Source organism: Bos grunniens, chromosome 9, assembly GCF_055505025.1.
Source record: "Bos grunniens cultivar Pamir isolate PY7600 chromosome 9, Bosgru_T2T1.0, whole genome shotgun sequence".
Classification (NCBI taxonomy): Eukaryota; Metazoa; Chordata; class Mammalia; order Artiodactyla; family Bovidae; genus Bos; species Bos grunniens.
In genome coordinates, this window is record NC_141173.1 from 69,322,804 (window position 1) to 69,394,892 (window position 72,089).

A 72,089-nucleotide genomic window follows, 5' to 3' on the forward strand; every position below is an offset into this window, starting at 1 on the left:
TTTAGGATTGACTGCTTGGATCTCCTTGCAGTCCAAGGGACTCTCAAGAGTTTTCTCCAGCTCCACAGTTCAGAAGCATCAATTCTTCAGCACTCCTAGGCATTAAGTCTTTCAAAAGTGGACATATTGCCTTAAGTTCAAGTCATACCCTAATTTGAAGGATTTTAAGAAAATGTGAAGCATAGTGTCTTTTAAAAACTATGCCCCCCTTGAAAGTGTTAACTTGGATTGGAATTTCTTAAAACTCGAAATAAACAGCTCTTTAAGTCATATTTTATTACAGAATTTCAATAAAGAATTTGTGTCAAAGTGTAAAGGTAGAAGGCATTAATATTCATTTGAATCTCAGTGACAAGATGATTTTTCTAATATTAATACCTACCTCTACTAAATCAAAACAATGGTTAATAGTTTCAGCCACCCCAGAGATCCATTCTGCTTAAATATTTGGCATGCTGTTAAGTGACTGGATGTTGAAATCCTACTTCCTTTTCCTTTTCTTTCATAGAAGGAGAATATGGACTGGGCACATCAAAAATCAGTGTCTCTAGGAAGTTGAGGGTTTGAGACAGTCTTCTTGGACACTCAATCCCAAACACATGGAAGGAAGCTATGAGAGCAGCCAAAGCTGTAATACAGTCATCCACCTTTGTGAGTCTCTCTTTTTCTAAATACAAAGAAAATTCACAGACATCCATGTTGAAAGGGTTCTTAACTTCTAACACAGGCGTGGACACTTGCACCTGAATAAAAAAGATTACAGTCACTACCCTGTGGTATGTAAAATAGCTCAATAATACAATGTGCCTCAATTTAACCATGATATTACAATAAACGCACTTGTTACAATTAGCATATTTGTAAATATGACAAAACATAACTTTAAAATAGGCCACCATCCTGCTTCAATATATCGTATTAAACATCAAACCAATGATCACTGATGTACTGCATACCTTGTCATTCACAATGACAAAAAGGCTGGAATCCTCCCCAAAAACATCTGGTAGGAGTAAACAAGTGGCTGTCATCTTCATATCTGTCAAAGCAAACATATTTACAGTCCAAGTAAATGTTGTAAGTAAAGCCAGTATTAAAAGGTGTGGTTTTTTGGTTGCTGTTACTTACCTTCTAAAGAACAAATAAGCTTTCTTAGATCTTAGTTCCCCTAATATTTTTTTTAAACAACATCCCCATGTAGTAAACATTCAAGATCTCCTGTTCTGCCCTCCATATTATAGCCAAGAGGAGGCAAGATTTCTGTACTCTCTGTCCATCTGCCAGAATGATTTCATTGTACTTAACCTGTGGTCTGTAAATTACCTTCTATATGAAATTAACAGGTTACTAGTTTCCTAAATATTATATCACGTATACTTTTAAAATCTATTCTTAAGCTCCTTCTACTTGAGAAATTATTTTTTCTTCCTCACGTATTTTTTCACTAAATTCTACAAAATATAGCTTTCCTAATTATCCTAAATTATACAGGTAACTGAGACCAGATCCCCCTATCCCCCAGGTTTACTAACGTTTCAACATGTCTTCGTCTGTATGCTGTTTCATCTTTTCTTGCAATGCAATATAGATTGGGTTGTCCACCAGTGACAGAGAAGCCAGTATATTTTCTGAATAGGATTCCAAAATGTGCCTTGTTTTCTTACAAATATCTGTTCTTGTAAGAAGCTGGAATTCTCTGAAGAGCTGAAAAAAGAAAAAGATCACAAGAGAAGCTAACCTATGGACTACAAGGAATTAAATTACTCTGTAGAATTACATTGAGTTTTGAATGCTAGTTTATATACTAGATATTGGATTAATTTTAGTGGAGAAGTAGACGTAAGACAGAGGAGGAGAAAAGAGTGGAAGCCTGAAATAAACAGAAAAAGATAAATAGTGGACATGACAAACATCTAAGCATGCAGAACTAAATCTAGATACAGACTCAAGCAAATGAGGGTAACAAAGTAATTGGGGGAAAGAGCAAACAAAAAAGAAATCCCTCCTCGATGAATGCAATGAATATTTTGGCTGTCTGTGTTACCCAGCCGAAATTCTAGGATCTTACACTTCCTTACTACATTGTTGTTTTGGCACTCCAGGAAGAAGCACAAGAAGAAATCTATCCGATTTTAGGAAGCAAACCTTGAAAAAAATCCCTAACCCTATTATCCTAAAGGGAAAAGAGCTTTAGAGACACTGTAACATCAGACAGAAATAAAGGATGAAAAACAATCTACGAGATTCGATTACGAGATGAAAGCAAAACCAGTTAACCTGTATGGAAACCTCTTTACTCAGAATCACTTTTTCCTGCGACCACCTAAATTCTTCTCTTGGGAGAATTCCAGCACCACTCCCTCCCAATTTTTTTTTTTTTTGACAGAGTGACATTATAAAACTCATCACCCACACTAAAAGGAATTATGTAGTCATTACTTTCCCTAAAACTCCATAAAAAACAGTTATATACTACCCACTGGGTCTCATTGCTTCTTGAATGTTTTGGTGGATCATAAATTGCCCAAAGATTAGGTCTGAAAGTTATCAGAAAACTGGAATGCACATCCTCATAAAGGCATAGCAACTCTGCTATCAGGCAACCCTCAGTGGGCACTAATCTGTATTAATACCCTAAAAAGAAACTCTCAGAAAGCAGGGAGATGTGAAGTGAAACACAAGGAGGGTAGAGAGTCCACTTTCTTGGGTGCAGAATCTAGGAATTTCTTTAACTTTTTTAAAAAAAGAGAATTTCAGGTTGACATTAAAGTTGCAGAAAGAGTAAATAGAGGTCACAAATGGCCTTCATGCAACTTTGCCCAAGGCTAACATTTCTGACTGATTTGAAAATAAGCTGTAGACAGGATGCCCTCTTAACCCTTAATTCTTCATTGCATATTATTATTCCTTGTACTTAAGAATTACAAGGACACTATCCTACAGAACAACAGCATAACCATAAAAATCAGGAAAATCTAATCCACAGACCCTATTTAAACTTTCCAGTTGCAATCATGCTCTTTACAAATCTCAGATTTAATCTAGGAACACATGAGATTTAGATATGTTTCTTTGGTCTTTCAGTCTGAAACAGCATCTCAGTTTTCCTTAAATTCCTTAACATACTTGAAAAGTAGAAGCCAATTACTTGGGAGAACACCCTTTCATTCCAGGTTCATATGATGTTTCTTCATGATTTACATATTTTTTAGCAAGAATGCTGGCACTTCTCCATCAGGAGGATGGTTGTTGGTCCCATTATTGAAGATAGTAACTGATTGCTCGGGTAAAATGGAATCTTCCAGGTTAATTCATATATATGTAATAATTATTAATTAAAATACAGTTGAATGTATTTTATGGGGCGATCCCTTGAGCTGGTGTAAATATCTTGTTCCTACTGTAATTTTCATCTGAAAGATTTAGCATTCACCAATGATTCTTGCCTCAATCAACCATCTACTGACTCATTTAGCATTTAAAAAGATCAGTATTTCACTGGTATTTCACACACAGTACTCTGCTAGGTACTTTGGGAACTACCACAATGTTTAGAACATGCTTAGCTCAGTTGGTAAAGAATCTGCCTGCATTGCAGGAGATCCCGGTTCAATCCCTGGGTCAGGAAGACCCACCAGAGAAGGGATAGGCTACCCATTCTTGGGCTTCCCCTGTGGCTCAGCTGGTAAAGAATCCATCTGCAATGCAGGAGACCTGGGTTCAATGCCTGGGTTGGGAAGATTCCCTGGAGAAGGGAAAGGCTACCCACTCCAGTATCCTGGCCTGGACAATTCCATGGTCTGTATAGTCCATGAGGTCACAAAGAATCAGACACGACTGAGCGGCTTTCACTTTCATTTTTTCACTTTCTAACATTTTAGACTATTGGTTTAAGAATTTTTGCTTTAAAAGTATATTTCATACATGTGTCAATCTGTCATACTCTTCTAACAGTTAGAGGCTACCAGATATTGCTGTTCCTAGCAACTGAAAGAGAATCAAGCGATAAATAAGGTATGGTTGCTGAAAATGAATTAACTAAAATAATCTATGTAAAGCACTAAGAACATGCCTGCTATGAAATAAACATTCACATGTTCTCTATAGACATTATTATTAAAATAAAACTTCAGACAAATTCTTATTTCAATTTTTTTTTTTTTTTTTTGGAGCGGGGTGTGAAGAGAAGAAAAACCTGTAAAACTTTTCATTTCATTTGGTTTCTTGCACCCATAGCATTCCTTCATGAAATGCGTTCTCAGATAAAACTCTGATGAATCTTTCATTATATACTACAGCCAAAATTACAGTAAAATTATAATAGGACCTTTAATGGCCACCTCAAATAAACTAAATGGAAGGATGTTTGATTTACCCATAAAAACTTCATATATTTTAAGACCACTTAAAGAATCTATCTGCAATGTGGGAGAACTGGGTTCAATCCCTGGATTGGGAAGATCCCCTGGAGAAGGGAATTGGCTCCCCACTCCAGTATTCTTGCCTGGAGAATTCCATGGACAGAGGAGCCTGGTAGGCTACAGTCCATGGGATCGCAAAGAGTCAGACATGACTGACTTTCACTTTCACTTTATGGAATAATTTGGGATGATAAAGGAAATAGATTGTAAGTAATGCTGCAGGCTAACAGCACCCTAACAAACTATCTTGATTGTCTAAATGCGTGCAAAGGGAAAATGTTTCCCACTGTCAAAGTCCCCAAAAGCAGGGGGGTGGTGCCTTGGGGCACCACTGGCAACTCTTCACATCTGATGACAGCCAGTGCGTGTTATCAGAATGAGTCCAGAAATTCTTACCAAATGCTCCTCATTGTAGCCCCTTGGACCCCACACATTCTACTGAGATTCACACCCATCATCTTGCTACACAGTCCTGTTACTGCTCCAAGAAGAAAGAGCGAAAAGTCCATTTGAACACACTAATCAGAGTATTATAGGTAAATACAGATACCTGATAAGGGCACTGCAGGAAAGGAAACATTTTAAGAATGTCCTTCAGAGGTGTTCTGCCGCCAATCAACTTTCTTCTTATTTCCAAAGTCTGGCTCATCCTCTTATCAATTTCTCTCCAATCCTTTTCTGTTTTCACATATTCTTGCTGGAACCAGTTAATATGTTCATCTACCTCAGGATCTAAACAAACAGCTTCCTCCTGCAAAATATTTTCAAAATATCATATGTTCCACGTTTCAGGTGGCAGTTTAACACTCCATGAAGACTTGAATTATGAGCTGTTGTTACATACTCAGTAATGCCCTCATATGTAGCATTATGTTTGACCTTGACTAACAAATGCTGACAATGCTGTGAACAAATCTTTGATGCTGTGAACAAATCAAATAGTTAATTACCAACTATGGAGTTATAATCTGTTCTCTTGACAGATTTAAGAGCTATTCATTTCCTACACACCCTTTTACATGGATATCTAGATTATCCAGAAGTGTAACATGTAATAAGAATGTCATTTTTCCTATGCATTTAAATTTTAGAATGCAAAATATTAAAAAGAGATAAAGTTTTTAATGAAGGTTTTGTTATTGTTTGTATTCTTCCTTTTTAAATGCCTATTTGGAGTTATAGTACCAGGCCATATAATCTAAATTCAAAACAAATACAGTGGCTATATTGTGATACTAAATCATGAAGTTGTCAATTATATTCCCTATACATTTGGGTACCTTGGATCAGGTGGGGTGGCTAAAAGGTACCCCACGTATTCTCATTAAAAATCTAAAGCAAAAAAAAAAAAAATCTAAGGCAGGCGGAACAAGACGGCAGAGGAATAGGTGGACGTGTAGTGCATCTCTCTCCACGGATACATCAGGAATACAACTTCAGACACAGAAGTGGATGCAGAACACCAGCTGAGAGCTGACAGGAGTACCTGACCAGTGGAAAAGAATATGCAGAACCATGCGAAACTTGGTAGGACAAAGGAACTAGGGGGAAAAACAGGAATGTTTCTAGGATGGACCTGCCCTTGGTGGGTGGAGGAACTGAAGCAGGGGTCCAATCCCCACATCCAGGCAATCGTCTGAGTCAGAGGAAAAACATCTAAGGTTGAGAGTGAAACAGCTGATCTGTGGCAGCCTAAATGGATTGAGAATTAAACAGTCCTTGCTGCAGCCATACATACCCCGGACAGGGAGGCAGGTTCCCTAGAAGGTGCAGCAGCTGGGAGCTGGAGTTTTGGGATTGTGGAGCGAGCAATCACAGGGTGAGGACTCTCAGCGAGGGAAAGCACTCTGACAGCAGTGACTCAAGAAAACATTTATTATTCTTATGTTTTGACCTGTTGTGTAGTAGACTCTTTTGGATTTTTTTTTTTACTTTTTTCTTTTTTTCCCCTTTGCCCCCTGCTCTGTTGTAGTTGTTGATTTTATTGGCACTATGAAATCTAATTAAGCTCTTGAGTTTTGTTTTTTGTTTTTTCTTTTCTCACATTTTTTATTGTTGTTATAATCCTCTGCCTCTATATTGGGCTTCTGCAGTTCTAAGGAGTTTTCCCTTTTTTCTCTTTTTCTTTTTTTAGTTTTAATTTTTTAAGCTTATTATTATTTTTTATACATGTATTCCTTTGTTTGCTTTTCCTACTGTTCTTTTCCCCTTTGCAATTAATCTTTAATGTATATAAATCTTCTTCATCTAAGTTTATTTAACTTTGCATATCTATTCTTTCTCTCTTTCCTTTCCTCTCAACATATTTGTTAGTTTTGTTTTCATTGCTTTATTCCCCACTTGGCACCTTGCTTCAGTTTTATTTTCCAGTTTGAGCTTTAGTTAGTGTTGTTCTTAACTGGTAGATATAATCTTTTATTTCCTTTGTTTGCTGGATCAATCTACTGTACTTTATTGGACTGTTTTGATTTTGCTTATTTTACAGTCATCAGGACAGTATGGTGCTGGCACAAAGACAGAAATATAGACCAATGGAACAAGATAGAAAGCCCAGAAATAAACCCTTGCACCTATGGGTACCTTATTTTTGACAAAGGAGGAAAGAATATACAATGGGGCAAAAACTGCCTCTTCAATAAATGGTGCTGGGAAAACTGGACAGCTACATGTAAAGAATGAAATTAGAACACTTCCTAACACCACACACAAAGATAAACTCAAAATGGATAAAACCGTAAATGTAAGACCAGAAACTATAAAACTCTTATTAGAGGAAAACATAGGCAGAACACTGGATGACATAAGTCAAAAAGATCCTCTATGACCCACCTCCTGGACTAATGGAAATAGAAGCAGAGTAAATAAGTGGGACCTGAATAAACTTAAAAGTTTTTGCACAGCAAAGGAAGGTATAAGCAAGGTGAAAAGACAACGCTCAGAATGGGAGAAAATAATACCAAATGAAACAACTGACAAAGAATTAATCTCCAAAATATACAAGCAGCTCATACCACTCCACACCAGAAAAACAAACAACCCAATCAAAAAGTGGGGAAAGTACCTAAACAGACATTTCTCCAAAGAAGACATACAGATGGGTAACAAACACATGAAAAGATGTTCAACATTGCTCATTATTAGAAAAATGCAAACCAAAACTACAATGAGGTATCACCTCACACCAGTCAGAATGGCCATCATCAAAAAGTGTACAAACAATAAATGCTTGAGAGGATGTGGAGAAAAGGCAACACTCTTGCACTGTGGTGGGAATGTAAATTGATATAGCCATTATGGAAGACGGTATGGAGATTCCTTAAAAAGCTAGGAATAAAACCACATATGATCCAGCAATCCCACTCCTAGGCATATACCCTGAGGAAACAAAAATTGAAAAAGACACATGTATCCCATTGTTCACTGCAGCACTATTTACAATAGCTAGAACATGGAAGCAACCTAGATGTCCATCAACAGATGAATGGATGAAGAAGTTGTGGTACATATACAAAATGGAATATTACACAGTCATAAAAAGCAATGCATTTGAGTCAGAGGTGGATGAAACTAGAACCTACTATATAGAGTGAAGTAAGTCAGAAAGAGAAAGATAAATTTTGTATTCTAATGCATATATACAGAATCAAGAAAAATGGTACTGAATTTAAGGGCCTAGATCTGATAGATAGAGTGCCTGATGAACTATGGAATGAGGTTCGTGACATTGTACAGGAGACAGGAATCAAGACCATTCCCATAGAAAAGAAATGCAAAAAAGAAAAATGGCTGTCTGGGGAGGCCTTACAAATAGCTGTGAAAAAAAGAGAAGCGAAAAGCAAAGGAGAAAAGGAAAGATATAAACATCTGAATGCAGAGTTCCAAAGAATAGCAAGAAGAGATAAGAAAGCCTTCTTCAGTGATCAATGCAAAGAAATAGAGGAAAACAACAGAATGGGAAAGACTAGGGATCTCTTCAAGAAAATCAGAGATACCAAAGGAACATTTCATGCAAAGATGAGCTCGATAAAGAACAGAAATGGTATGGACCTAAGAGAAGCAGAAGATATTAAGAAGAGATGGCAAGAATACACAGAAGAACTGTACAAAAAAGATCTTCACAACCCAGATAATCACGATGGTGTGATCACTGACCTAGAGCTAGACATCCTGGAATGTGAAGTCAAGTGGGCCTTAGAAAGCATCACTACGAACAAAGCTAGTGGAGGTGATGGAATTCCAGTTGAGCTATTACAAATCCTGAAAGATGATGCTGTGAAAGTGCTGCACTCAATATGCCAGCACATTTGGAAAACTCAGCAGTGGCCACAGGACTGGAAAAGGTCAGTTTTCATTCCAATCCCAAAGAAAGGCAATGCCAAAGAATGTTCAAACTACTGCACAATTGCATTCATCTCACACGCTAGTAAAGTAATGCTCAAAATTCTCCAAGCCAGTCTTCAGCAATATGTGAACAGTGAACTTCCTGATGTTCAAGCTGGTTTTAGAAAAGGCAGAGGAACCAGAGATCAAATTGCCAGCATCCACTGGATCATGGAAAAAGCAAGAGTTCCAGAAAAACATCTATTTCTGCTTTATTGACTATGCCAAAGCCTTTGACTGTGTGGATCACAATCAACTGTGGAAAATTCTTCAAGACATGGGAATACCAGACCACCTGACCTGCCTCTTGAGAAATTTGTATGCAGGTCAGGAAGCAAGAGTTCAAACTGGACATGGAACAACAGACTGGTTCCAAATAGGAAAAGGAGTACATTAAGGCTGTATATTGTCACCCTGCTTATTTAACTTATATGCAGAGTACATCATGAGAAACGGTGGACTGGAAGAAACACAAGCTGGAATCAAGATTGCCGGGAGAAATATCAATAACCTCAGATATGCAGATGACACCACCATTATGGCAGAAAGTGAAGAGGAACTCAAAAGCCTCTTGATGAAAGTGAAAGTGGAGAGTGAAAAAGTTGGCTTAAAGCTCAACACTCAGAAAACGAAGATCATGGCATCTGGTCCCATCACTTCATGGGAAATAGATGGGGAAATAGTGGAAACATTGTCAGACTATTTTTCTGGGCTCCAAAATCACTGCAGATGGTGACTGCAGCCATGAAATTAAAAGACGCTTACTCCTTGGAAGGAAAGTTATGACCAACCTAGGTAGCATATTAAAAAGCAGAGACATTACTTTGCCAACAGAGGTCCGTCTAGTCAAGGCTATGGTTTTTCCAGTGGTCATGTATGGATGTGAGAGTTGGTCTGTGAAGAAGGCTGAGCACCGAAGAATTGATGCTTTTGAACTGTGGTGCTGGAGAAGACTCTTGAGAGTCCCTTGGACTGCAAGGAGATCCAACCAGTCCATTCTGAAGGAGATCAGCCCTGGGATTTCTTTGGAAGGAATGATGCTAAAGCTGAAACTCCAGTACTTTGGCCACCTCATGCGAAGAGTTGACTCATTGGAAAAGACTCTGATGCTGGGAGGGATTGGGGGCAGGAGGAGAAGGGGATGACAGAGGATGAGATGGCTGGATGGCATCACTGACTCGATGGACTTGAGTCTGAGTGAGCTCCGGGAGTTGGTGAGGGACAGGGAGGCCTGGCATGCTGCGATTCATGGGGTCGCAAAGAGTTGGACACGACTGAGCAACTGATCTGATCTGAATGGAGAAACAGATATAGAGAATAGACTTATGGACATGGGGAGAGGGGAGGAGAGGGTGAGACGTATGGATAGAGTAACATGCAAACTTACATTACAATATGTAAGATAGATAGCCAATGGGAATTTGCTGAATGGCTCAGGAAACTCAAACAGGGGCTCTGTTTCAACCTAGAGGGGTGGGATAGGGAGGGATGTGGGAGGGAGGATCAAAAGGGAGTGGATATATGTATACCTATGGCTGATTCATGTTGCGATTTGACAGAAAACAACAAAATTCTGTAAAGCAATTATCCTTCAATTAAAAAATAAATAACAACAACAACAAAAATCTAAGGCGATCAGGGAATTCCCTGGGAGTCCAGTGGTGAGGACTCTTTCACTGTTGAGGCCCTAAGTTTAATCTCTGATTGGGGAAATATGATCCTGCAAGCCTCACAGCTCAGCCAGAAAAACAAACAAACAAACAAAAAACCCTAAGGCAATCAACAGGTTTTGGGGAGACAACAAAAAAACTCTTGAAAAATTAGCTGAGAGGACACTTGGCTGAACTACACTTGAATCAGCAAGTTGACATCCTGTCATCTGACCAGAATGTGAACAGATGTTACCTATAAAAGATGGGAAAAATTAGGACTTTTACAAGTATATTAGGAAAGTGTCAGGTAGATCCACTATCTGTGAACATAAGATGATTAGCAAGACATAGAACAAGTGAACAAATTTCTAGAAAAAAATGTAACATACCAGCAGATCGAAAAGAAATTCCTACAACCTTATATAAATTTAGTTAGAAAATAAAAGTCTTTCCACAAAGAAGATACCAAGACCTGAAAGTTTCACAGTTAAATTTTGCTAAACTTTCCAAACAGAGCGTGTACCAAATTTACATAAATTCTTTCAAGGAGTCAAAGAAAAAAAAAAGAATTCTATGAAGTATTCCAGTCCATTCTACGAAGGCCTCTGTGAAGCCTCTGTGATTCCTAAACCTGAAAGAACTGTATGAGAGAAGATAATTACGGGCCAATCTCATTTCTGGACAAAGTTGCACATACTAGGAACAAGGAAAAACTAACTTGGATTTACCCCAGAAATGCAACAAGGGTTTGACATTAGTAACTGGTCATGCTTCCTGCTAACTACGGTGTATACTGGAGAGTGTCGTTTAACCCTCTAATTCCTCTAAGGTAGTCGTCCACTCTAGAGTCACTGGCCACATTGGCTATAGACAACTTGAATTGTGGCTAGACCAAATTAATACATGTGCTGGAAACACTGGATTTCAAAGACTCAGTATGCAAAACAAGAATGTAAAACATCTCATTAACAAATTTTCATAATGATTACATGCCGAAATGATAATATTGGGTTAAGTAAAATATAGTTTTAATATTATAATTCCACCCGCTCTGTTTCACTTTTCTTGAATGTGACTACTAGAAAATGTTACATTATATCTTTGGTGCATATTATATTTCTATTGGAGAGTGCTATGTTCGATGGTAGGGTTTTCTTCATACCAAATTCCAATCATCCCTGTTTTTACTTCTATTGTCATCAAAGTGACTTTGAAAACGATGCTTCCTTGTGTAACTTGAGCAGTTTTCCTTAACACACAGTCATGTGTCTTAGTCAGCAGGGAAAGGGCTTTGACTTTGCCCCATGTTTCCAAGTGCACAGCTGACTTGTAAACCTTCACAGTATTAGCAAATGTGCCACCTGCTGATGGCAGTAATTGCATTATATCCAGAATGCAATTAACTGTCAACGTTTTTCTTCAACTTTTGCTATCTTGTTCAGTTTTGCACCATGAGAGAAACAACTGTGGAAAAGGCTATAAAAATGATTAGAATATTATACAATAAATTATCATCTGTCAGGTACAGTAAGAAGCAAACAGTAAATGCCCTAAAAGAAATTCAAAGGAACCTCATAGATGTCCTTAGCATTTGACTATCCAAGCAGTTTTTTCATGGCTTTCAAATCCATTTGATTTCTAAGCCAAGGAAAGCTAACACAGAGAACTACTAATGACTTTCAAAGTCATGGGGTACTTATATTCCCAAATAAATAGAAAACTAAAATGTTTTAAGAGAAATAAATTACAGTAGTCCCCTCCTTATCTGCAGGGCATATGTTCAAAGAACCCCACAGGAAGCCTGAAACTAGAGATGGTATTGAACACTAGGTACAGACTGTTTTTTCCTTAACAGACCTATGATAAAATTTAATTATAAATTAGGCACACTTAACTTTCACTTTTCACTTTCATGCACCAGAGAAGGAAATGGCAACCCACTCCAGTATTCTTGCCTGGAGAATCCCAGGGACAGGGGATCCTGGTGGGCTGCCGTCTACAGGGTCGCACAGAGTCGGACACAACTGAAGTGACTTAGCAGCAGCAGTAACTAATAACAATAACTAAAAATAAAATAGAAAAATTATAATGATATACTGTAATAAAATTTATGTGAATGTGGTCTTTCTCTCAATTTAAAACCTATGCATTCTTTATTTCTAGAATTTTCTGTTTAATATTTTCAGAACATAGTCCACCATAGGTAAGTGAAATCTCAGACAACTCAGACAATGAACCTGTATAAATATGGTGCTTGTAATTTAACACCTAGCAGTTAGTTAGCTAGCTAGCTTCTTTATCTATTTAACCAATGTTTGGAGGACTTTGTATGCAAGGGCACCCCAGAATCATTTATTAAATCCTTGTGTTACTGTCCTAGATACGGCATAAGTTTTTTTAAAAAGCACCAATTAACCTCTCTATGGAAACTTCTGTGACATTCCCAGTATATTTTGATATTGCAAGTCAGAATTGGACAAAATATTAGTTTTGTATTTTTCATACTCTGAGAAAAGTCCTTAGAACTCCATCACTTGATGAAGCTTGCCAGGAGCAGAAGAATTACTGAGATGTGGATCCAAAGCCTGACATGCTGAGCTTGGAGCTGCTGGTATTATTCAGGATAGGCAAGATGCTGCTGCTCTACCTAACAACCCCCAGATGTTAGAGCAACAGAAATTTATCTCTCATGGGACAGACCCATCTCTTCATCCTCTTCCTCTGAAAAATCTGGCTTTACCATCTAGAAAGTCAGTCACCACTGCCAAAGAAAGGGAGAAGATGGAGCACCGCATACTGGATCTTCAACACCCTTGACATTCCTTCTCACGTTTCATTGGTCAGGGTCAGTCCCATGGGCACATCTCACTTCAAGGGAGTGGAGAAGTACAGTCCTGCTGGTGGTCTGGAGGAGCCGAGCTGAGTACTTGGTGAGCAGAAATCATATCCACACTCATCTTCCTCTGGGTTTCTTATTATGTGACACCATAGCTCTCCTTATCATTTTAGCCAATTTCAGGCAGTGTTGTCTGTTATCTATGGCCAAAACCATGATAACTGAATGCTGCTGCTGCTGCTGCTGCTGCTAAGTCGCTCAGTCATGTCCGACTCTGTGTGACCCCATGGACTGCAGCCCACCAGGCTCCTCCGTCTATGGGATTTTCCAGGCAAGAACACTGGAGTGGGGTGCCATTGCCTTCTCCGAACTGAGTGCTAGAACACCCAAATCTCAAACCAGAAAAAAATCCCCTATATAAATTCTATATCCAGCAAAACATCCTTCAGATATGAAGGAGAGATTTAAGACATTCTCAGATAAATAAAAAGTGAGAGAATTGGTCACTAGCAGATCTGCCCTACCAGAAATTCTAAAGGTGGTCTTTCAAGCTAAAATGAAATAACATGGACTATAACTGAAATCAACATGAAAAAATAGAGTACTGGTAAAGGTCACGACATAGGTAAACATAAAAGACAGTTTAAAATAGTTCTCTGGTTGTAACTCTCCCATCTTGTTGGTTGTAACAACTGCATGAAACAATAGTTATAAATTCTGTGTTGAGGGACATACAATGTATAAAATTTAACTAACAGCACAAAAGGGAAGAAGAGTATTGTTATACAGGGGCAAAGTTTTTATATGCTATTACAATTAAAAGGGTATGAATCCAAACTAGATTATTATAAATCAAGGTATTAGTTGTAATCTCCAGGGCAACCACTAAAGAAAGAACTAAAAATGTTTATTTACTAAGAGAAACAAAAAGGGGAATTACATTAATATACTAGAAAATATCTACTTTAACACAATGGAAGGCAGTAATTGAGGAATAAGGGATAAAGTAAGAAGAGATGACATATATTAATAGAAAACAAATAGTAGACATAATTCCTACCTTATCAGTAATCATATTAGGTAATTGACAGAATGGATCTAAAAAATGTATCCAACTATATACTGTCTACTAGAGACGTACTTTAGATTCAAAGTCATAAGTAGGTTGAACGTAAAAAGATGGGAAGAGATATATTATGCTGCTGAGTCACTTCGGTCGTGTCCGACCCTGTGTGACCCCATAGACGGCAGTCCACCAGGATGCCCCGTCCCTGGGATTCTCTAGGCAAGAACACTAGAGTGGGTTGCCATTTCCTTCTCCAATGCATGAAAGTGAAAAGTGAAAGTGAAGCCGCTCAGTCGTGTCCCACCCTCAGCGACCCCCATGGACCGCAGCCCTCCAGGCTCCTCCGTCCATGGGACTTTCCAGGCAAGAGTACTGGAGTGGGGTGCCATTATATTATGCTAGCAGTAACCAAAAGAGAGAGAGAATAGCTATACTAATATGAGACAAAATAAACAACACAAAAATTGATCCTAGAGACAAAGGAGGATATTTTAAATGGGAAGAGAGCCAATCCATTAAGAAGATACAATAATTATCAACTTACACACATTTAACAATGGCCCAAATGTCATGTGGCAAAAACTGACAGAAGGAAGCAAGAGACAATGATAGTAGTTGGAGATTTTAATGTCACTTTCAATAATGAATAGAAACACTAAACATGTGATAAACTAGCAGTTGGAAGACCGGAGTGACTGTTATTCCTGGAGAAGACAACAGGGATTGTAGGAATTTGGAGCTGGATAAGGGCTTCTTGGGAGGCAACAGTGGTAAAGAATCTGCCTGACGATGCAGGAGACATAAGAGATGCAGTTTCAGTCCCTGGGTCAGAAGATCCCCTGGAGGAGGGAATGGCAACCCACTCCAGTACTCTTGCCTGGAAAATCCAACGGACAGAGGAGCCTGGCAGGCTACCGTCCATAGGGTCATACAGAGTTGAACATGACTGAAGTGACTTAGCATGAACAGAAATCATGCATAAAACGAAAACCTCCAAGAAAATATCATCAAAAGGACTTCTGAAGAAACAGGATTAAGTTACTTAAAATTCTAAAAAAATTAAAGTATAGATTAAATTAGCTGATAAAGATAAAATAATCTGTGCATTTAAAGATCACAATAGTAGCCTCCAAACTGAGAGGTCATTGCAACTAGGAAAAAAAATAGAGAGAAAAGCAAAAGCCTTTGTGGGAAATTCAAAGTCCTTCCTGTACTGCTTTAAGAAAAAAAATTAAATTTTCACCAGATAAATTCAGAGTTCATTTACTCCATAAAGACAGAAGAGAATCTTTTCAAAGTGGATGAAAATATCAGGTACAGATATGAAGAACTGGACACATGAAAGATTCAAGCCAAGTTTTTTCAGAAAAACTTGAAGGAAGCAATGACTATTATCAAAGTCAGCTTATATCCCATGACTAACAAGTTTATGGTAATAAGTTGAAGGTTTTACTGGCTGTAAGAAATCTCGATAATTTAAGAAAAGAAAATGTGTACTTTAGCCAAAAAAAGCATTTCGAAAGTATATTTAGATCCTGGTGTTTCAAATGAGGCATTTGGCAGAAACCCAAGAGGACCACCAATGAATCCTCTGGATGAAGAGATTCCCAGGAAAGGATGTGCATCAGGCTGTGTCAGCGTGAAATGAAGGATTCCTCCATACACCACCTTCATCTTGTCACAGCAGGCTCTTCATGAGAGCAAGACAGAACTTAGCCTAGTGCTCCTTGCTCTGGCAGATGCTCAAAACCTTCCTTTGGTCCTATATCCACTTGCCCTCCCACCTCACTACCCCTAGTCCAGGCTCTAGTTCTCTGTAAGAAGTCAAGTGCTACAAAGGAGTCCCAGGGGCAAATTCTTGAGAAAAGGACCCACTATCCTTCTCCATATTCCAGAAAATGGGGGTGACCTGCCCCAGAAATGTCTATACACTAAGTGCTAAGTGATACTGAGTAATAAACATTAAGTATGGTTTTTCCTGTGGTCATGTATGGATGTGAGAGTTGGACTATGAAGAAAGCTGAGTGCCGAAGAATTGATGCTTTTGAACTGTGGTGTTGGAGAAGACTCTTGAGAGTCCCATGGACTGCAAGGAGATCCAACCAGTCCATTCTGAAGGAGATCAGCCCTGGAATTTCTTTGGAAGGAATGATGCTAAAGCTGAAACTCCAGTACTTTGGCCACCTCATGCGAAGAGTTGACTCATTGGAAAAGACTCTGATGCTGGGAGGGATTGGGGGCAGGAGGAGAAGGGGACGACAGAGGATGAGATGGCTGGATGGCATCACTGACTCGATGGACTTGAGTCTGAGTGAACTCCAGGAGTTGGTGATGGACAGGGAGGCCTGGTGTGCTGCGATTCATGGGGTCACAAAGAGTCAGTCAGACATGACTGAGCAACTGAACTGAACTGAACTGAATCAAATGAATTATGGCAATGGCATTAAGAATAGACTGATAGACCAATGGAATAAGAGTGAGTGCCCAGAACACACTCAAGTCTTTTAGGGGGAAGTTAACATACAATTAAATTGCCACCATAAGCCAGTGAAAAAAATAAGTGGTTGTAAGGGCAATAATTCTATGGAGATCCTTACCTAATGGCATATACAAAAATAGACTCCAGATGACTCAAAGATTTAATCATAAAAGTGCAAACTATAAACTTCATAAAAGAAAGAGTAGGAGAATATCTTTGTGACTTAGAGTATGGGAAGTACTGCTTCCTACAAATTAAGAAGAAAAAGATGCCAACCCATTAAAAACGGGGCAATGGAACTAAAGAGGTAATTTTCTAAAAGAAGGAATTCAAAACTCTAACAAACACATGGAGACATGCTCAGACTCATTAGTTATCCAGGGAAATGCAAATCACAAGACTGAGATTACAGTCTATACCTGTTAGTCTTGGCAAAACTCACAAGGCTGGCTAACGCCAAGCACCGGCAGGAAGACCAAGATATGCAGTACTATGGGGCTGAGACTGACAAAACCATTCTAGAAAGCAATTAGTCAAATTAAGTACCCATGCTGGCCCCATCAGTTCCACTTCTGGGTGGACAAGCCAAAGAAATAACACACAGCTTCATCCAAAACCAGCCAGGTATAATAGTGTTCTCTGTAGTACCATTCATGGTGGGAAGGAAGGGGCTTGAAGCAAGGACTTGTAAAAATTGCTGCAAACATGGGGTAGAAATACACATGGTAACATAAACGAGACTTCAAAAGTGTCAGTGAAAAAGTGAAATACAAATGAGGTATAGAATTGCATTTGTGTGTGTGCTCAGTCATGTCTGATTCTCTGCGACCCCATGGACTATAGCCCATCAGGCTCCTCTGTCCATGGAATTTTTCAGGCAAGAATACTGGAGTGGATTGCCATTTCCTCCTCCTGGGGATCTTCCCCATCCAGGGATTTAGTCCCCATCTCTTGTATCTCCTGCATTGGCAGGCAGGTTCTTTATCGCTGCACCACTTGGGAAGCCCAGAATATCATCTACATTGAGTCAAATATATATAAACCCAAAATTATGGTACACATTTTAGAACACCTCACAAATAAAAAGTACTCTTGCCTGGAGAATGCCAGGGATGAGGGAGCCTGGTGGGCTGCCGTCTATGGGGTCACACAGAGTCGGACATGACTGAAGCAACTTAGCACAAACAAAAAGATACAGATGAAACACATTAGAAGGGCTGCCCAAGAGCAGAGGTGGGGAAAAGGGCATAGAAGAATGAGCACATGGGAATTCCTTGGTGGTCCAGTGGTTAGGACTCCGTGTGCTCACTGCTAAGGGCCCAGGTTCAATCACTGGCTGGGGAACTAAGATCCCACAGCCATGTAGCATAACAAAAAATAAAATAAAAATTAAAAATAAAAGGACTCTCATACTTAAAAAAAATGAATGAGCACAAAAAGAAATGAGTAGAACAAGAGAAGCCTGGCACAGAACAATGATGATAATGTGCCATGAGGTGAGTTTGAGTCACTCGACTTTAACACCTCAGGTTTTTCACAAGAAAATAATACAGTACAAAGTTAATTCCACTACACTGCATACATACAGTTCCTATAAGCTTTTAATACCAATATGTCTTCATCATTTAAACAAGATAATATTGTCAGCAACTTAAGAAATTACTCAGTTAAAACACAGACAGAAATAGACTCACAAACATAGAAAACAAACTCAAGGTTATCAAAGGGGCAAAGGGGTGAAGGAGGGATAAATGAGGAGTTTAAGATTAACAAATACATACTACTGTATATAAAAGGCACAACAACTCAGGACCTACTATATACACAGGGAACTATATTCAATAGCTTGTAACAACCTATAATGGAAAAGAATCTGAAAAAGAATATATATGTGTGTGTGTGTGTGTGTGTGTGTGTATGTATAACTGAATCACTGCTAAAACCTGAACCACTGTAAATCAACTATGAAAGTGAAAGTGGCTTAGTTGTGTCTGACCTTTTGTAACTCCATGGATTGTAATTCTCCAGGGCAGAATACTAGAGTGAGTAACCTTCCCCTTCTCCAGGGAAGATCCCAACCCAGGGATCGAACCCAGGTCTCCTGCATTGCAGGCAGATTCTTTACCAGATGAGCCACAAGGGAAGCCCAAGAATATCAGAGAGGGTAGCCTATCCCTTCTCCAGCAGATCTTCCTGACCCAGGAATTGAACTGGGGTCTCCTGCATTGCAGGTGGACTCTCTACCAACTGAGCTATCAAGGAAGCCCTAAATCAACTATACTTCAATAAAAAAATATATTGCTCAGTTAATTCTACTGTTTTGAGAATCTGCTTGTGTCTCTGTTTATAAGTACTCTAAAAAGTATAATAAAAGGCAATTAAGCAAGTGAAACAGATTTATCAATTCACAGGGCTACAAGTTGCTTGGACCTAAAGCTAAAACTCAGATGCCTAAGAAGCAGTGTTGCTTATGCTTATGCTGCATTTGATTGAATGTACAACCAGCAGTGACATGGGGTCATGAGGTTGGCAAAGGATTTTTAAACATCACATTTAAATCCAGTATTTTTGGAGGATTGATCTAGAAACACAGCCTGGGATTCTGACAAGTATAGCTCTGCGTACCATGGTTATAATTCCTTTTAGTAGCAGAATGTCAGGAACCAAGGCATTTTTAAGACTCACAGGTGGATGCTTGATGCTGCTGAAGCTTTGGGTTTTATAAGGGCTTCCCCAGTGGCTCATCTGGTAAAGAATCTGCCTGCCAATGCAGGAGATGCAAGAGATGTGTTGGATCCGTGGGTTGGGAGATCCCCTAGAGGAGGAACTGGAAGCCCACTCCAATATTCTTGTCTGGAGAATCCTGTGGACAGAGGAGCCTGGCAAGCTACAGTTTGTGGAGTTGGACATGACTGAGTATGTGTGCATGTGACACACACACACAGAGCATAGTTTAAGCAGTGCCACGCTGACCTCAGAGATTAAGGGAGGAGGAGGGTTGCGGACAAAAGATCTGTGACCTCAGACTCACACAAATTCTGCAGCTGCTTGGTCATCTTCAGAAGCCCACATGAGGGGAGTAAGAAATGCACTGTCCTTCACTGAGGCAGCTACCATCAATATTTTGGTAAATTCCTTCTAACAACAGAAACAAAACAAGTGAAAAACTCTTCTCCTCCCTTATTTATTCCCAAAACTTTTCTCCAGTTTAGCAAAACCCACTTCCCTGCTTTTGAGGGGATGGCCTGCCTCCTGGCTTGTTGCCTACATCAGCATTTCCCATCTCTCTAGCACAAGGGGTAACTTTTTTTCTAGATTATGGAAATGCTGTGCCCAGTCAAGAAGTTTTAAAACATGGGAAAGTTGCCCAAGTATATCTTAATCCAACTATCTTCAGAAATCATAAAGACATATAAAAGAGCTATAAGAATTGAAAATGCAGACTGGAAATAATTTAGGCAACTCATCTGAAGTCTAAAATCCCATGAGATAAGTGGTATATTCACTGAACTTGTCCCTCCACTCTTCTTGGTGTTTTTCCATTTGCTTAGTCACTATGTTGGGTACAAAATACAGAAATACATTGTTTCTGTAATATCCTAGTGTAAAATTTTTTTCATTCTTTGAAGCACTTGGCTTTACAGAACATTAGGTCATAAACAGAGACATTACAATGTTTAAAGAACCAGCAATGTGTAGCTCCATTTGTAAGAGTGAGAAAAGTAAATTCTTACCAATTAGATTTGCTTGGCAAGAAAAATGTTGCCTCTTTTTGCCCCAGCTGGCAGGAAGGTCAAAACTAAATTCTGTTGCAACTTAACTCATCTTGGGCCCTGATACATTCAATCCCTCTTCTTTTTGTAGCAAAGACCCCTGCATGGGCCTTGCTGCTGCTGCTGCTAAGTCGCTTCAGTTGTTTCCGACTCTGTGCGACCCCATAGACGGCAGCCCACCAGGCTCCCCTGTCCCTGGGATTCTCCAGGCAAGAACACTGAAATGGGTTGCCGTTTCCTTCTCCAATGCATGAAAGTGAAAAGTGAAAGTGAAGTCGCTCAGTCGTGTCCGACTCTTAGCGACCCCATGGACTGCAGCCCATCAGGCTCCTCCATCCATGGGATGGGCCTTAGTAGGATTCAATTTAAGACGCAGGCATGTCTAGGAGACTCCAAGATAGGACCCACAAAGGGCACAGTTACAAGATGAACTGAGGTGGTTATGAGAAAGAATAAAAAGATGACTGTACAGGCTGGGTCAATGATGGCTCAACACAAGACAGGAGCTGCCATTCAGCCTGTGTCTGTCAGGGTGACCTCTGACCCCATGGGCTTACCCTTGCTGGGGACAATGACTGCTTTTCCAGTTTTACCATTCATCCCACTCCAGTGAATTTTGGTGGAACACGCATCAAAGGGAAAGAAATAAAACTGAATTTTTAAAATATTAATTCATTTATAAAGGAACTCCGTTTGTAGTATGAGGAAAATCACATATTTTGAGAATACTTATGCATAATGTAATTATGTTCCTTTACAAAGTGGCTCTTTATTTTAAGAATATAAAATATATTTTCAAACAAATCTAATTATATCTTATGATTTTAGTTTAAAATTGGAATATTGCAGTTGAAGTTTCTATAAAATCACATCTCTTAATTTATGTACCTTTCATCTGTCTTGTCTTTTCATCAAAGAGCAGATATAAAATTGTATTACCTTAACTGGACTGTCATTTTGAAAACACTTTGAAAGTTACATAATAAGATATTTAAAAATACATCTTGATCTAACATTTTTCTTATGTATAATGCTAAAATGAATAGTTTACAAAATATGTTTAAAAAAATACTCCCGTCCCCTGAGACTTATAAGTAGTGACAATAAAATTGAGATAATCTGATAGGCTGCCCTATTAATATTAAATAATTATACTAGCTGAAAAAGAAAACAGAATATTTATACCGAGTACATTCACTAGCATAAATGTGCTTATAGTGAAAAGTTAGATTTACATATTCATGTTGTGCTGCGTGAGTGCTAGGTTGCTTCAGTCATGTCTGACTCTTTGCGACCCTGTAGACTGTAGCCTGCCAGGCTTCTCTGTCCATGGGATTCTCCAGGCAAGACTACTGGAGTGGGTTGCCATGCTGTCCTCCAAGAGATCTGCCCGACCCAGGGATCAAACCTGCGGCTCTTGTAGCTCCTGCACTGTAGGTGGATTCTTTACCACTGAGCCACCAGGGAAGCCCACTCATTCCTATTGGATTGAGGGAAAAACAGTATTTCGGGGGACATGAGATTTAGCTTCTTGAACTTGATAGTTAGGACATCCTTCCCAAGGAGCTCAGTCTATTTTATTAGCAGGGGACATTTTTGTTTCTGAGAGCATCTGGGGGCCATGAAGTAGATAATATCTACAGAACCTCAGGTAATTAGGACCCACATCAACATTATGGTACAGCAAACCCACTGTAGAGTAGGGAATCTCCAGACCCTGCCAGGGGCCCTTGGCCTGAAGTTCCTCACGGCCGCCTCTGTACAAAGCAAGAACACTGTGGAGTTTTGTACCCATGTCTGTGGATTATCTTCCTCCCCAAACCTTGAAACCAGAGGCTACTTGACCCCTACAATATGAGTATTAAAAACTTTCTGTAGTAATAAGAACAGTAAGAGCATAGGACACATTTTAGGATGGGAGGTAAAGAAATTATCCAAAGATCCAGAACTTAAGAGTTTCTCCAGGTCTTTTGAAGATTGTGAAAGAATAAACGAGATGTTCAATAAACCCTCTGCTCAGGTTTTTGGAAACCCTCTTCTGGAAATATTCTCATTCACAAAAGCAAAACAGATTTTCTTGGTTTCTGACCCACATGTTAAATTTTCAAAAGGATATTTTGTTTTGCTTTAATTATTTTAGTATTTGTTATTTCTTAATCAGTCAACCAATAAGTTGTCAGAACAATTAAAGATTCAATCTTACTTTTATCTGGACAGTTTTAATTTCAAATCTTATATCAGCAAGAGATTTCCTTGTCTGGCCTCTTCGGTGTCCAAATTTACACTTATTTCTCATCACTTGTTCATCATCTTCTATGGGTCTTCGAACATATTTAAAGCGATCTTTGAGAGCTCGTTTCCATAAAAACTGTGTAAAATTATAAAACAGGGCAGTTAATATTCAAAGAGGTTTGCATAAGCCTATATAAACAATAAAATGGTTGTCTTTCACCTTTAGGCTTGAAAATATCTTCATTTTCAAATTACAGACTGAGAAAAGTCTGTAATTTTCAAAAGCCAGACTGAGAAACCATGATCCAGTTAAAAGGTGTGTGGGTGTTCACTGTAACAGTCTTTCAACTTCTGTTGTAGATTTGAAATTTTTTGAAATAAAAAATTGTGACTATCAAAATCTTGTAACAATCTATAATAGAAAATAATCTGAAAAATTATATATTTATATATATACATATATATATCATCGAATAATTTTGCTGTACACCTAAAACTAACACTGTATTATAAATCAATTATATTTAAATTTTTAAAAGTTAAGAATAAAACTAGTCCTAAAAACAACCAAATGCTTCCTCACTTGTGTGCTCTCTCTCTCACATTAAAATTCTAAGAAATTTTCTACATCTTTCACGGTTACATCAGAAACACAACCTCACATACACTTGTGGGGAGAGTTTGAGTAAACACCTACCATGCCCCAAAGTTTCCCCTTCCACTGTATGTGTACAAACCTGGATCATAATGTGCTAAGCAGTTTTGCAGGTCTCTTAACAGTGAACCATCTTTAGTTAACATCACTGGGAGAAGATGTGGGTAAAAAGCACACAAGACCAAAGTCAGCATTATTCATAACTTTCTGTTTGTCTCATTTGACAACCACAAAACTAAAGGTCAAAATGTAATTAGGTAGATATGTATTTGCTTATATATATGCAAAGATTCTCTGGGAGGAATCTTTAATAATACTGGTTACTTCTGGGAAGGAAACTTGGATGATTGGAGGATAGAGGTGGGAGGGAGATGTTTCCATTATCCTTTCATAGCTTTTGAACCCCATGAAAGTATAACTTATTGAAACAGCAAATTTAGATTCTTTCTTTAAAACACAACTAACTCTATAAACAGTACCACAAATTTTTGGCAAATATTATATCTTAAGTATAGAAGGAATTCATGTCATGTCTGGTAATTATCAATACTAGGACCCCAGATTTGTTTGTATTTTTTTTTTTTTTGAGAAAATTTAGTTGACTTTATCGTGTGCTTTTGTACACAACAGAATATTTTAGAAAGGATATCATACTAGAAGCAACGGTAGCTGAAGACCAGTCTGACTTCAAAGTTACTGGTTCTAGATATATCTTTTCTGAGTCTGGGTGGTGAAAAATAATCTTTAAGGCCCTCTCGCAGTCAGAAAATTCTATGATTCTATCCATATATAATGAACTTTTTCCAAGAAAGAAAGAGAGAAAGAAAGAAAAAAGCAAAGCAAGGGCGGGAAGAAAGAAAACAGAGGCCTTAAATGTTATGTTCACAGATAGTGACATTTATTATTTGTTATTCAGATTGGAACTAATTGCTTAAATTCCACATCTTCAAGAAAGTACAGCAAAAAATTTTTCTCACAGATGTCTGTGAAAATAAAGTACAAAGGACATGCATCTTATTTAGATACAACTACCAACGTATGCATGTCACCTAGAGATATAAGAACTAATAGACATTATAGCTTTAGGTATAAAAGCTATAATTCTCCACAATTGTCCCTTAAGTCATACAGTTCCAGTGTCACAATGCACTCAAATTTTTTTAACCACATTGACTTTTTTAAGTGTGCAGTTCAGTAGAGTTAAGTATGTTTACATTGTTGGGCAATGCAGATCCCTGGCTTTTAAAGCCAAGGGACTTGCAGATCCAGAGAGCAAAGCTTATACCGAAACCTCTAGAACAGTGTTTCTCAACACTGGTTTCACATTAGAATCATCTGGGGTACTTTTAAAGATGCAAAGCCTTCTTCTTCAGATCAACTAAATCGGCATCTCCGGGGATCCTGATGTGCAGCCAGAGTTGAGAACTGCTGCCCCAGAACACCACCAGGATCTTTTTTTGTCAGAACAGCAGAACCGTGAGAGAATCAGGTGAGGCTGTGGGTCAAGACCTCAAGACTATACAACTACTGCATGGGTCTAAACAAAGGCAAGAACCACTCTAGTGATGTGAAAGCAGAGATGTAGGTACAGTCACAGCCTCTCTTTCTAGTATGGCATCTCTCGAAGATCCTTCCTAGAGACTCACGGTTAAACACGAGCTTCCAGATAGCTTTGAGAGAGAGATTCTGATCATCTTTCTAGAGGATAACATAGAGAGAGAAAGAAGACCAAGGAGGAAGATGGGGAGGGATGAACAGGTGGAGCACAGAGGATTTTTAGCACAGTGAAAATACTATATATGATACAATAATCATGGCTACATCTGTCTAAACACACATAGACTGTACAATGCCAAGAGTGAACCTTAATGTAACCTATAGACTTTGGGTGATTATGATGCATCAGTGTAGGTTCATCAGTTGTAATGAATTACCTCTCTGTGGGGGATGTTGATAACGAGGGATGTTAGGGATGTGTAGGGGCAAGGGGTATTTGGGAAATCTCTGTATCTTCCTCTCAATTTTGCTGTGAACTTAAAACTGCTCTTAAAAAAAATAAACTTTTTTTTTTAAAGAAGACATAGGAACACATAGAAATCATCAAAAAGAACAGAGCAGAGAGAGAAAGACCAAAACTAACAACAAAATGGGAACTGAGAGCAAGAGACAGAAGAGATGGTCAAGGGAATGGAATTAGAGAGAGACCAGACAGAAAATGACAGAGAAGGAGAAACAGATAGACCTAGATAAACAGGGAGAGAGAGAGACTGAGGAAAAGGGAATGAGGCCTGAAATTAGCGGACAGCACAAGGCTCTTATTTTAAGGAGGGTTGAGAGTAACCGAATGGTGCCGTGTGGTCACTTACAAAGCCACAGCCGTCCTCATCCAGGAAAGGGTGGGCCTGCAGTAGGGCATTGACCACGTCGTTATACTGCTGGGTGCTGGGGTACCTGTTCAGCGTGACAGGGAGGACATTTTTCAGTTCAAGAAGCCCGTGTTCCTCCCTATGAGTCCAAATTACATTCACTTTTCTTCCAATCTTTCTATGTGATAATGTAAACACTCAAATAAGGGCTTTCCTGATGGCTCAGTGGTAAAGAATCCGTCTGTAATGCAGGAGATACAGGAGACCTGGGTTCGGTCCCTGGGTTGGGAAGATCCCCTGGAGGAGGAAATGGCAACCCACCCCAGTATTCTCGCCTGGAGAATCCCACAGACAGAGGAGCCTGGTGGGCTACAGTCCATGGGGTAACAGAAGAGTCAGACACGACTGAACAGAGCACACACATTCAAATATTGGCCAATGCTGGACTTATTATCAATCTGTCATGCAAAATCTGAAGAGAGTGGGTTCCAAATGATTTCAAGTCTATTCTGAAAACACGCCCTCTCGCAAGGCAGCAAGTCTGCCCTGTTATTACTCACAGTGAGCCTTCCAGATACTTGGTCATGTCCGCCTGGAGGAACTCAATGATCCTTATCCTCATGCTGTGATCAGGACACTTCTGTTCTGCTAGCATGCACTTGACATCATAAGGAAACTCTGGTAAGACGTAGGACTTAGTCCATTGTAAGGCTTTATTCCTTGCTAGAATGTGTCTCACATTCCTTCTGTGAAATAAAAAACACAAAGAGTGAAATTCTATTTCAAATATATGTAACTTATTAATTCTCTATACCCTGAGAGAATGGCTGGATGGCATCACTGACTCAATGGACATGAGTTTGAGTAAAGTCCAGGAGTTGGTGATGGACAGGGAGGCCTGGTGTGCTGCAGTCCATGGGGTTGCAGAGTCAGACACAATTGAATGACTGAACTGAACTGAAGTGATACACTGAGAACTGATGATAGAAACCACATTCTTGAGATCTATATATATGAACGTCGTCAACCCATCTTCCATCCAGTCATCTATGTGCAAATGTTTAAAGGTTCATCAAGTATCTCTTGTTTTCTTTCCCTTTGCACACACACAAATACTTGTCATTCTGGAAAAAATATCATAACAACATAGGCTATAGAAGACAGTCTGAAGTTGGGAAGAATGTCAATCCATGTATCTTGAGGAGGCAATAGGTAATGCATAGTTTAAAACTGAACAAGATATCTAACTAAAAGAGAGTAAACTGCAATTCAGCAAAGCAAATAAGGCATGTGATAAAGTCTTACTTAGCATCTGATTCAGAAAATTCTTCTAATTAATTGGCTGCAAATAAAATTAATTTATTAATTCTAATTAATGTGTTATTTATTTCACTACAATAAATAATATGGTAGAGAAGTGCAAGAGTCACTTAATGAGTCACTTAGTTGTTCTTGGCTATTTTAATAAGGTAAACTTGGTCTCTAAATTTAAAATAAGTATTAGATATTCTGATCCTCTCAAATGAAGTTTCTACAAAAGGCTACGGAAAGTGATAGCTACAGAAAGCAGATGAGTGGTTGCCTGGGGCTTGGGGTGGGAGAGGAGACTGACTGAAAAAAGGACACCAGGGAATTTTTTAGGGTGATGAAAGCGTTCCAAAGTGGACTGTGACAATGGCTGCACACCAGCATAAATTTACTAAAATTAACTGAGCTGTATACTTTAAGTAGGTGAATTTTAGGTTATGAAAGTTAAATCTCAGTAAGTTTGTTTATAAAATTAAATATCAGAACCACTTTAAAACCTTAAGATCAGTGATTGATCCAGTGTGTAAAAACTAAAATTTTCAAGCAAGTTACCAGAGGGAAGTGGTAGCATTCAGTCCATTTCACTAATAGGACTGATTGGGAAGGAAGTGAAGTAATAGAAGCAAGTCAAGCGGAAGACAAAGAAAGATTTCCTAAATTAACCTAAGTAGGTTAATCTTCTGGCACAAGCATGGACTACTTAGTAGCCCAAACAAAATTCAGATGAGCTTTGAAAGATCAGGTTTCCTTTAGAATTTTAGGTCATATTTTGTAAGAGACCAAGAGATATAACAAAACATGAGGAATAAAGGAAATTGGAGAAAGAATTCTGCTCTCTTTTCATGATAAGATCTTTCTCCTTTTTTCCCCTTTGGCAATAACTATATTGGTGGTGAAAACAGGTCCCAGCTAAAACAAGCACACTGATAATTCAACACTTGATTCAGTACAGCAACAGGCAATTCCCAGAAGAAATTTGTGCCTCAGCCCAAACTATTTTCCAATATGTTCCCCTTTTATTTCATTCATTCATTCAAGCAAATATTTATTGGGAAGGTACTAGGGGGCAATTACTCGTCTACAATCCCTATTTCCTTTCTTATTCTCTTATTTCTTTCTCCCATGATCTCTCCTGTATCTACTTAGATCAAGATTCTAAAGTAATGGCAAGTTTCATTGGCTGTATTTTGTGCCTTCCCAAGATTTTGAAAGGTGCTGTAACTGTGCAGGCATTAAATTTGGTTTCAGTACAACATTTTAACATCTATCTCCTTTTCCTATGAATTTCAAGTCTATTTAACTGCATGACCCCTTTAGACTTTTGAGGTTGCTAGTCTTATACAGTATCTCATCAATGGATAACTTCTACATTCCAATGCTATAAAATAGGTCTTGAGGCAATTTTTATCTTCTTGCTCTATATATGTCTTTTCTCTTCAACATCAGGGTAAGAACTATATATATATATCATGTTCTTATTTCTGTCAAATGCCTAGAATGTGACTAGACACATATAGGCTCAATCAACGCCAGACAGTCCATCTTGCTCCTAATTAGACAAAATCAGAGGCAACAAATTTTCCTTTTCTTTACATTAAAACAACTTAACAAGATATTTGGAAGTGAACAGAATACAAAGTATGCTAACACAAGTCAAAACTAATATTATACAGAATACTAGAATCAGAAATTAAAAACACACTCTAATTGACTGCAGATAACTGCGGGCACAATCATCACCCATTCATAAAAATATTAAAATTCAACATTTGCATTGTATTTTAAAAATCTTTACTCTGAGGTTATGATTATTCATATCATTATTGAGGTAGAGTTGAGCAGAACACTGTAGAAGTCAGCTCAAAGTAAGAACATGGAGCAGAAAACAATCCCAAACTAAGAGGATGCTGATATTTCTGTTTCCATTTCAGAGTCAGTGCCCTTTAACAAGATAATATCAGAAAACAAAGATCTTTAATTCAATGGGTCACAACCCTGGGTTCATGTTAATGGCTAGGACTGATTCCCAGTCTAATTGAATCAGAGTCTACTGCACTAAACACTCAGTGTCTATGTAGACTTTATATTTGTCATAAAATGAAACTAACAATAAACTCAAGCTGACGCATTTGATGACTATCAGTATTATTATTGCCATATGCGCCACTTTAAAAAGTCGTGAGGGACTTTCCTGTTGGTCCGGTGGCTAAGACTCTGTGCTCCCAGTGTGTGGGGGCCAAGTTCGATCCCTGGACAAGAAACTAGATTCCACATGCCTCAATCAAGAGTTCACACGCTGCAACCAAAAGATCCACATGACGTAAGGGAGATCAAAGATCCTGCAGACCTCAACTAAGACCTGATGCAGCCAAATAAATAATAAATGTTTTTAAAAAATTATGAGATAGAGGTTCTCAGGAAGAAGCTCACTGACTGTAAAACTTTAACTTTAATAAGAATGAAAAATCATCTAATTATTTTTACTCCTAAGAAACAGACAATATGGGCCTCACCTAGGATAAGGGAGATGGCCCTATGCAGAAAAGGGCCAGTGGAGTTTCAGCCTGTTAAGGAAAAATCTCAACATACAGAAAACAGAAGTTGAGCCTTGGTAGGGAGCAGGAGAGACATACATGTGGGCAACGACTGCTTGTTTTATCGCCACGGTATATAACTTTTTCAATAATTAGGACAGCTCATAATATAGTCCAATTTTGCATGCCATTTTATTATCAGCTAGTATCCAATGTTTTTTTCTCAGATCCAGCCAAGATTCAAGCCTTCTAAATCTCCAGGACACACTTTGCATGTGTCAACCGTTGTTTCTCTCACCCCAAATGCCCTGAGTTTCCTTTATTCTTCTAGGTTCATCTTAGGTCTTCTCCCCAGGTAGATTCTCTTCCCCTCTCTCCTGACTCTCTGGTGGTCTTCCTTGTCTAAATCCCCCACATGGCCTGGTCCAGTACTGGCCCCATGGGTACTCACCTGTATCTTGCTTTCTTACCTGTTTTGATTTCCCTAATGCCATTGTCAAACGAAACAGTTGTTCTACAGTTCTATAACCGTTCTTTAACAGGTCTAGAACTATAACTGCTACATAGTTATTTAGGAACAGTTCTATAACAAAAATGTTATATCAAGTTTCAGGAACATTTGAGAGAGATGTAAAAATATTAAATATAACATTCTATGACAGATAAACAAAGACAGTCATAAATTGCTTAAACTTGTATTTTCACACATGAAATTGACATCTTTTGAACCTTTTCAAAAGGTTCAAACAACCCACCCATGATAAAGGAACCATTGAACAGGAAGGCATCAAGCTGACATGCTAGTGGAGAGAAGTGTGATATCACTAAGTCCTCAAGTTTGAGATATGAAAATGTGTGGGACCCAGATGCAAGAGAGGCAGATCTGGCGATTGGAGTACAGTCCTCTGTTTACACAAAAGATACCTAAGAATTAGACTATGCAAACTTCATAATAATAAACCACCACTGAGAAAACCCTCCCAAAGAAGTTTTCTCACCAGGCTTTAGCTACATCCCATGTGGGTTCTTTATAGAACCAAGGGCAGAGTTCATGTCACACTCAACTGAATTCTGGTTGACTTTTGGCATCACAGTCATGAATCAGGTCTGCTACTTCTGCTAATGCTAAGTGGCTTCAGTCATGTCCGACTCTGTGCGACCCCACAGATGGCAGCCCACCAGGCTCCCCCATCCCTGGGATTCTCCAGGCAAGAACACTGGAGTGGGTTGCCATTTCCTTCTCCAATGCATGAAAGTGAAAAGTGAAAGGGAAGTCGCTCTGTCGTGTCCGACTCTTTGCAACCCCATGGACTGCAGCCTACCAGGCTCCTTCGTCCATAGGATTTTCCAGGCAAGAGTACTGGAGTGGGGTGCCATCGTGTCTACTTTCCTAAAATTTGGGCCACAAATGACACTTTTCTCTAGGGGCCCCCAGCTTGGAGATAATCTGTTACCCTGAGGGACTGTGATGCTTTTCTAGTCCTGCAAAATGGTATTGCTTTCCGGTCCTTGAGGAAGAAGAGCATGAGACAAGTGGAAGTCTTTGCTGCGAAGAACAGCCATTCTCACTACCAGGCTTGGTCTTCATGTGCAAAGAACCACCTCTGTCAGTAGTAGCATTCCCAGCATCGAAGGAAAAAGCAGTGACAAATACTGTGCTCTCCAGGGACTTAATGGAAAGACTGTGTTCCACAAACCTACATTCATTTTATTCTTTTCCACACAGAAACTTGCAGACTCTCTACACTGAAAATGGTATATATCAGGGTGCCCAGTTTTCTATTATCAACTCTGAAACGAAATGCCGTGTAACCACATCTAAAAAGCTTCAATGTTTGGGGAACACAGAAGAAGAGAATGGAGTCAAGTAAGAGAAGGTATAGACATCTGTTTAAAGAACTTGCTGTCACCTAACTGTAGGACATGAAAGGACCTTATAATACACATCTTCAAAACAGGGATTGAAGTTCACCAAACTACAAAGTTCAACAGAAATGTTGCTTCTGTGTTATTAGGCCATACTCTGTGAATCACCTTCTTTACTTTACCTAGGCAAGACTTTCCACTGCTAAGAAAACAAAGTAAACAAGCAGTTTTTGAAAAGCCCAATAGAGAGATGCATGTCAATGAGCTAGGTGAGATGCCATCTCTGAAAATATAGAACGATGTCACAGCAAGACATGCACGGACTATGAAGAAAATGCTGTTTTCCTTCAGCTGCAGCCACGAGTAATTCAGAAAATGTTTGCACTGCAACCACCAGTAATTCAGAAAATGTTTGCTCCACATTCTCATCATTTGATATGTGCTTTTAATTTGTGTTTTATAGCTCTGGGCTATCACAGCTGCCATTTAATCTATGAAATTTCCAGAGGAATTTAGTTTCTGAAAGGCATGAGTGAACATGTAATCAAGCAGAAAGTAGAGGTAGAGATGTGGCTGGCATCAGGCACTGTGCTGTAACACAGACAGACAGACACCTCTTAAATCCTCCCTGTCCTTGGTTGCCAGTGAGAGATTCAAGGAGCCAGGAACTTTTGGGGTTTTGACTAATCAAGAAAAGAAGCATAAAATAAATACATCTTTTATTTCTCCCTGTTCTCCAATTCTTCTTGGTATTGACAGATGGTCAAAGACCCAGAAATGTGACCTTACCCTCAATATTTACACTTATTAGCATGATAGTCACAAAAACAGATCTCATAGAGCTATCATAGTCCCTCTTTTTCTTTTTTATTTCTCATTCATAAAAAGGAAAAAGTAATGAGACATTACCTATGCAGTTGTTGCAAAATGTTCAGTACTACAATTTTGTAGTTCATAATTATCAAAATCAGGTGGTTCAGGGCAGTTTTTTATTAATCCACCTGTATACTACTAGGCTTTTGAACCCTGACCTCATGTAAACAGTTTATATCCTCAGAGCATCTGCTAAATAGGGATGAGCCTGGAAAAATTCACTTTTCAAATCTGGCCCACAGTGCTGGTTTTATGTGACTTTTGGGGCCCAAAAAAGAGACTGACTTAGTCTTGTCCCAACTGTGTGCCATCTAGGCTGTGACTTGCCAGTTCCTCAACCATACAGCTTCATACAAATAAAAGTTTCCTAGTTCTAAGGATTCAAGCAATTTGATTTATACCAAAGTACCATTAAACCGGGTGGCTTAAGGGGCTTCCCAGGTGGCACAGTGGTAAAGAATCTGCCTGACAATGCAGGAGACGTGGGAGATGCAGTTTCGATCCCTGGTTTGAGAAGATGCCCAGGAGTAGCAAATTGCAACCCACTCTGGTAATCTTGCCTGGAAAATTTCATGGACAGAGGAGCCTGTCCATGGAAAATTTCAGGAAAATGTCCAGGAAACTTTCATGGACAGGTTACAGTTCAAGGGGTCGCAAAGAGCCAGATACATGTCAGATGTGTAGTTGATCTGACTGAGCAACTACACATACACACACGGGGGGCTTCAAGCACAAACATTAATTTCTCATGGTTAGAGAAGTTGGATGTTCCAGATCAGGGTGCCAGCAAAGCTGGGTTCTTGGCAAATGTGCTTTTCCTGGTTTACAGAAGACCGTCTTCCTACTGTGTCCTTACATGCCAGAAAGAGAGCAAGTTAGCTCTCTGATCTCTTTCCTTTTTATTAAAAAATACTATTTTTTTGGCCATGACCCACAGCATGTAGGATTTTAGTTCCCTGACCAGGGATTGAACCTACACCCCCTTGCAGTGGAACCATACAGTCCTAACCAGTGCACCACCAGGGAAGTCCTGTTGGCCCCTTAGCCTCTAATAAGAACACTAATTCCATCCATACGGAGTCCATCCTCAGGGCCTAATTACTTCCCCAAAGCCCCTCCCTCCAAATACCATCATATTGGGATTAGGGTTTCAACATAATGAATTTTGGAGAGGCACAAGCCTCTATTAATCTATTGTACATCCAGAAACGCCTTGCTGCTGCTGCAAAGGCTGGTCATAAGACAACACTAGCATCACTTAGGGCACCTGTTAGTGGTGCTGGCTCTCAGGTCCCACTCCTGACTTACTAAATTAGAACTTGCATTTTAATAAGATTCCTGGATGATTTTTAATTATCTTGGAGCTTGAGAAGCACTGGTGTAGGGCCCTGATCTATTTCATTTAAGTCCTCCAGGAAATTCTAATGTGCAGTCACAGTTACAGAGCACTGTCCTGTCCACTGGCACAGCACAGGGGCTTCTCGCCTCCTTAACACCACCCCTCTTCATTTCCAGCAAGTCCATTTTCTCTGCCTCTCACATTCCAAAAACACATATTCCAAATAGAATGTCCTATTCCATTTCAGGTGCCTGTACCTTTGCACATGGTATTTGCTTTTCTGGAAATGTTCTTTTCTTCTCTTGCTGCATTTTTCTTCAGATGAAATTCAAATTATGTTTCAAATCCACCCCCCCAACCCCGCTGCCTTCAGTTTTTGAGAAGACTTCCCCGGGGGCCTTCTCCATACTTACTTCTCTAAAAGTCTCATTTATCTTTCTTTCTGTGCTGTTTCCATACCCTGTGCATTTCTATTTCTGTGTCTCTTTCTCAATATTGCGGTTATTAACTTCTGTGTCTTTCTTGTCAGAATCTGCGTTCCCCTAGGCAAGGACAAAATCGCCCCACTTTACCCACTGTCTATATCATATCTAGTTCATGGTTTATATTCAGTAGCTTTTGGACTGAACAAAAGGGAAGAAGAGACTAGAAATCAAGTTTACTTTAATCTCTCTGAAGACATCCTATTAGTTAATAAGAATGAGCAGGAGTCAGAGAGTTATTTATCAGTCACAACAGCCCAGTTTTCCCTGCAATTCCTGTTTGGCTGCGTCCAGATAGCCTCCACTGAAGGAAAGTTCTGTTCTAACTTGATGAGCCAATGTTCTTCATTTCATTTCATTTGGGTCTCTGCTCAAGCAACATCCAGTCAGAAGTTGAAAGACTGTCCTGAAAACCCTCCTGAAGCTAACACACACATGCACTTACACACACTATTTCCTCTATTTGCCCCTTTTTTCTTTGCCTTATTGGCCTCATAGCACTTCAACATATTTACAGTGTAATATCACAGGCATTTATTATTTCCTCACTATGAGAACTCTGTGGGGGGAGGCTTGGTCTGCTCTGCTCCCCACTGTATCCTCTGTGCCTCCCAGGGCCTGGCATCCAGTAAGCACTAGGGAAATGTTTACTATGGAATGAATGAATGGACTCTGACTCAGGTGAAAAATCATTAAGTCAGTAGTTCCTAAGGTGGGTCCTGTGGTGTTAATAGATGTTACACAGAGAAAGAATTCTGGGCCAGACAGAGGAAAATGCTTTATAGCATTTACTAGGTCACTGTACAGACTTTTGAGAGTCCTTTGGACTGCAAGGAGATCCAACCAGTCCATCCTAAAGGAGATGAGTCCTGGGTGTTCATTGGAAGGACGGATGCTGAAGCTAAAACTCCAGTACTTTGGCCACCTCACGCGAAGAGTTGACTCATTGGAAAAGACCCTGATGCTGGGAGGGATTGGGGGCAGGAGAAGAAGGGGATGACAGAGGATGAGATGGCTGGATGGCATCACCGACTCGATGGACGTGAGTTTGGATAAACTCTGGGAGTTGGTGATGGACAGGGAGGCATGGCGTGCTGCCACTCATGGGATCGCAAAGAGTCGGACACGACTGAGCGACTGAACTGAACTGAACTGTACACTGGGAATGTCCAGTCAGGGACTAGACTTGGAAGGTAATACGTCCAAAACACACAAAACTTAGGCATGGGTGTTCTATACACCTGTAGGGTAGGAGATGAGGGATGTAGCACTGCACTCTAGTTTCACTGACCTGGGATTCAGCATCTAAATGTGACAATGTATCACTTGGGTGGACTTGCTGTACTTTGAACCTCCCCTTATTATGTGATGGATAAGATACACACACAAGGGTGCTGCTCCTTATTTTAGCTGTGTATGTGGCATTGCCTACAAACAGTATGTCAAGTGTGGACCTACTGACATTTGCCCTCTTGAGCATAGGTGGGTAAGATCATTCTACAGTATTTTATAGTAGTAGCCAGACCCAGAAAAAAAGTCATCATTAAAATAATTTTAAAACATGCGTGAAATTGTGACTAATTTATAATTACACCCAAAGGCTGAAGCAAACCATCTGCACACAAATATATTTAAAGTTCAGGGCAACTGTTTTTAAAGTGGCATTTAGGAAACCTCTACCTGTTTATCTGATTTCATGCCTTATTAGGTACCAAAAGGGAAACCAACAGTTTCGAACAGTGTAGAGGAAAAATAAAGAACGGCATTGTAAAAGAAAAAATATCTTTCTAAAGGATCGCCAACACATGCTGAGGACAGGACCTTATAAGCTTTCCATCAAGAAAGGGCATTTAAGCAATTCAGTAAAGAGCATGGGATCACCTATCACCAAAGAAAGCTGCTTCATGTCACAGCAGCATGTGTTTCCTTGGGACTTGGAATTCATCCACTGGGACACACACATCGTGTCAAGAGTCAAAGTCATGTGAATGTCCTGCCTCTAGAGCCTTCTTTTACTTCTTGTCTGCAAATGATCTGGATGGAAAACACATGTTCCTTTTAGGGACCATAGGGGAAATTATCACAAGCATAATGACAGCCACCTTGTATGGGATTATAACAGCTGCCAGGTACCTTCACTGTTATCGTACCTGCAGGTGGGGATTCCCATCACACAATGTGCGGAGACCCACCGGACAACAAGTAACAGTCCGGATTCCCACCCCAGGTGTGTGAGATCCCACCCCAGGTGGCACTTCATCCACCATCCTTTCCCACCTCATTAAAGCACATGGCTTCGTGAAAGCCTTGTAGCCAAACATCAGCTTGCTAGCCTGTTATGTATGAGTGGCCCATAAACTCCTGGGGTTTAATTCTGTTCAAAAAATGAGCACATTTAGCAGGAATTGTATAAAAAATGTCTAAAGAGAAATTGATGCTATTCAAATATTTATGCTGTCTTGTAAAGGTGTGTTCAGTCTTTCATTAGACCATACATCCTCATCTCAAATAAAAACTCCTATTTAGTCTCTGTTTGCCAGGTACTATGCCAAATGCTCTGCTCACAAGGGGAAAAGTGTATGGATTTTGCCCAGGTAGCACTTCTATGGAGGGAATACAGACTTTAAAGTGATTAGTTCCATTATCTAGTCTTATAAGTAAAGAAAGGGGTGTGTAAAGGATGCTACACAGTAGAAAAAGGGCTCCTTGCCTGAGCTGGAATATAAGTGGCAGGCCAGGGGGCGGTTTCCTTCAGAAAGAGGGATTTTTGAGCAGAATCTTCAATAATGAGCAGGTAGAAAAGGGAAGAGAAGAACACAGTCCGACACAGGAACTGTGCAATAGGCTCTTAAATCAACACCTGTTGAATGAATAGCACCCTGGGCAGAAGGGCAGGAGATAGGTGATTTTTAGAAAATATTTGTTTATCTGGCTGTGCCAGGTCTTAGTTCTTAATTCTGGCATGCAGGATTCTTGATACTTGTTGCCACATGAGGATTTCTTTTTGTGGTTGTGGCATATGAGCTCTGTTGCAGCATGTCGAATCCAGTTCTCCAACCAGGGATCGGATTTTAACTCACATGGCTGGATGATGGAGCCCCTCTCTGAGATAGGATGTGGGAGGGGAGAAAATCTTTTATCCCTCCCCATTTCATAGCCCTGAATAAATGGCAGAACCAAAGCAAAACTATCTAAAACAGGTACCTCTGCTTTGTCCTCATCTGCCCACACATAGCTGACTGCCCAGGAGGGGACATCTGCCCTGCACTAGAACCCCCTAGTTCCTCTTCCCCAGATACTGAAAGGCTGAGTCTGTTACCTGGGATGATCTGAGCTCTTTTCATGGGGAATGTCCTGGAGGCAGTGCTATGGTGAGCCTGCCATAGGCCAGCCAGTCTGAATGGGACAGAGTGTACGTGAATAGTAGGATAAATCCATCCTCAAAGGAAGAAGCAAGGGCATGAGGCAGATGAGGGAAGCAAAAGAGAGATGGAGATGGCCATCAGTGGCTCCATGAGAGTGAGGGACAGCTTGACCCCTGGCTTTCCAGCACCAGTGTCTCTACCCCTGTCACTGGGTTCTAGCGAGTTTGTATTTCTTACACTTAAATATACACTAAAGCAAGAAACATAAGTTCAGTTTTTGGACATGTTTAACTGTGATGCTTGTAATGAGCAGCTGGTTGGCACACAGATTAGAAGACATTTTATGATTAGAAGAAAGATATGAGACTCTGGTTTCCAAACTCTCCTATTTTTCTCCATTTCTAACACAATTCCTTTTTTTTCCTCCTCCATGCCAGACACTGTAAAGGATGAGAAATACCCTGAAGCACTGGTTGTGTTTTTGATCAGCCATGTGAAAAAACAGGCATAACAATCTGACTCAGCCAGCATTGCAGGACCATATAAGAGTGGAACATCATCAGAGAGCTTAGGAAAAAGAAAGGACCCAGAGAACCTGTATAAAAGGGCATCCTCGTCTCCCACTGGTAGCAAGAAGGAACAGGAAAGAGGTCCTCAGCAAAGTGAGCTTACTACCTGGAGCCGTGCTGAGTAGACTGTGGTACTCTGAGCGCTTTCCAGGGCTTCCCGTGCTTAGCACTGAGCAGGTGTTATCTATCTTTAGATAATGGTCCTCACAGGAGCCCTGTGACAGAAGTATTTGTGGTTATTATTCCCATTTTTCGGTTTGAATACTGATTCACAGTGGTGTCTGGGTTGGATCGCTGGGGCTGATTGTTGCTCTTCCTGTCTCTACTGAACAGTCAGAGAAGGGACTGGCAACTTTTGGCAGCTTCATGAAGGGGTAGTTGAAGACTCCCGACAGACTCCACACACCTGGAACCACATCAAAGGATGGCACTGGGAATCAACAAGCACCCATGAACAGAAAGGAGGTGAATGAAGCCACCATTAAAACATATTTACATCTTCTGAATCACAGTTCAGACCAGGAAGACCCCGGGGACCAAGCCCTACCTAGGATATTGTCTCTACCTCCTCGTTCATCACCCCCAAGTGGGAGCCAATGGCGTGAAGGAAAGTGGATTCTACCACTTAAAGAGCTGGAGCCTTTGAGCCCAGGGATGAGAGTGCAAGGTTGCAGGTGGTGGAGAGAGAAAGAGAGCAGAGAGGATGCCCAGAGACAAAGCCCATTTGCAAGAGCTCCTGATCACAGGCGCCAGGTTTCCCTGCGCTCACTCACGGGGCTGCTGGCGCTGGGCGGCAGGGGCTCAGGCTGCTGCCTTTGGTCCCCTGAACTCCCATGCTGATGGCAGTATATCCAGTGCTGAGGTGAGAAGAGCCCATCTGGGAAACTAGATAGAAGCCCCTGACTTCTCTAAATCTCAGTTTAACTCAGTTCACAACAAAGAGAGAATAATACTGACCTGACAGGACTGCTGCGTGGGCTAAATGAGATGATAATGGAAACTGAAACTATAAAGGATGACATTCTGGTTTGATTATCGCCGGATTATACGGTGCCAGCTGACATCTCTCCTTTCCATGACAGTACACTTAAAGAAAAGCATTTGCTCAGCAGCTGCTGAAAAGAATAGGTATCAGGGTGATGCCTGAACTGCACAGGGCAGGTGGCTGGGAAATGCTAGGTTGACTACCATGACTCTTGGACTGTATCTTACCTAAAGTCCCCCTCAGGACTTTAGTGCCACATTCCTGGGTCTGTTTCTCTAGATATATAGTTTTCCTCTGTTCCAGTGTAGCCCATATGTTGAAATTCTATAGCTCATAAAACCCAGTGTAGGGATATAAGGAAATGTTTAACAAAGCAGTGCTTCCATCAGGAATGGTCAAGACTGTTAATTCAAAAAAAAAAAAAAAGACTCCGCAAAAAGCTAATTCTATAAGACACTATTTGCAGAACAAATTCCATCTTTGTGGCTACTGCCAATCACTCTGGACAGTTTATGACAGAAAAATCATCTTTTTCCTTAACAACATGTCCTTGAAAGATGCATAATATCATCTCAAAACTTAACTTGTTCAATGCAAAGATAAAAAAAATGACCTTCATCTCTTACCAAATATCTTCATCACTTGATTTACAAAAATCCCTTCCAGAAAAACAAATAGTTTCCACTTAGAAATACATTTAAACATGAAACCTCATAAAAATAAAGACAAATATTATCAATTGGCTTTAAGATGTTTAGAAGTTGTCCATCCCACCTCTGTTTCAGTACTCTGTGGTCAATTAATCCGTTATCAAGGTTGTCAGCTGGATAGAAAGATGGCATCTGCTCCCCACCACTGGCTGGACTCGAGGGCTGTTCATCCCTGTCACCAAGAAAGAAAAGGTGGGTCTAGGGTATTCAACTGTTGCTTTCATAGTGACTCTGAAGGTATAAATCAGCCCAGAGTAAACACTATGATCTGTGTCCGTTCCAAGCTCCACGTTAGAGTCATGACTAAGAGGATTGAAAGAAAAACCCTCTGGGGCCATCTCACTCACTACCAGTTTATACATGCTGGGAGGTGGATGATGCCAGTTCACTGTGCTGTTCTCACTCCTCTATCACATTTAAAGATGGTATTATTGATAATCCTTTCCTTTATGAAACAATGGTAATAACAGAATATACCTTTGTTGATTAACATTATTATTTGGCAAAAAAAATGAAACTCTGTATCAGATCCTTTCTCTCTTCCCTGCCATCTAGGGGAACCTTTTATTATTTGTGGAATTTCATGATCTTTGAACCACTCTTCACTAACTCCCTCATCTTCTAAGTGATACAACTGAAAGGAAGGCAACTTGCTTACCTCCACAAGCTACTCAGTAACAGCACCCATTACCTCAGTTTTCCAACTTTCCAACTTCCTGTCCAGTGATTTTTCTACCGGCTTCAAAAAGAGCAACACAAAAGCAACTGGATATACTCCTTCCTGTTATATATTCCTGTCATCTGCCTAAGTCTGAGTTGGAGGCCAAGTATCCTGCCCATATGTGGCCTGTAAATTTTTTTTCAAAGTAACATACCAGGCAACTGTTAGCCACCAAATGAAATTTACACTCAAGTTGGAACCCATCTGTAGACTCTGATCTAGGCTGCCACTTTATAAACTCTTCAGAGTCCTAAGCATCATTTATTCTACCCACTTCATTTTACAGTTGAAACTAAGAAAAGTCAAGCAAATCTCCAAGGTTAGATGAGTAGCTAATATCAGAACAGAGATTCGTAATCCAGTTTTAATACCTAGCTTCCAGGTTCTTTTTACTACACCAAATTTCCTATCTTTATTAAGAACTTATTAAAATTATTTAACTAAATAAATAGCACATTCTTATACATTTTTTTCTATTACTATGACTCCCACATGACAATATATTTGTCAAGTGCCTACATATTTGACAATAAGCAAAAATAGCCAAAAAACATTTTTACTAACTATAACCTATAAACCTACTTGAAATTGTGATTTTGCACCAGAATAATTGAATCTGAATGTAAAACAGCACAAACCTTAGAGTCAACTATTTACTGGGTAGAATGAAGAGTCCCCACTCAGCCCCTGGAAAACCAATGTTCTAAGTCATGGTTACATTTCAAAATGGCTTTATAAACCACATTAATAATGCTTAATATTTAACAAAAGACTATATTTTAGTGTGGGAGAAGGAGGAGATATTTTCTCAAAGATTATGATACTCTGAACATCAGTGTGATTAACTTTGGAAGTAAGTATGTATTATTTTTCACAACCTAGAGATGAAGCAAAAGGAGTGTCAACATTTAATGCAATCAATCCAAGTCAGTGGTAGGACCAGGAATGATGCCCAGACTTCCTGGCAGTCCAGTTAGTCCTCATTTACTAGAGGACATTATAAACTGCTTTGCAGTGGAAAAAAAGGCTGTCAGTTTTCTTCCAAGCTGTGTCTAAGGTAACATCAAGATTCCAGTCAGCTGAGGGGAACTTCCAGCTCAAGAGTACAACTCATCCAAGAATGCTGGGAAACTACTTTGAGCTCTAGATGAGGTTTACGCCCTCCCTGTGCTGCAAAGGAGTAAAGGCATACAATGGGAACTGCATCAAAAGTCACGTATCTTTTACACAGATGTGTCAAAACAGCATTTAGAAGAAATCCCTCGAATAAATCAAATAGTAGACTCTCCAGACCAAATGTGGGCCATTCCTTCAAGCTGACTTATCCCCCTCCTTGTCCCAAATATCCAAATTCTCTAGAAACCAAATTACCTAAGTGAGAGCTCTCTAACATTGCATTGCTTATAAAAAAACAAGACAGAAACTTAAGAGTTTTACAGATATTCTGGAAAAAAAAAAACTAAAGTAAAAACATGGAATGGATTTCATCAAACACCATAACCTTATTTTAAAAATTAATGAATAATCAGAATGTAGTAATTATTTAAACTTAGAAATCTGGCAAAAAGTTTCAAATATCAAAAATCCAAATCAGAATGATTTGGGACATAGCCTGAATGATCCTGGGACATAGATTATAAAGTGAAATTTTTAATTTTATAATTTTTGTTATCATTCCTTTTTATGGCAGAAGTCAATGATTTAAAAAAAAAATAACCTCAAAACCATCACAAATTTTTCTACAAGACTTCTCTGGGATGCTACCACAGCATTGAGTGCTCCAAGAACACTCTTGAAATCCAGTGCAGCAAAAATCTTTAGCAAATCATATTATGAAGGCCTCTAGAAGAGAATATAAATTAGTTACTCTAAGGAATCCTGGGCAAATAAGTAAATACACACATAAATAGCCTTGGGGAAAGCAAAGAAGCAGAAAAAGATGCCTTCCTCAAGTCTTAACTTTAAGACCTAAGCTCAGGAGTTCATTTCTGCTTGTGTTATATTTTAACTGCTTGTTACAGAGATTTCTATACAGGAACTTCAGGCTTATAGGTCTTCCCTAATAAATGGAGTTGGAGTTTAAAAACCTGGTGCATTAAAAGAAAAGATATCTTGATTTATAAAACTTTGCAAAAACTGTTACTGTACACACAAGCTGAAAATGGTCACAATTTTCAACAAAGTTTAAACTCCATATGCCATGCTACAGCCATCTTAGGGAAAGCACAGAATCAAAAATAAGGCCATTCATGAACACTTACTCTGCTTGTGTGACCGGGGCTGTTTCTCCAGGGGACTTCAGCTCTTGACTCTTCTGCTTATATTTTTTAATTAAATCCATTAGAACAGCCTGGTGCCCAATTTTCTTTACCAATTGCTGAACCATCCGATCATTAAGTGCTAGGAGAGCAGCCCCACTTACTTCTTCCTCTGGGAAAAAAGAGAAAAAATCTCTACCTGTCTGCTGGGTAAAATACTGTAAAACACGGCACCCTGAGCAGGCAGAATTATTTCTCATGTTAAAAGGAGCATCTAAACTTGTGCTCTGCAGTTATAAAATTATCTGTGTTTTTGCAAAAATAGAACACTAATATTGCATAATTCCAAATGCACGTCTGCTCCTAAGAAAGTACTGCAACATGGAGTCACAATAAAATTTTTTACATTCACATTAATGCCTCCCCTCTTCTGATTCTACCATTGTTTTCATAAGGAAAAAAAAAATCTTTTTGGAAAAGTATTCTTAATGTACCTCCCAGGCAATAATCAATACTTGTAAATCCAACACTGTACAGAGCTGCCTAAAAATGCACATCCTGGACAAAAGCAATATTAAATGTATATATCAAATGTGTATTTTAAGTAACTCAAGATTTATTTTGAGTTCTTTTTGAAATAATTAGATTTTCTCATGGATACTAGGTCAAATGCAAACTCTGCTACAGTCGGTAAAGAAATGAAAGTTTCCTAGTGTAGCAACTCCACATCAATGTTCACATGCATTAGGAAAAAAGAAATCAATGACAGAGGACACTCAATATCTCGACTGCTCAATTAACATTTTTTGAAAGTATAAACAACTCACCTTGAAACCTATGTACTAGCTCTCCTAAGTTTTTCTCCACCAGCCAACTGCAGACCTGATCAACTGACCAAGTTTCCATGGCTGTATCCTGTAAATACACCTGTAGAATAAAAAGAGGAGTCTTCAGTTTTTCTTTCTGACTGTTGTTCTTCTGTTTAATTTTAGCAATCAGCAGTCTAAGCCTTTCCTTTGCAGACTCTTTGAGACTCTCAATACTAAGCTTCTTTAAAATTATTGTTTTCTGAATACACATCTAAAAGTTGCTAATAAAACAAATACCCATTTTGAAAATGAGACCAGTTTGAACCTATTTCTTAGTCTCATTTCTCAAATTTCTTCACCTTCTCCTACTTTTTTTCCACAGGCATCCCTTAGGTTTACTAACAGACAGCTAGAGACATACAATGGTACTCAATCCTGTACCATTAACACCCAGGTTTCTTCACAAAGAAAAGAAAGGTGTGAAATTCACCACTCTAGGCTTATCAGGAAGTGGTTGACATTTACAAAAGGGGTGGGCAGGGGAGGAAGGGAGGAAGGATGGAAGGATCAGATAAAAGCCTGACAGAGATACTTAGTAAACCCAGCCTGATTAACCCCTTGCAGCTCCCAATCCAGGAGAGAGAGTTGTAACTGCTTCTGATTGCTTCCTTTTAGCAAGAGGACCAAGTAGGAGCCAAATTCTCCACAGTCTGAATGTTTCCTTTCTTTCAATAATATTCTTACATATTCCACTCAGTTCTAGAACTTTATTGAAGACCATTATGATTCATAAAATAACTAGTACGATCTAGCACATTGATTGAAAACCTAACAAAAATTAGTTGGTAGATTCAAAATGGGAAAATGATTCAATATGTCAATAATTCTAAGTGAAAGAGGTATATTATTTGTAAGATATATTATTTAACTATTCAGTTATACTGTCACTATTCTTTTCTAACCATTTGAAAACTTAAAACCAGTTTACCTATTGCAATAATTTTTCTAATCTCCCTTAGGCAGCCCATCCTGTTTTTGTTTTTTAATAGTTCAATCCAAATGACTTAATGGACTGGAGAGAAACTGAAAAAACTTAAAACATTTAAATCTTTTTAACATTATTTTCGATTTCATTTTTCAAACCAAACGATATAGATTTCTTTGTACAGTAAGACACTGACTCTCCTATGAAAACAGAGGGAAAAGCTAATCTTACAGAAATGAAATCCCAAGGAAAGATAAAAAGAGTCATTAAATCATGTATTTAAATTTTATTGCTAGAAGTTCTCCAAATAAACATTATTGTATTTTTCATTTTTGTGTATTTGAATAAGTTACAATTTCCAGCAGTTAGAATGGTGGCAAGGGAGAATCTGATTCCCTTTCATTCTTGACAATCTGAAAAGATAACAGACTTCAAAAATAATTTTCTAAAAAACAAGGACACTTCAAAGGAATAAACCACGTTCCCATAAGTATTCATGAATACTGAGTTAAAAAATTGAAAACAAGGGTTAAATGTAGAAGAACGTCTTTCCAAATTACAGCAGTGGATTTAATTTGCTACGACACCAGTAGCCACAGAACTCCTCCCCTAGGCTAAGCAGCAATAGCAGGGTGTGAAAAGTCATTATTTGCGAGACTCTGGTGTAAATTAAAAATCACACCTTCCTGTCACACTTCTGGCTTCCTTGTGAAGAGTAGGACTTAGAAAAAAAAATAGAAAAGAAAGAAACAAGACAATTCTCTAAACTTCAAGATTAAAAGATATGCAGAAGATACTGCCCTGCAGCCATCGATGGATAAAAGGAAATTTGAAAATAGAATGAATCCTTGAAAACCCCCCTATATTTTTAAATTTCTAGATTCTGCAAAATCTATTTCTGGGAAAAACAGAACAGTTATCAGATTATAACCTCATACAAAATAATAAGATTAAAATTAGTATAGTATAACATTTGTTTTTCTGAACGTTTCATAAAATACACTATCACTGCCTAGACAATGTAACATCTTTAAGTACAAACCTTACAACTTCCTCTCACATAAATAATGGATATATTATTTATGATCTTATGCATCATAAAGGAATAAAAGATATGTCAAAGGAGAAAAGACATATCCAGCAGCTTTATTGCACGTCCAGTATTTTCAGAAACATCTGAATATTTTGAAACGTGAGGGCAAGTATGATCATTACTTATTATAAGACACAATAGTAAAAAAAATTAATAATAGTATTCTGTTGGGATACTCCTGCCAAATAATTATCATTATTTGATTACATTATATTTCAATTAAATAAATTGGTATTAAATATTAAGGAATCTCATCTAACTAAAGCCAGGAAGAAGTAAGACTTTAGCTAAAGCAATCTAAATGTGGGCAAGTGTTATTTAATAAACTTGTTAAAACTCCAGAGGAAAATAATACTGCAAACCATGGATGTGGTTTATAATCTTCAAGAGCAATATAACATATAACAATATCAGCCACAAATAAACACTTTTTAAGAAAATGCAAAAACATTTGTCTCTTTCCCTTCTGTTTGCATTTTTACTTTTATTTTCCCAGAGTTAAAAAACTGAGAAAACAAAAAGATTGTTAAAAGCTTTGATGGCAGCATCTGCCCTCTCTTGAATCAAGGCATCATCCTGCTCTGGGAAAGGACATCTCCTGCCATGGTTAGACTTGAAAGAACCAACCATTTAGCAAAAATTGGGTCCTGATAGTGAAAAAGAAGGAAAACCAAGAGACAAAAATTAAGGATGTGGCTGTCATATGGAGCAATGTCCAGGCAGTTCTGTTGGGCAGCAACCTTGCTTTGACACAAGCAATGATATCACTGAACTCCACTGGAGCATAATATCTCATCTGCTTTGGACTGCCATCTATTCCAACCATCACCAGACCAGGAGGAATGAAAACTGGAATAGTCAATTAGAAAACCTTGCATACCTTAGTAATCAAAACATTTACTGCCTAGATAGCTCAGAGCTAAGTAACTAAAGATAGACCAAAGAAATTAGGTGCCCTACCAAGAAGATAAGACATGTACATAACCAGAACATAGAGTCAGTTTTGATGGATGCAATAAATAGAGGGCTTCCCAGGTGGCTCAGTGGTAAAGTATCCACCTGCTAATGCAGGAGATGCAGGTTCAATCCCTGGGTCAGGAAGATTGCCTGGAGAAGGAAATGGCAACCCACTCCAATATTTTTGCCTGGAAAATTCCATGTACTGAGGACCCTAGTGGGCTACAGTCCATGGGGTCGCATAGAGTTGGACATGACTGAGCACCTTCGCATGGTATAAATAACACTAGGGGCTGAATTTTCCCATTCCCCTGGAAAGGAATGCATCTTGATTTAGAATCTGAATGAAAGATACACTTTAGATAGTGAAGAAGCCTGAAGAAATGAGATCAATCAAATGAACTAAAAATAACATGGCAGAAATAAGCAAGTTATGTTTTGGGACCTGAAAGTGACCACTCTTCCTAGAATGGTGAATATATTGTAGGGAGTAACAATGGAGAGAGTTGGAAAGATCACTGGAGAATTAGAACACTGAATTCTGAGTTTATAGATATAAGCTTTGGGAAAAAAGTCATTGTGTTTTAGAAAAATTGTTTACATAGCTGAGCCAGATGAATTACAGGAAAAGGTGTTCTTTAAGTAAATTGCATATGAGAATGAATGCTTTAACTTTTACTAAACATTCATAAAGGCTTCCTTGGTGGCTCAGATAGAGAATCTGCCTGCAATGTGGGAGACCTTGGTTTGATCCCTGGGTTGGGAAGATCTCCTGGAGGAGGGCATGGCAACTCACTCCAGTATTCTTGCCTGGAGAATCCCCATGGACTAATTTTTCTTCATTTTAGAAAGATAGATATTTATGTTTATATTTATCTTTCCAAAAATTATGGGAATAAAGCTTTTAATTTTTTTCATATGTCTTGAGCAAAAGAGGAGTGAGATGTACAAAGCTAGCCAATACCAAGCAAGTGAAACACACCAAAAGGAACTGTCAGTATATATTAAGTTATTGCCTATAGAATCTGGAACTGCATCACCTTAGGTCAAACAATGAACAAGGAGGGAGCACAGCTGCACCCATCAGAAGACAATTGGATTAACGATTTACTGAGCATGGCCCCGTCCACTAGAGCAAGACCCAGTTTTTCCCACATCCAGTTTCTCCCATCAATTGATGGTTTTGAACTGTGGTGTTGGAGAAGACTCTTGAGAGTCCCTTGGACTACAAGGAGATCCAACCAGTCCATCCTAAAGGACATCAGTCCTGGGTGTTCATTGGTAGGACTGATGTTCAAGCTGAAACTCCAATACTTCGGCCACCTGATGCGAAGAGCTGACTCATTTGAAAAGACCCTGATGCTAGGAAAGATTGAGGGCAGAAGGAGAAGGGGATGACAGAGGATGAGATGGCTGGATGGCATCACCGACTCAATGCACATGGGTTTGGGTGGACTCTGGGAGTTGGTGATGGACAGGGAGGCCTGGCATGCTGCAGTTCATGGGGTAGCAAAGAGTCCGACATGACTGAGTAACTGAACTGAACTGAAGTCCCTCCCATCAGGAAGCTTGCACAAGACTCTTACTCTCATCCATCACAGGGCAAACAGAAGAAGCAAGAACTACAATCCCACAGCTTCCAGAATGAAAACCACAATCACAGTAAGCTAACCAAAATGATCACATGGATTACAGCCTTGTCATGGCAAAGGGGCTTGCATAACTCAACGAAGTTATGAGCAATGCCATGCAGGGCCACTCAAGGTGGAGGGGGTCATGGTGGAGAGTTCTGACAAAACATGATCCACTGGAGAAGAGAATAGCAAACCACTCCAGTATTCTTGCCTTGAGAACCCCAAACGTTAAGCAAAGCCAGATGAGATTGCCATTTCAAAAATATATATTTATTTATTTGGCTGTACCAGGTCTAGTTGAAGCATGTGGGATCTTTAGTTGCAGCACGTGGAATCTAATTCCCTGAACAGGGATCAAACCCAGGACCACAGCACTAGGAGCATGGAATCTTAGCCACTGGACAACCAAGGAAGTCCCCAAAATGTCAATTTTGTACATACAAGAACCTAAAATCAATAATTCCTTATAGTGGAACTTATAGGTTGAATCTTGATTTTGTGAAAACTATTAGTAAGTGTTGGTTGATTCCTTTTGTTCAGCAAGACTTATCAGAGGTCTCTGTGATTCATACCACCTCTGAACTTTGAGAGAGAGAAGTGGTGAGCACAATAATAGTCACTTTAAGGAAAAAAGTTTCTTTTTACACTTATAAGGAAACTAAACAGCAATCTATCTGGGAGAGTTAATTAAATTAATGAACAAAAATAGCAATGAGCCAGAGTTAGAGGTCTTTGGGGATGTCTGGGTGACAAACACCCAGTCTTTTGGCTTTTGAGTCAGACTTCTGGGGCATCCTTGCCTCTGGTTAGCTGACTGTCAAAGCTGATGATCAACAACATGAACTACATTCTCTGGATTCTTGCCAGAGATGGTAGCTGTGAGCTGTGTTGTCAACTTCTGTCAAAATCTGAATCTGTAACTGAGAAGATTTGATAGATGTCAACCCTTCCAGAATTAATCTATAAATTCCAATTAATATTTAAATGTGTTTGTGTTTTAACTTACTATGGTTCTGGTACTGGATAAATACATAAAAGAGATAGAAATGCTTGGCAAAGGGACATGTACTACCAAATATTCAAAAGTAGTTTTAAATTATAATAAGTATAAAAGCATGGTATTACTGAAACAGAATAGAAACCTGGAAACAGAAATATATGGAAGTATTAAAAAGATGTTACACTGTTGGTGGGAATGCAAACTAGTACAGCCACTATGGAGAACAGTGTGGAGATTCCTTAAAAAACTGGAAATAGAACTACCTTATGATCCAGCAATCCCACTGCTGGGCATACACACTGAGGAAACCAGAAGGGAAAGAGACACGTGTACCCCAATGTTCATCGCAGCACTGTTTATAATAGCCAGGACATGGAAGCAACCTAGACGTCCATCAGCAGATGAATGGATAAGAAAGCTGTGGTACATATACACAATGGAGTATTACTCAGCCATTAAAAAGAATACATTTGAATCAGTTCTAATGAGGTGGATGAAACTGGAGCCTATTATACAGAGTGAAGTAAGCCAGAAAGAAAAACACCAATACAGTATACTAATGCATATATATGGAATTTAGAAAGATGCTAACAATAACCCTGTGTACGAGACAGCAAAAGAGACACTGATGTACAGAACAGTCTTATGGACTCTGTGGGAGAGGGAGAGGGTGGGAAGATTTGGGAGAATGGCATTGAAGCATATATAATATCATGTGTGAAACGAGTTGCCAGTCCAGGTTCGATGCACGATACTGGATGCTTGGGGCTGGTGCACTGGGACGACCCAGAGGGATGGTATGGGGAGGGAGGAGGGAGGAGGGTTCAGGATGGGGAACATGTATACCTGTGGTGGATTCATTTCGATATTTGGCAAAACTAACACAATACTGTAAAGTTTAAAAATAAAATAAAATTTTTAAAAAAAAGATGTTTTTTTCAAATTGGTGGTGAAAGAAGTGACCATTCCACAAATTTTGTTAGGACACTACCTCGTATCACCTACAAAATAAATTCCTCAGATAGATAAATAATTATTTCAATCATATTTTCTGATCACAATGTAGTAAGATTAGATGTCAACCATCTAATAGTTTTATAGTTTTTTTTAAAAAAAACTATTAAAAATACAAACTAAACAACATGCTTCTGAATAACCAACAGATCACAGAAGAAATCAAAAAGGAAATCAAGATATGCATAGAAACAAATGCAAAAGAAAGCATGACAACCCCAAACCTATGGGATTCAGTAAAAGCAGTGCTAAGAGGGAGGTTCATAGCAATACAAGCCTACCTCAAGAAACAAGAGAAACATCAAATAAACAACCTAACTTTATACCTAAAGCATCTAGAAAAAGAAGAAAAGAAGAACCCCAAAGTTAGTAGAAGGAAAGACATCATAAAAATCAGAGCAGAAATAAATGAAAAATAAATGAAGGGGACTATAGCAAAAATCAACAAAAGTAAAAGCTGGTTCTTTGAGAAGATAAATAAAATAGACAAACTGTTAGCTAGACTCATCAATAAAAAAAAGAAGAATCAAATCAATAAAATTAGAAATGAAAATGGAGAAATCACAACAGACAACACAGAAATACAAAAGATCATAAGAGACTACTATGAGCAATTATATGCCAATAAAATGGACAATTTGGAAGAAATGGACAAATTGTTAGAAAAGCATAACCTTCCAAAACTGAACCAGGAAGAAATAAAAAATCTTAACAGACCCATCACAAGCACAGAAATCGAAGCTGTAATAAAAAATCTTCCAACAAAAAAAAACCCAGGACCAGATGGCTTCACAGGTGAATTCTACCAAAAATTTAGAGATGAGCTAACACTTATCCTACTCGAACTCTTTCAGAAAATTTCAGAAGAAGGTAAACTCCCAAACTCATTCTATGAGGCCACCATCACCCTAATACCAAAACCAAAGATGCCACAAAAAAAGAAAACTACAAGCCAATATCACTGATGAACATAGAAGCAAAAATCCTCAACAAAATTCTAGTGAACAGAATCCAACAACATATTAAAAAGATCATACATCATGACCAAGTGGGCTTTATCCCAGGGATGCAAGGATTCTTCAATATTTACAAATCAATCTATGTGATACACCATATTAACAAATTGAAAGATAAAAACCAATAGATGCAGAGAAAGCCTTTGACAAAATTCAACACCCATTTGTGATAAAAATTCTCCAGAAAGCAGGCATAGAAGGAACATATCTCAACATAATAAAAGCCATATACGACAAACCCACAGCAAACATTTTCCTCAATGGTGAAAAATTGAAAGCACGGCCTCTAAAATCAGGAACAAGACAAAGGTGCCCAGTCTCACCACTACTAGTCAACATAGTTTTGGAAGTCCTAGCCACAGCAGTCAGAGAACAACAAGAAATAAAAGGGATCCAGGTTGGAAAAGGAGAAGTAAAACTCTCACTGTTTGCAGATGACATGATCCTCTACATAGAAAACCGTAAAGACACCACCAGAAAATTACCTGAGCTAATCAATGAATATAGTAAAATTGCAGGATATACAGTTAATACACAGAAATGCCTTTCATTACTATACAGTACAATGAAAAAACAGAAAGACAAATTAAGGAAAAATCTCATTCATTATTGCAATGAAAAGAATAAAATATTTAGGAATAAATTTACCTAAAGAAATTAAAACCTATACATAGAAAACTATAAAATTCTGATGAAAGAAATGAAAGATGACACAAATAGATGGAGAAATATACCATGTTCGTTGACTGGAAGAATCAATACAGTGAAAATGAGTATACTACCCAAAGCAATCTATAGATTCAAAGCAATCCCTATCAAGCAACCAATGGTATTTTTCACAGAATTAGAAAAAATAATTTCACAATTTGTATGGAAACACAAAAACCTCTAATAGCCAAAGCAATCTTGAGAAAGAAGAACGGAACTGAAGGAATCAACCTGCTTGACTTCAGACCATACTACAAATCTACAGTCCTCAATACAGAGTGGTACTGGCACAAAGACTGACATATAGATCAATGGAACAAAATAGAGAGCCCAGAGATAAATCTACATACTCTATCTTTGACAAAGGAGGCAAAAACATAAAATGGAGAAAAGACAATCTCTTTAAAACGTGGTGCTGGGAAAACTGGTCAACCACTTGTAAAAGAATGAAACTAGAACACTTTCTAACACCATACACAAAAATAAACTCAAAATGGATTAAAGACCTAAATGTAATACCAGAAACTATAAAACTTTTAGAGGAAAACATAAGCAGAACACTCTGACATAAATCACAGCAAGATCCTCTATGACCCACCTTCCAGAGTAATGGAAATAAAAACAAAAATAAACAAATGGGGCCTAATTAAACTTAAAAGCAAACTATAAGCAAGGTGAAAAGGTAGCTTTCAGAATGGGAGAAAATAATAGCAAATGAAACAATTGACAAAGAATTATCTCCAAAATATACAAGCGCTCCTGCAGCTCAACACCAGGAAAATAAATGACCTAATCAAAAAGTCGGATACTGGATGCTTGGGGCTAGTGCACTGGGACGACCCAGAGGGATGGTATGGGGAGGGAGGAGGGAGGAGGGTTCAGGATGGGGAACACATGTATACCTGTGGCGGATTCATTTTGATATTTGGCAAAACTAATACAATTTTGTAAAGTTTAAAAATAAAATAAAATTGTAGTTGGAAAAAACAAACAAACAAACAAACAAAAAAGTCGGAGAAGGCATTGGCAAGCCACTCTAGTACTCTTGCCTAGAAAATCCCATGGATGGAGGAGCCTGGTAGGCTGAGTCCATGGGGTCGCTACAAGTCGGACGCAACTGAGTGACTTCACTTTCACTTTTCACTTTCACACAATGGAGAAGGCAATGGCAACCCACTCCAGTGTTCTTGCCTGGAGAATCCCAGGGACAGGGGAGCCTGGTGGGCTGCCGTCTATGGGGTCGCACAGAGTCGGACACGACTGAAGCGACTTAGCAGCAGCAATCAAAAAGTGGGCCAAAGAACTAAACAGACATTTCTCCAAAGAAGACGTACAGATGGCTAACAAACACATGAAAAGATGCTCAAAGTCACTCATTATCAGAGAAATGCAAATCAAAACCACAAGGAGGTACCATTTCACTCTGTTCAGAATAGCTGCCATCAATAAGTCTATAAACAACAAATGCTGGAGAGGGTGTGGAGAAAAGGGAACCCTCTTACACTGTTGGTGGGAAGGCAAACTAGTACAGCCGTTATGGAGAACAGTGTGAAGAGTTCTTAAAAACCTGGAAATAGAACTGCCACACGACCCAGCAATCCCACTGCTGGGTGTACACATCAAGGAAACCAGAATTGAAAGAGACACGTGTACCCCAACGTTCATTGCAGCGTTGTTCACAATAGCTAGGACATGGCAGCAGCCTAGATGTCCACCGGCAGATGAATAGATAAGAAAGTTGTGGTACACATACACAATGGAATATTACTCAGCTACAAAAAGAACACATTTGAGTCAGTTCTAATGAGGTAGATGAAACTGGAACCTATTATACAGAGTGAAGTAAATCAGAAAGAGAAACAGCAATACAGTATATTAATGCACATATATGGAATCTAGAAAGATGGTTAACGATGACCAGATATGCAAGACAGCAAAAGAAACTCAGATGTAAAGGACAGACTTTTGGACTCTGTGGAAGAAGGAGAGGGTGGGATGATTAGAGAAAATAGCATTGAAACATGTATATTACCATATGTAAAGTAGATGACCAGTTCAAGTTCGATGCATGAAGCAGGGCACTCAAAGCTGTGCTCTGGGACAACCCAGACGGATGGGGTGGGGAGAGAGTTGGGAGGGGAGTTCAGGATGAGAGGACACATGTACACCCGTGGCTGATTCTTGTCAATGTATGGCAAAACCCACCGCAGTATTGCAAAGTAATCAGCCTCCAATTAAAATAAATAAATACATTCTCCAAAAATAAGAAAAAAGAAAAAAATTAATTTCAAGTTAATAAAAACTAAAGAATTAAATGAATTTAAAGTAAGATTGTACAATAAAAATAAAGAATGATCTCAGTTCAATTCAGTTCACTCAGTCGTGTCCGACTCTTTGCAACCCCATGAACCGCAGCACACCAGGCCTCCCTGTCCATCACCAACTCCCAGAGTCCACCCAAACCCATGTCCATTGAGTCGGTGATGCCATCTAACCATCTCATCCTCTGTCATCCCCTTCTCCTCCTGCACTCAATCTTTCCCAGCATCAGAGTCTTTTCAAATGAGTCAGCTCTTCGCATCAGGTGGCCAAAGTATTGGAGTTTCAGCTTCAACATCAGTTCTTCCAATGAACACCCAGGACTGATTTCCTTTAGAATGATCTATTTGACCACAAAAACTAAAAGATGTAGACATACATATATGTTATATGAAGTTTTAAGTAATATAACAATATTTAAAACAATACAAAGATAAATACAGCTTAAATACAGGTAAATGTTACTAATACACATCAAAAATCTTCAAAATATTCTTGTACTTTGGCCCCAAAATAACATTTCTCAGAATTTGCCCTAAGGATATTCACAGAATGTGCACAAAGATGTTTACAAAGCAATAGCTAGAATTGTAAGGAAATCAGGCAAACTAAATTTCAGCAATAGGAATTGATCAGTGAATTGCGGTCTTCAAAGTTTAAAACAAAATACTTGTAGTGATGAACCACTGTGTTTTAGAGAAATAGTTATGAAATACATTTAAGTGAAAATAGGCTTAAAATAGTATGATTCAATTTGTGCAAAGAAAATAAAATCGGAACAACACACAAAGGTAACATAAAGACCAGGGGAACATACCTGAAGGTAAAAGTGATTCTCTCAGTTTGGTGGAATCGTGCTTTTTTTTTTTTGATTTGCTACTCTCAAAATTGTTTCCATTAAAGAATGTTATTGTTATTTTCAGGAAAGTTAGGGTTTTAAAAATAAAAGGAAAAAAGTGGTTATGTATAGATCATTGCTGAAGTGGCCTCAGTCCATCTGTTTTCACACTAGAAAATTAAAAGAGAGAGCACTGGACCAGATCCAGCCTACTGAAGTAGTTTTAGTTCCTTTACATTATTTTAAAAATGAATAATTTCACCTATAAATCTGGAATCTTGGTTTCTCTTGAAAAATTGGGAGTTCTCGCAACACTGAATTCATATTTCTGAACAGTAACTATTCAGGTCGATGCTGCTCCCATGAAAGAAAAGTAAAACAGTCTGATGTGTTGTAGAGTATAGGAAGCATAGAGCAAGTTTGAAACAAGCTGGATCTTGGATAGCTAATGTCTGTTAACTCTTGAAAGAAGAAGATTTTGAGAAGAGTGATAAATATCTATGTATACATGTATACGTATATGGGCTCCCCCATGGCTCAGTGGTAAAGAGATGCAGGAGACAGGGATTCCACCTCTGAGTGGAAAAGATCCCCAAAGGAGGGCAGAGCAACCCATTCCAGTATTCTTGCTTGAAAGATCCCATGGACAGAAGAGCCTGGTGGGCTATAGTCCATGGGGTCACAAAGAGTTGGACACACAGAAGCAATTGAGCACGGCATACATGTATATGCATATATATGTGTGCGTACAATAATTATCTTTTAATACACTTAGTTCTTAACTAACTTTTTGTTATGTCCTAAAAGAAATAATATCTATCAGAAAAACATTTGCCACGCTTAAAGCAGATATAATAATACATATATTAGAATTTAGGTCTTAAATCAAAAAGCCAAGGACTCAAAGCTTTGTGAGTCAGAAAGCCCTAGTGTGGTGGGGCTTTCGTTTTCCTGATGGCTCAGCAGTAAAAGAATCTGCCTGCAATGCAGGAGCCACACGAGATGCGGGTCCAGTCCTTGGGTTGGGAAGAGCCCCTGGAGGAGGAAATGGCAACCCACTCCAGTATTCTTGCCTGGAGAATCCCATGGACAGAGGATTCTGGCAGGCTACAGTCCATGAGGTCACAAAGAATTGGACATGACTGAAGTGACTTAGCACACACATCCTCATGAAGTAAAAGGCACATTTACCGATCATAGACACTGGCTTAGTTCAATTCTTATTATGTTTCCCATCTCAATGTGTGTGCAATAGTACAGGTGAGAATTGTTTATTTTATAGCTCTGACTGGTGGTAAGAGCTGATGCTATTAAAACATTACAGTTATTAAACTGTTTCTTCAGAACCACTCATCTGTTAGAGCACATGACAATTGATTTCTGAAGCTTCCTAGAAGGCTTAGCTGGTAGAGCCAAGCTGGGCTCTTCTGATCTGTTATACTAAGTGTTGGTCTGATGTTATGGGTGCCTTTTTAGAGGATCTTCTTAATGCCATGTTGCTGAAACCACAGGAGGGAGATGTGGGGACAAAATAGGCACAGGACTCTAGTTCTCCCACGAGATTTCTATAGTTGAGTGACCAGTGTTCATGCTTCTGCCAGGTCTGGGTTTTTCCGAAGACAGGCTCTAATGTTCAAACTTTTTGTTGATACCAAGCTACTCTTCCTAAAATATTGGCCAAAAAAGTAAACATGGTACGAAGAGGTAATCTATGGTTGACTGGCTAGTCTGAGTGTGTGTACTTGAGATTGTGTGTGTGTGTGTGACAGAGAGAAAGAGAATGAAAGCAAGACTAAGCAAGGGAGCAAGCCAGCCTAGAGTAAGGAGGAGAAGAAAAGATTGTCAGTTTATCATTTGTTGTTCAGCTCCTAAGTCACGTCTGACTCTTTGCGACCCGATGAACTGCAGCATCCCAGGCTTCCCTGTCCTTCATTATCTCCCTGAGTTTGCTCAAACTCATGTCCATTGAGTCTGTGATGCCATCCAACCATCCCATTCTCTGTCATCCCCTTCTCCTGCCTTCAATCCTTCCTAGCATCGGGAAGGATTTTTTTTTCTAGTGATTTGGCTCTTCACATCAGGTGGCCAAAGTATTGGAGCTTCAGCTTCAGCATCAGTCCTTTCAATGAATATTCATATTTTCATGAATGATAAAGAATAAATGTTACCAAGTCAAACTTGGGTCCACTTGCTCACTCACAGTAAAGCCAGTCTTCTGACACTGGGTACCACACAAGGAGTTCAGGGTAGATACTTAGTCTCAAAAAGCCTGCACTCTCCATGGGTTTCAAGATAGCACTTTTTAAAAGGCCAAGTGAAAGAGGGATGTCCCAGGATGTACACTCAGCTCACGCACATTCTCTGATTGGCTGGTGGTGCCATAACAGGGCTGTGTAGCAGGGGTTAATGTTATCAATCCCTAGGCTCCAGGAAGCCTGGAGGCTACATGCTCATGGTCATCAAGTAGTTAACATCTTTCATTTGGGTTTTCACATCTCTAAAACAATTTGGGGAATGCGCATCAGATACTAATATGGAAGTACTTCAGAGACAGCTAGGGCAGAGACTATGGGGGAGGAGTTTGTACCAGGAAGGTCCCAGAGGGTCCTCCTCAGTAACAATAAGATAATTGTTCCAATACTGGAAATAAAGACTGTAGGAACATAATAAAGCATTCATGTTAGGCAGAGGTAAACAAATTTTTAAACTCACCTACAGCCAGACATCCTGGAATGTGAAGTCAAGTGCGCCTTAGAAAGCATCACTATGAACAAAGCTAGTGGAGGTGATGGAATTCCAGTTGAGCTATTTCAAATCCTGAAAGATGATGCCGTGAAAGTGTTGCACTCAATATGCCAGCAAATTTGGAAAACTCAGCAGTGGCCACAGGACTGGAAAAGATCAGTTTTCATTCCAATCCCAAAGAAAAGTGAAAGCGAAGTCGCTCAGTCGTGTCCGACTCTTTGCGACCCCATGGACTGTACCTATCAGGATCCTCCGTCCATGGGATTTTCCAGGCAAGAGTGCTGGAGTGGATTGCCATTTCTTCTCCAGGGGATCTTCCCAGCCCAGGAATTGAACCTGGGTCTTCTGCACTGCAGGCAGACGCTTTACCATCTGAGCCACCAGGGAAGTCACCAAAGAAATCCCAAAGAAAGGCAATACCAAAGAATGCTCAAACTACCACACAATTGCACTCATCTCACATGCTAGTAAAGTAATGCTCAAAATTCTCCAAGCCAGGCTTCAGCAGTACGTGAACCATGAACTTCCTGATGTTCAAGCTGGTTTTAGAAACGGCAGAGGAACCAGAGATCAAATTCCCAACATCCACTGGGTCATCGAAAAAGCAAGAGAGTTCCAGAAAAACATTTATTTCTGCTTTATGGACCATGCCAAAGCCTTTGACTGTGTGGATCACAATAAACTGTGGAAAATTCTGAAAGAGATGGGAATACCAGACCACCTGACCTGTCTCTTGAGAAACCTATATGCAGGTCAGGAAGCAACAGTTCGAACTGGACATGGAACAACAGACTGGTTCCAAATAGGAAAAGGAGTACATTAAGGCTGTATATTGTCACCCTGCTTATTTAACTTATATGCAGAGTAAGTCATGAGAAATGCTGGGCTGGAAGAAGCATAAGCTGAAATCAAGATTGCTGGGAGAAATATCAATAACCTCAGATATGCAGATGACACCACCATTATGGCAGAAAGTGAAGAGAAACTAAAAAGCCTCTTGATGAAAGTGAAAGAGGAGAGTGAAAAAGTTGGCCTAAAGCTCAACATTCAGAAAACTAAGATCATGGCATCTGGTCCCATCACTTCATGGGAAATAGATGGGGAAACAGTGGAAACAGTGTCAGACTTTATTTTGGGGGGCTCCAAATCACTGAAGATGGTGATTGCAGCCATGAAATTAAAAGACACTTACTCCTTGGAAGGAAAAGACACTTACTCCTTGGAAGGAAAGTTATGACCGACCTAGATAGCATATTCAAAAGCAGAGACATTACTTTGCCAACAAAAGTCCGTCTAGTCAAGGCTATGGTTTTTCCAGTGGTCGTGTATGGATGTGAGAGTTGGACTGTGAAGAAAGATGAGCACCGAAGAACTGATGCTTTTGAACTGTGGTGTTGGAGAAGACTCTTGAGAGTCCCTTGGACTGCAAGGAGATCCAACCAGTCCCTTCTGAAGGAGATCAGCTCTGGGATTTCTTTTGAAGGAATGATGCTAAAGCTGAAACTCCAGTACTTTGGCCATCTCATGCAAAGAGTTGACTCATTGGAAAAGACTCTGATGCTGGGAGGGATTGGGGGCAGGAGGAGAAGGGGACGACAGAGGATGAGATGGCTGGATGGCATCACCGACTCGATGGACATGAGTCTCAGCGAACTCCGGAAGTTGGTGATGGACAGGGAGGCCTGGCATGCTGTGATTCATGGGGTCAGAAAGAGTAGGACACGACTGAGAGACTGAATTGAACTGAAACAAATTTTAAAATTTTGTTTCATGGTAAATTTGTAAAACTCTCTACATTTCAATCTTGACTCTTATCCTAGTCAGGTCTACCATTCTTTGATTGTATTTGAGAACAAATGTGGCACACCATGGTAAAGATGAGAGTAGTTTGGAAGAAGAGGAAGAAAAATAAATTGGATTCAGAAATTAGGTCTTCTCCAAGAGATTAAAATATGAAAAAACAGTTGATATTCCTGAAGCCAGGTCTAAAACTAACTTGTCATTTCAAATTCCTTGGCACTTAGAATACAGCTTAAGAAATGCTTGCCTGGGCACTTGTTCCTCATGAAACTGTAAGGAGAGATGCCTAAGTGAATTAAGCCATCGGTCTGCTATTGGCTTAATCCTAGCTTCATTGACTACTAATCACATTACCCTTTTAATCCAATTGCCCAAATCCCCTGTTGAGTTATCCATTTCAGGTTATTCTCTTTCTGGTACAGTTTTCCATCCGTTGCTGCAAACATAATTGCAGTAATTCAGCACAGCATCAACTTTCTGGGGAAAGGGTATTAGTGAAGCTGTCACCTGGTGGGGCCTAACAGGTAGACCAGGGGTGGAGAGGGGTAAGAGGTGTGGCTGAGGGGTGTCTGACTGCTGCTGATTCCCTACCTCTTTCTCAATTGAATTCAGAATTCAGAATTTAACTCAAGAAGTATATTTCCCAACTTATCCAATATAAGAGTCAACCTGGGGTACTACATGAAGATATTGATTCCCAAACTTTTCCCAAAAGATTCTGGGTCAGGTGGCTTGGGGTGAGTCCCTGAAATAAATTTTGAATTATTTCCAGTGGTTCTTCTGATTAGCCAAGTTTGAGAAACAACTGAAATATTCATCAAGATTTATTTCCAATTTATAGGGCCCCATTAAGTCAAAGTTTATAAACTTTGTTTATAAATGTTATAAACCTTTATGACTTGTCATTGAGTTTCCCTGGTGGCTCAACGGTAAAGAATCTGCCTGCAATTCAGGAGACACAGGTTTGATTCCTGGGTTGGGAAGATCCCCTGGAGAAGGAAATGGCAACCCACTCCAGTATTCTTGCTTGGAAAATCCCATGGACAGAGGAGCCTGGTGGGGTAAGGTCCACTGGGTCACAAAAGTGTTGGACACGACTTAGCAGCTAAACAACAACAACATGTCATGAGGCATAAATTATACTGTTGAGAAACTTTTTAGCAATTTATTAAAATAACCAGGTAAATATCACTGGAATTAACATAGTACTTTTGTATTGAAAAGGATTTTCATAAAACTTAAGAATGTAAAATAAATATGGTAACCTGATATTTTTCAACATTTTTATTGTGGTTAAATATATGTATATAGCATAAAATTTACCATCTTAACCCTTTTTGTGTGCAATTCAGTAGCAGTTAGTAAGTTCAGATTGAATGGAACCATCACTATGAACTGTTTCACCATCTGAAACTGAAGCTCTCTACCTGTTAAATAATAACTCTTATCCTTCACCCTGATAACCACCGTTCTACATTCTGTCTCTATGAATCTGACACTTGTACCTTGATGTATGTGGAATCAGAATATTCTTCCTCATGTATCTGTCTTATTTCACTTAGTATAATGCTTTCCATGTTGTAGTATCCTTCCTTTTTAAGGCTAGATAATGTTTCATTGTTTATATCACAATCTATTTTTCATTTTATCTATTGATCAATGTTTGGGTTGTTTCCCCTCATTGACAGCATTTTGTGTATAACGCTGATTTGAACATGGTTGTGCAAATATTGTTCGAGTCCCTGTTTCAGTAACCTGATTTTCATGGTTATAATCATTCAACAAAGCCTGACTTCTTCCTATACCACTAGCAGACGTGGAGACTTTACATGGATCTTCTAGATCTGGCAAAATCCCTCTCATATCCTAGTTGGGGAAAAAGGGGTTTCAGAAATGCTAAGTGACTTGCCCAAGGATGCACAGCTGTTTGAATGAGGATGTTTTATCAGGTCCAGTAAGGCAAATAAAATGAGTTCTATTTAATGAGACCAACCTGTAAGTCACTTTCATCCTAATAAAGACAGGAAGCCCTTGTATGGTGACGACTGTCTTCATTTTTGTATTCCCTGTGCTGATCACTAACAATACATTGTAGGACCTCAAAGCTTTTCAAGAAAAATGCAGAGATACACTAATAATCACTGTTTAAATATGCTTTGAAGGAAAACACATACAGTTTGTAAATACAGGGCAGATAGCTATTTTAACCCAGTGTTACCCAACTGCAGTGTCTGAAAACACTGATTGCCTCCAATCTATTGACAGGTGGTTAGAATTGATATCTCTTTGCCATAGATAGAACTTCTTCCAGGTATACAGAGGTTTCAGATAGTTTCATGCATTAATCCCTTTTCTCACTAAAAAAAAATTTTTTTCCTCCGTATGCCATGATATGGAAAAGTTTGAAAAGTGGAGTCAGGCTAGTAATATGGAGCTTGGAAGAAACAGGAGGAGATGGATATAGCAATGTTTCAATCATTACCTTTGACTACATGTTAATCTCTAGGCAGGCTATGCCCAGCTTCTATACACCAGTCCAATTAAATGAGAATTTCTGGAGCAAGGATCATAGGCAGTAGCATTTTTTAAAGTTTTTCCAAAAGATTCCCATGTGTGTCAGAGCTAAGAACTCATGGTGTAAAGTGAGACAGAGGGAATAAACTTCCAGAAACAAAAAAAGACTTTGCCATGGAAACACTTCTCTCGCTTTTTTTTTTTTTTTTCCTTTGACCATGTTGCATGGCATATGGGATCTTAGTTCCCTGACCAGGGATTGAACCTGCCCTCTTCACACACTCCCATCCCCTCACAATCCCCCACATCCTCCAGCCCACACTGGTAGCACAGAGTCTCAACCACTGAACCACCAGGTAAGTCCTATGGAAACACTTTTGTTGAGACTCCTCTTGAATTGTAGCCATCAACTCAAGGGTGTATATTGTCAACCTGCTTATTTAACTTGTATGCAGGGTACATCATGCAAAATGCTGGGCTGGATGAAGCACAAGCTGGAATCAAGATTGCCAGGAGAAACATTAATAACTTCAGATATGCAAATGACACCACCCTTATGGCAGAAATCGAAGAAGAACTAAAGAGCCTCTTGATGAGAGTGAAAGAAGAGAGTAAAAAAGTTGGCTTAAAACTCAACATTCAGAAAACTAAGATCATGGCATCTGGTCCCATCACTTCATGGGAAATTGATGGGGAAACAGTGGAAAAAATGAGAGACTTTATTTTCTTGGGCTCCAAAATCACTGCAGATTGTGACTGCAGCCATGAAATTAAAAGACACTTGCTCCTTGGAAGAAAAGCTGTGACCAACCGAGACAGCATATTAAAAACGAGAGACGTTACTTTGCCAACGAAGGTCTGTCTAGTCAAAGCTATTGTTTTTCTAGTAGTCATGTATGGATGTGAGAATTGGACTATAAAGAAAGCTGAGCACCGAAGAATTGATGCTTTTGAACTGTGGTGTTGGAGAAGACTCTTGAGAGTCCCTTGGATTGCAAGGAGATTCAACCAGTTCATCCTAAAGGAAGTCAGTCCTGACTATTCATTGGAAGGTCTGATGCTGAAGCCCAAACTCCAATACTTTGACTACCTGATACAAAGAACTGACTCATTGGAAAAGACCCAAGGTGGGAGGAGAAGGAGATGACAGGATGAGATGGTTGGATGGCATCACCAACTGGATGGACATGAGTTTGACTAAGCTCAGAGAGTTGGTGATGGACAGGGAGGCCTGGCGTGCTGCAGTCCATGGGGTCACAAAGAGTCGGACATGACTGAGTGACTGAACCGAACTGATACTATCTTATTATGCTTTCATGTTTCTATTACGACACTCATCACATAGAAATAATATTGTTTGATAATGGTCCTTGAGGTCACAAAGAATTGGACATATCTTAGCCACTGAACAACAATGGATCTAGGCTTTCCCCATTGTATGTTTTTTGATGATAAGGACTGTGTCTTATCCAGCTTTGTAGTTCAAGCACTTAGTACTATGCCTGGCACAGAGCAAGCCATCAAATAATGATGAGTAATAGACTGCATTGCTCCTTTTGAGCAAATTCATAGCGAGCAAACTGAGTAGCTAGTAAAAGACAGAGCTAGTAAAATGAAGAGATCCCTGTGAGTCAGTGACCTGCATAGCTAGTACAGGAGATACTCAAAGAAAAAGAGTCAGAAAACACCCCTATAGTGTCAATTTTAATGATTATTAAACAGATTTAACTGCAGACTCTCATATAGGCACATTTCATGGCTGGAGAAATTTTTTACTCTAGTCATAATTCATAAGACAAGTATCTGCTCATACAGATATTATCAAATGTTTGATAATAAGCTGTGATCTGTTTAGCAACTAAAGTTTAAAATAAAGAATTACTCCATTATATTATATCTTGTTCATGTAGTCAAAGCTGTGATGCAGAATAGTGTTGATTAAATTACTGAAGAGAGCAGATTTCTTTCAACCAATTTCCCTAAAGAGTTCCTAAGAACCTTAACCCTGAAGCTATTCCTTTCAGCTTGTTAGAAGAATGGTATGATATTGGAACTCTTTGCACTTAGAGCATTAATGTCAAACCCAAAGGACTTTTTGGTGGGAGGTTTGGGCAGGCTGGGGCCAGGCAGGGACAGGAGGACAGAGGACTGTCTGAGCTGGTCCAGTTCACCCAGGACCAGGGGTCTGCTATGCTCATAGCTAAGGCAGAGGTTTGTTCACCTCTCATATGCACAACCCTGGAACCCTTCCTGTTCAGGGCTATGGTAGAGGTTTGTTCATCTCTCGTATGCACAACCCCGGAACGCTTCCTGTTCAGCTGGAGGATGGCTCCTCAACAAATGTTGGTTGAATAAGTTGAATGAACAAACAAATTTGGTCCTGGTTGCCTGCATGTTAAGTCCCGTCAGTCGTGTCCAACTATGTGCCCACCAGGCTCCTCTGTCCATGGGATTCTCCAGGCAAGAACCCACTGGAGTGGGTTGCTGTGCCTTCCTCCAGGGGATCTTCCTGACCCAGGGATGAAACTCTCATCTTTTACGTCTCCCGCATTGGCAGGCAGGTTCTTTGCTGCTAGTACCACCTGGGAAACCCAGTCCTGGTTAAAGAAGTCTTATTAACATCTTGTGATCAAAATATAGAAATATGAGTTGGGTGCCAAGATAGTAAGAAATTTTTTAAATGTGTGAATAATCATGTCTGAAAAGTTCTGATAAGGCAAAATTGAACCTGGGGGGAAGATCATCAGTGTCTGTTGCCTCAGTTCAGCCTGTAGTCACATTCTATTTAAGAGCATTATCAGTGCTTTAGAAAAGAAAACAAAGATTTTGTAGACCTTGACAATTGTGTGTATATGTGTACCTTTTTAAATTTATGACTATAAAGATAACATTATCATTATAAAGATATATAGTATAATATATGTATATGTGTTAATATAGTATAATGTATATAATTATACTATAATATATACATTTTAATGTAGTAAAGACTATAGTACACAGTTTTAGTTTTTATTATTTTTATTTCTCCTATATTAAAAAGTTTTTGCACATTATTCAATTACAATAGAATTAAAAATAGACAGTAACCTCTTTAACATTGATCTCAGAAATATTTTTCGTGTGTCTGTATGGGCTAGGGAAATAGCAGCAAAAATAAATGGGACATCAGATTAGAAAGCTTTTGCACACAAAAAGCAGCCACCTTTTTGAAAAGGTAATCTACAACTGAATGGGAGAAGATATTTATAAATCATATATCTGATAAGGGATTGATATCCAAAATATATAGAGAACTCATACAACTCAATATAGCATGAATAAATGGGCAGAAAACCTGAATAAACTTTTTTTCCAAAGAAAACATGCTGATGTTTTGTGTCATCCTCAGAAAACTAAAAATAGAACTACCATACAATCCAGGAATTCCACTTCTGGGTATTTATCCAAAGAAAAGGAAAGCGCTAATTCTATGAGATAGATGTACCCTTATGTTCATTACAGTATTATTTACAATAGCCAAGATATGGAAGTTACCTAAGTGTCCATCGATAGATGAAAGGATATAAACAAGAAGTGGGGTGTGTGTGTGTGTGTGTGTGTGTGTGTGTGTGTACATGTATGTATATATATATGGACTGCAGCCCGTCAGGCTCCACTGTCCAGTGGGATTCTCCAGGCAAGAATACTGGAGTGGGTTGCCATGCCCTTCTCCAGGGGATCTTCCTCACCCAGGGATAGAACCCGGGTCTTCTGAATCGCAGGCAGATTCTTTACTATCTGAGCCACCAGGAAAGTCCATATACATAAATACACACACAATAGAATATTGCTCAGTCACAAAAAAGAAGGAACTCTTGTCATTATCAGCAACATGGTTGGACCTGAAGGGTATTATACTATGTGAAATAAGTCAGAAAGAGAAAACCAAATACTGTGTGCCTTCCCTTATACATGGAATGTAAAAAATAAGGCAAATGAACAAATAAAACAAACAGCTTATAGATACAGAGAACAACCTGATGGTTGCTGGAAGAGATGGGCAGGGGGCAGACAAAATAGGTGAAGGGGATTAAGAGGTACAAACTTCCAGGTATAAAAGAAATAAATCACATGGATATAATGTACACATTACATCATGCAAAACAGTACATCATGAGAAATGCCAAGCTGGATGAGTCACAAGCTGCAGTTAAGATTGCTGAGAGAAGTATTAATAATCTCGGATGTGCAGAAAGTGAAGAGGAACTAAAGAACCTCTTGACAAATGTAAAAGAGGACAGTGAAAAAGCTGGCTTAAAACTCAACATTCAAAAACTAAGATCACAGCATCTGGCCCCATCACTTCATGGCAAATAGATGGGGAAACAGTGGAAACAGTGGCAGACTATTTTCTTGGGCTCCTAAATCACTGCAGATAGTGACTGCAGCCATGAAATTAAAAGATGCTTGCTTCTTGGAAGAAAAGCTATGACAAACCTAGACAGTGTATTAAAAAGCAGAGAAATCACTTTGCTGACAAAGGCTCATACAATCAAAGCTATGGTTTTTCCAGTAATCATGTACAGATGTGAGAGCTGGACCATAAAGAAGGCTGAGTACTGAAGAATTGATGCTTTTGAACTGTGGTGTTGGAGAAGACTTTTGAGAGTCCCTTGGACAGCAAGGCGATCAAACCAGTCCATCCTAAAGGAAATCAGTCCTGAATATTCATTGGAAGTGCTGATGCTGAAGCTGAAGCTCCAATGTGAAGATGTGAAGAGCCAACTCATTGGAAAAGACCCTGATGCTGGGAAAGACTGAAGACTGGAGGAGAAGGGGATGATATAGGATGAAATGGTTGGATGACATCACTGACTCAATGGACATGAGTTTGAGCAAACTCAGGGAGATGGTAAAGGACAGAGAAGCCTAGCATGCTACAGTCCATGAGGTTGCAAAGAGTTGGACATGACTTAGCTACTGAACAACAACAATGTACACATAGGAACATTTAACAACTTTTTGTGGTGGCTAATAGTGACATTGTATAATGCATAAAAGTATCAAATCAATTAGGGAAAATTGACACATAGCATTAATTGTTATTTTATTACCTGTGATTTTGATAATGGTGTGGAGCAGCTATTTCCTTAGTGGGCCAACTTTGTGTATGAAAAACTGGGATATCTTCCAAGCTATTTAAGAGAAGAATTAGCCAGTGGGAGATAGAGCATTTCCACCAGTGTGGCACTGGTCTTGGGTCATTCATTGTGACACAAGCTGAACTTGTGCTGTTTCTGATAAGCAAAGACAGGCCTGGCTGAAGTTTCAGAAGAACAGTCCAATGAGTTTGTCAGACTACAAGGTGTGAGGGCACAGTCCTTCATAAGACTGATCTCACTTAAGAACCAGCTATAAGTTCAGGGGTTCCCAGGGCCACCCCCACTTTTTAGACCAACTAGCTACACAATTTTAAGTTTCCACAACCACTTTAGGTTCCATAATTCACTAGAAAGATTCACAGAACTTACTGAAAGTGTTCTATATATGATTACAGTTTTATTAAGGCAAAGGGATTCACATTAGAAGCAGCCCAAAGAAGAGACACATAGGGCAGTCTGTGTGTATGTGCTCAGTCACTCAGTTGTGTCCAACTCTTTGTGACCCCATGGACTATAGCCTGCCAAGCTCCCCTGAACATGGGATTCTCCAGGCAAGCATACTGGAGTGGTGCCTGTTTTGGAGTGCCATTTCCTTCTCCAGAGACTCTTCCCAATTCAGGGTTTGAACCCAGGTCTTTTGCATCTCTTGCATTGGCAGGCAGATTCTTTACCACTGAGGCACCTAGGAAGCCCAGGCAAAGTCTGGGAGAGTTCCAGATGCACAGCTTCCATCATCCTCAGAACCTGGTCCCTACCCAGTATTGAAGTGTGACAATATTCAGAGCATTCCTGACCAGGGAAGTTCACTGGATCTTTGTTGTCCAGAGTTTTATTGAGGGTTCATTATATAGGCAAGCTTGATTGAGTCCCAACAAAGACATGCCTATCACTTGGCAAATTCCAAGGGTTAGACCTTAACCTCCAGGGACAAAGCCAGCCAAATCCTTTACAACACTGACAATAATCGACTGACGTTCAGTGAGTCCAGGGGGTCCATAATCACTGGGAGATAGAGCATAATGTGTGGACCCAGGGCCCACCTCCCTGTTCACTCTGAAAGCTTTTGGTTTCAAAGACTAAAGTGGAAATAACAGGAGAACTCTATCACAGTTCACAGAGGACCACAGCTACGAGACCCTTCATAAACTCCTGAAAACGATCTAAGCTTGCCACATTGCGTGGCTGAGCTGACCCAGACACAGGCCTGGGGAGATGTTGATAACCTTCTTTATATTCTACAACCTAACTTGCCCTTGAAGTTCCCTGAATCCAAGTGAGAAAACAGGCAAGTGAGGAACAGAAGAGACAGGAGGCAAAATACACACCTTTCCTTTCCTCTGATTTCTTTCAAAGAAACAAACACTATCAAAAACACTAGCAACCAAACTCTGTCTATTGATTTCTAAACTCAGTTGGAGGTATTAGCTGAGTTCCTGGGGCGATTTACCTCCATATGTCTCTTAGGGATAACTCTTCCTGTTTGGGGCCAGGAGCCATGTCAGCACACAGATTATTCTTAGTCAGTTTTGGCCCAGCATGCGGATGGCCCAGGCTGGTTAGGAGTTTGGATCTGCACAGTGAAAACTGGTAGGGAAAAAAAAAAAACTGTCACCAAATGGATTTGTCATCTTGTATGAAGTCCCTTGTTATTCAACAACCTTAACTCTGATTTGTTAATGATCACTCACACTGTGAATTTCAAGCTCAAAATGGGAAGGATTTGATTTAATTTTCGGATTAACGAAAGCCTCACACTGTCCTCTCAGCCATTTAATGATGTGAATGAAGAGCAAATGAGGTCATCAAGGATTCCAAGTTGAATGGAAAAATAAAAGTCAAACATTTGCTTGAGTTTCTATTCAACAGTGATTTCTTTGGATCAAATCACTTTAAAAAGCAAGATTGGCTGAAGGTCACATTTGGCCTTGGATGAAGGTTTTCCTTTTTAATCAAAATCCTGAAGTAACATCGCTTGATTTCTATTACAATGAAAGCTGACTTGCTGAAGATTATTCTAGTGCTTGAAAAGTAAAAATCAACTTTATTTTATTTTTAAAAATTTCTTCATTTTTTGGCTGTGCCAGGTCTTAGTTGTGGCACGTGGGATCTTTAGTTGCAGCATATGAACTCTAATCTGTGGTTTGTCAGACCTATTACAGTTCCCTGACCAGGGATCGAACCCAAGCTCCCTGCATTGGGAGCACAGTCTTAGCCACTGGACCACTGTGAAAGTCCCCAACTTTACTTTAAAAATTAATTTCATAGAACATTACTCTCTAATACATGCTAGTTACTTTTGCAACTGAGACCAAATTGACGTGAAAAAGTGAAGTGAAAGTGAAAGTCTCGACCAACTCTTTGCAACCCCATGAACTATACAGTTCATGGATTTCTCCAGACCAGAATACTGGAGTGGGTAGCCTTTCCCTTCTCCAGGAGATCTTCCCAACCCCAAAATCAAACCCAGGTCTCCCGTATTACAGGTGGGTTCTTTACCAGCTGAGCCACAAGGGAAGCCCAAGAATACTGGAGTGGGTAGCCTATCCCTTCTCTAGGGGATCTTCTTGACCCAGGAATCAAACCAGGGTCTCCTGCATTCTAGGCAGATTCTTTACCAACTGAGCTATGAGGGAAGCCCTTAGACCAAATTACTTCCTTTTAAAAAGTGATGTTTGCAAGTAAACTTTTCATACTTCTATAACAAGACTACAGATCCTTTCATATTGTCATTCTAGGATAATTCTGTAGGTTTTTGGGGCAAAGTTTTCTTGTTTAATTCCATTTAGATATACACACTGATATAACCCTCAAAATGCCTAAATTCTTAGGTTCTCTTTGGGAAAGAAATCTTTCATTAGGGATTATAATTACATGAATTCTGAATCACAGTTAATCAAATAATGTTCCCTGATTACTAACAAATCTATATAATAAGCACTTAACATAAAATGACCCTTTTTTGTTTTTAATACATACAAAATATAACAATATTTTTGATATAGAAATATGTTTGTGTGCATGCTTAGTCACTCAATTGTGTCTGATTCTTTGCAACCCAATGAACTGTAGCCTACCAGGCTCCACTGTCCACAGAATTTTTCCAGGCAAAAAATACTGGCGTAGGTTGCCATTTCTGACTCCAGGGTATATATGCTTACTTACTTTAAAGATAAATATTATAATAAATATAAATAAATCTATTTTCCCTTTCCTGGTCCCATCTACCAAATTCCTCTTCCTTACAAATAACCTTGTTTATTCTATTCTATTCCTTTTTATTATTTCTATGTGCAAATGCAAGATAATGAAAATATATCTTATGTTTCTCTATAGTTTCAGAAGCATTTTCTTACCCGAGCAGCTGTGCAGTGCACTGTGCGGACATAGCTTCGTCAGCCTGTGTTTTAGTGGTTCATCTGGGTTGTCTCCAAACTCCCGTGAATAGAAACAATGGTGCATATTGGCGTATGCCACTCTCTGTGAGTTCAGCAATCTGTTGACTGCATTCCCCAGAGAATACTTGCTGGATCAAAATTAAATGCACTTGTCATTTTGGTAGAAACTGCCAAGTGCCCTTCATAGGATTTTATCATTTTTTTTCATTCCTGTTAGCAGTGTGGGAGAGTGTTCCTCACTCCTTTCCTTGCCATTGTGAGTTACCAAACTATAGCGTTTCTGCCCTTTTTATGTAGTGAGCTGAGGTTTAGTTTTTATTTCTCTTAAGTGTAAAGTTAATCATCTCTTCTGTTCAAGACCTATCTATATTTTTTATGGGAAGTTCATATGTTTTTATTAGTTGTTTGACTATTTACTCCAAATGTCAAAGACTTTTTTTTTAAAGTAACTTTAATGAGTAATTTATCATTTATTAAGTTAATTGCTGTATTTGAAAGTTTAATTGATATGCTGCACGTACTTAAAGGGCACAGTCTGATAAATCTTCTTACACACACAAACACACATATATACCCACCAGTGTATGCAACAATATGGATATGAATACATATCAATCATATATACACACCTATGAAACCATCACTACAATCAAGATAACAAGCATTTCCATCACCCCGAAAGTTTCATATCCTACCAAATCTGCATAACAAACTTGATCTCAGAAATAAGGTATCTGTCCTTGAACATACAGGAGAACAATGTTTGCAGTCTACCCTACCGTTGCTTCTTCTACATTTTAGATGGAAATGGGTGGTCTGAGCCCCCTATCCATTCGTTATGCCTGAAATTGAAAGCTCGTTGTCCTTAAATATTTTCTAAATAGTTTTAAATTTTATTAAGATTTAAAAGGAAATGGAGAAATAGATCTTTTTTAGATCTTTTCCCCCCAGTTTTGAGATATAATTGACATACAACAGTGTGTAAATTTAAGGGTGTACAGCCTAATGATTTAACTTACATACATCATAAAATGATTACCATGATATGTAGTTACATTTATCATCTTATAGAGATACATAGTTTTACAAAAAGAAAAGGAATCTTTCCTTGTAATGAGAATTCTAAGGATTTACTCAACAACTTTCATATGTTACTTATAGCAGTGTTACTATATTTATCATATTATACATTACATCCCTAATATGTATCTTGTAGCTGGAAGATTGTACTTTTGACCACCTTCTTCT

The 72,089-nt window shown here is 39.1% G+C and overlaps 1 protein-coding gene and 1 non-coding gene across 5 annotated transcripts; both read right to left on the reverse strand.

Moving 5' to 3' along the window:
- Positions 1-261: 261 nt before the first annotated feature.
- Positions 262-44,160, reverse strand: SAMD3 (sterile alpha motif domain containing 3). 4 transcript variants are annotated; one of them, XM_086316466.1, is made up of 11 exons: positions 44,039-44,160; positions 43,698-43,797; positions 42,874-43,042; positions 39,956-40,063; positions 26,421-26,606; positions 25,861-25,945; positions 22,811-22,975; positions 4,972-5,172; positions 1,533-1,704; positions 957-1,039; positions 262-743 (listed from the first exon to the last, which is right to left on the reverse strand). In XM_086316466.1, exons 2-11 carry the CDS (start codon positions 43,774-43,776, stop codon positions 459-461), a joined length of 1,533 nt encoding a protein of 510 aa, XP_086172592.1. In that variant the 5' UTR covers positions 43,777-43,797; positions 44,039-44,160; the 3' UTR covers positions 262-458. The 4 variants fall into 4 exon arrangements, with proteins under 4 accessions (XP_086172592.1, XP_086172591.1, XP_086172593.1 ...); XM_086316465.1 differs by having other exon boundaries at positions 43,698-44,091; XM_086316467.1 differs by lacking the exons at positions 39,956-40,063; positions 42,874-43,042; positions 43,698-43,797; positions 44,039-44,160 and adding an exon at positions 38,303-38,402.
- A 14,143-nt stretch (positions 44,161-58,303) lies between these two features.
- TRNAC-GCA (transfer RNA cysteine (anticodon GCA)) lies at positions 58,304-58,375 on the reverse strand. The gene has a single exon. It is a non-coding gene; the product is annotated as a tRNA-Cys (tRNA).
- Positions 58,376-72,089: the final 13,714 nt, after the last annotated feature.

Coding starts and splice junctions, on each gene's coding strand:
- SAMD3 (XM_086316465.1), bottom strand. CDS start 43,950: ATGTGTATTCAGAAAACAATAATTTTAAAGAAGCTTAGTATTGAGAGT. Junction 26,607..39,955: donor CACAGAGTACTGAAACAGAG/GTGGGATGGACA, acceptor TTTATTTCACAG/AAGGAATGTGAGACACATTC. Junction 25,946..26,420: donor AAGTATCTGGAAGGCTCACT/GTGAGTAATAAC, acceptor CACGCTGAACAG/GTACCCCAGCACCCAGCAGT.